Below are 72,089 nucleotides of genomic sequence, written 5' to 3' on the forward strand. Positions count from 1 at the left end.
ATGCTATAAGAATATTTACAGAAATAGCTTTTGGTGACTTTTTTATTATACCAAAATAGGCTCATTTGTTCATGTTCCTTTCCTGTGAAACATAGAGTTACAACTATAAAGACTATGGCGGGGAAATGGAATTAGGTTAGGTGAAAAAAGCCTCTAGGAAAATTGGCATAAGGACATTTTGAAAACCAGGGTTGTGGTTCTGTTTATTAGTCAATCTAGAAGAAAAAAGAAATAAAGATTTCAGACAAGAATTGAGCTATTTGGAATTAAAAAAGAAATGTCACTGAAGGCAAAAATCACTTCTTTTATTATGTCCTTATATATTTATGTCTCTATGTCTTACTAATCAGATTTATTATTATTTGTTATTTCCCATGATAAAATTTGGCTTTATTTAAGATATAACATAGTAATTATATACCTTGTTTCTGAGAAAGCCTGAACACATAGGCAACTAAAAATAAATTACAAACACACCTCATTTTATTGTGTCTCCCATTATTGTGCTTTGCAGATGCTGCATTATTTTTATAAATTGAAGGTTTGTGTCAACCCTGTGTCAAGTGAGACCCATAGGTGCCATTTTTTTCAAAAGCATGTGCTCACTTCTATCTCTGTGTCACATTTTGGTAATTCTTGCAATATTTTAAGTATTTTATTATTGTTATTATTTCATGGTGATCTGCGATCAGTGATCTTTTATGTTTCTATCTTAATTGTTTTGGGGTGCCATGAGTCATGGATGGGTTAGATGGTGAACTTAATCAATACATATTGTATGTGTTCTGACTGCTCCACTGACAGGCCATTCCCCATCTCTCTCCCTCTCCTTGGACTCTGAGAGCTTGAATGCAGTAATATTGGCATTATGTTAATTAATAACCTTACAATGGCCTCTAGGTGTTCAAGTGAAAGTCAGAGTCATACATCTTTCACTTTAAATCAGGAGCTAGAAATGATGAAGCTTAGTGAGGAAGGCACGTTGAAAGCTGAGCTAGGCCAGAAGCGAGGCCTCTGGTACCAAACAGCCAAGCTGTGAATGCAAGGAAAAGTCTTGAAGGAAATTAAAAGTACTATGCCAGTAAACACAGGAGTGATAAGAAAGTGAAACAATCTTACTGCTGATATGGAGAAAGTTTTAATGGTCTGGATAGAAGATCAAACCTGTCATGACATCCCCTTAAGCCAAAGCATAATCCAGAGCAAGGCTCTAACCCTCTTCAGTTCTGTGAAGGCCAAGAGAATTGAAGGAGGTGAAGAAGAAAAGTTGGAAGCTAACAGAGGTTGATTCAAGTTAAAGTCGCAAGTATTGTCGCGGAAGCTGCAGAAAGCTATCCGGAAGATCTAGTTAAAATAATTGATGAAGGTGGCTATACTAACCAATAATTGATGAAGGTGGATGCACTAAAAAACAAATCTCCAATGTAGAAGAAACAAGCCCTCTATTAGAAGAGCTACACAGGAGAAGTCAATGCTTGGCTTCAACGCTTCTAAGGCAGCTTGACTCTCTTGTTAGGGGCTAACGTAGCTGATGGCTTTACACTGAAGCCAATGCTCATTTGCCATTCTGAAAAATCACTGGGCCCTTATGAATTATACCACATCTACTTTGCCTATGCAGTATAAGTGGAACAACAAAGCCTGGATGACAGCACATATATATAGTTACTGCATATTTCAAGTCCATTGTTGAGATCTCCTGCTCAGAAAAAAAATATTTTCTTCATTGTCAATGCATACATCAACCAGAGCTCAGAAGGAGATGTACAATGAGATTGATGTTATTTTCACCCCTGCTAGCACAACATTCATTCTTCATCCCACAGATCAAGGCATAATTCTGATAGTCAATTCTCATTAAGAAAAACATTTCATAAGGCTATAGCTGCCATTGATAGTGACTCCTCTGATGGATCTGGGCAAAGCAAATCGAAAACTTTCTGGAGAGGAATTACCATTCCATATGCCATTAAGATATCCGTGGTTCATGGGAGGATGCCAAAATATCAACATGAATAGGAGTTTGAAAGAAATCAATTCAAGCCCTCATGGATGACTTTGAAGGGTTCAAGACTTCAGTGGAGAAAGTAACTGCAGAGATGGTGGAAATAGCAAGATAATAGAGTTAGAAGTAGAGCCTGAAGATGCAATTGAATTGTTGCAACTCAAGATAACACTTGAAAAGATGAGAAGTTGCTTCTTATGCATGAGTAAAGAAAGTGGTTTCTTCAGATGGAATCTACACATGTTGAAGAAGCTTCCTTTTACAAAGAAGTGTTTAGAATATCACATAAGCTTAGTTAATATAGCAGTGACAGGTTTGTGTAGGACTGACTCCAATTTTGAAAGTACTTCTACTGTGGGTAAAATACCATGGAACAGTATCACATGTTATAGAGAAATCTTTCATGAAATGAAGAGTCAATTGATAAGGCAAAATTCACCGTTGTCTTATTTTATGGAATTGCTGCAGCCATCCCAACCTTCAGAACCACCACCCTCATCAGTCAGAGGCTATGAACATCAAGGGAGGACTTTCCACCAGCAAAAAACAAATTATGACTCAATTAAGGCTGTCATTTTTTAGCAAAATATTAGCTAATTAAAGTATACATTTGGTTTTTTAGACATATTGCTATTGCACACTTAATAGACTACAGTAGAGTGTAAACATAACTTTTATATGCACTAGGAAACAAAAAATCGAGTAACTCACTTTATTGTGATATTTGCTTTATTATAGTGGTCTGAAACTGAATCAGCAATATCTCTGAGGTATGCCTATAAAAAGTAGATTTTTTTAAAAAGTAAAAATAAGGATACAGAGTGCATACTAAGAAAAAGCCCCTTCTAAAATCCAGACTTCATTTAAAAATAAAATAAAAAATCACACTGAACTTTATTAAGTGTGCATCTAATATCTAGAGAAGGTTGTCAGACTCATAAAACATCCACTAAAAATTAGGGTTAGTACCAGGAAATTACAGAAAGAGATTGAAGCAAAATGTGAGTGCTGGGTTCTTGAAAGCAGAGAATTTTTTTTCCATTCACTTTTCAAGTGTCTAGAACAATGCCTGACACATAATAACACTCAAAAAGTAATTGTTGATTGTAGGTTCCACAGAAAGTCAGAACTTAAAGGGTGTTTCCAGTTATTCACAAATGTTTTTGTTAAATAAAAGTCTTTAATTCCTGGAAAAGCCAAGATAATTACAATAGATTCTATACAATGATGTTTTTCATCTCCTTTTATTACTTTAGTACTTTACATTGGCTATAGGAATAGCCTATAAACATGAAAGTTCTCAAGAGATATTAATGAGTAGTCTCCAGAATAATACCACCCAATAGCAACTTCTGTGATGATGAAAATGCTCTCTAAACTGTTTTGAACAATGCTGCAGATATTAGCCACATGTGGTATTGAAAACTTGGAATGTGGCTAATAGCTGAAAAATTATATTTTTAATGTATTTTATTGAAGTTAATTTAAATTCAAACTAACTAGTCACATATGTTGGTGCCTATCGCATTGGATAACACAGCTCTAGAAAAATAGTGTAAAACAAACTATTTCACTTTACTGCTTGCATTTCCTGAGTCTAGTCAGTGTACTGCTTTCTATTTTCTTTTTATTCTACTTAAATATAAAGAAGATTATTTGTACAAAATATTTATATATAGTCTGACTGCCATTTTTCAGGAAGGTAAGGTTTTCTTCATAACTGCTACACTAATTCTATTTATGTTCTAAAAACACACATTGTTTTAAAAAGGCAGGCAGAAGTAGTAAGTCTAAAGAGAATTAGAATAGCTGTGTCTTCCATTAAGTACATTATTCTTTTTCAAATAAATTTTGATGATTTATAACATTGAGATTTGGTATTTCTTTTAATATCTAAAATTCCTCACTTCTTAAAAAACAGGTATACTAAGTACTTTTTTATGTGACTGTGTTCTCATTTAATGGAAAATTTTGTTCTAGAAAGAAGCATCACAAAAAGTTAAAAAAAAAAAGAGGAAAGAAAGGCATGCTTTTATTTCTAATGGTCTACCAGTTCGATGCCGTACTTATTGCTCTGTTCTTTGAGAACTTTTGTGATGGTCACTATTATAGAAAAGGTATTGCATTTTTAGAGCAAAAGTAACTGCAATAAGGAAATAGGACTTGTTTTAAACAAAATGCCATTTTGCATTGGACGGGTTTAATTATTATTAGCCATAATAAATTGAATGCATTATTGAACACTATTGGCCAGCTTCTCCTAGAATTTCATTCACTGGACAGCAAGATATCATCTTGGACAGAGTAGCTTAAACACTCTTACATCCACAGACACAATTCTATGCCAAGAACATTAGGGTATCTTTCTGTTTTTACTAGCCTGGCTTCACTAGCAGGACTCCATAAATTCTGTGCCTTCCAGGGCCACAGAAAACTGGGAAACAGATTACTTTCAGAATTCGTGTATCTTTCTACAGGCTTTCATGGAGCAGCTGGGCAGGGATTCCTGACCGGGCCCATGGTCTAACACTAACAGAGATGATATTATAAAGATCCAATATACTATTCATGTTTATAGCTGTCATAAAATTGGAATTATTTTCTGGTAATAAAATTGATTAGCTTAAAAGCCAAATAAGGACATTTTTCTCTGGTGTGTGGGTATATGTGGGATTTCTTTGTATTTTGAAGAGATTTGAGGTTGCTTCTATTGTGGGTGATATTAGTTACATATACATTCGAGCTGTTTGTCTCTGTGTTTTGAACATGGTGTACTGGCTATGGAGAGGTGAAGGACAATGGTTCTGGACAGCTTCTCACCCACTGTTTTGATTAAGCTAATGACAGCTGTATATAATTCAAATATATATGACTAGATTTAATGAAAATCCTGATCAATTTTCTTACTGTGGAGCTTTTGAAAGTGCCCCCAAATTACATTGTTAGGGATTTTCAGATTTTCTGTTAAATGGAAGTCAGATGATTTTTTTGATCCTTACACTGTTTCTCTGCTATTCCTTCTGGATCCAAATAGATTCTGTATTATAGATATCAAAGTCCTTTGGAGGTAGAGGATAGAACAAGAGGGAAATGAAGAAAAGAGGAAGGGAAACTCTCAGGTTGGTGCAATGTGTGCATTTCCTAACCCATGGCCTATTTTGGTGTGTATGCCCTAGTGTTATTAAAGTGTAAGTATTATCAATAAACTGAAAATATAATAAATGGAAATTCCTCAAACCTTCTTATAACCTTATATCATAAGTCTCCTCGTAAGAAGGTCCTACATATTCAACTTTTCATTCTTCCAATTCCTTGAGAGACTCATCAGAAGCATCACCCATGGCTCTCCGCTGCCTCCAGCCTGTGGCATCCTCTTGTCAAGTTTGCAGTAAACGAATAAAGAGGGCCCTTGTAGCAAATCTGTTCTTAAACATAATCTTTGCCTGGATTTTATACATAGAAAAATGTTCTTACATTATCTTGGATTCCTGATTTGATTTTCTACTTTGGGAAATGTGGGTTCTGTTGTGACCATAATGAAAGATCTTTATGAAAATTTTATACTTACTATAAGAAATAGAAAAATTAATTAATCATATAAATGGAAAAATTAATTTTATATTTATATATCTTCTGAGCTCGCTGCCTTTTTCACACTCTATGAAAAGCAGTGCAAAAAGAGCAGTGATAAATCAAGGTAGAAGATAACCAACATTTTAGATTTGGTGACAACTTTATAGTCAGAGACATATTAAGGGAAAAAATATATATTTTCTTAGGAAATCTAAATAAACAGAAAGACATGTAAAAGGAATGCAAAGCCTTTATATATAGCTTTATTTGAAAGAGAAAATATTCATTCTGATAGAATCAAGATTGGGAGGATTTTTTTTGGCAGGTAAGTTGTCAGTATTCAATGATCTAAATCTAATTAATGAAGTGAACAGACAAAAGAAAAAGCAGGTGATGGAATTCCAATGTGATTACAGAAATCACACATGATGATCAGTGTTAAATATCAACAACCCGTCTCTGATTTTGTCTTCAATATCTTAGACAATTCTTTGCTCTGTTAGTGGGCATTAAGTTTCTTGTATCTCCTTCCTCCTTTCCTTTTCCTCTAGTGCTGCAAGTATTTCCTAGTCTACCTAGGAAACCAGTAAGAAAACCTGTAAACCAGTCCACGCAGAAGCACCTGGGTCCCAGTGATTTCTCCAGAAGACGAGGGAAACCCTAATGCACTTGGCTCGGTGATCGTCTCCTCGTTACTAAAGTCCACCTCTTCTTCAACGTCCTCTTTTTCTTAGCACTTCAGACCCCCCAAATAGCAACCAATTGATTACTCCCAAATGGCAAAGTTTAGTTCCATTATTCTCGCTTCCTAATCTTGGTTTTCTGCTTCTAGCGTGAACGTTTGTGAATGAGTCATGTAATAAAATCTTCTTTTAGTAAACTTTAGGAGCCCTTCTTCCTATAGGGTAGGAGGCCAGGACGAAACACGTTTGGCTTATGATTTACAGTGGGCAATTGGTAAAATTGATATTAGCACTTTCATGTTATTACCTTCGTAGGATATTTTGTAAAGTTTTTGGAGCTATATATGCATGGTACCTGGGATCAAACTATTGTTTTCTGTTGTGTGTGTTTCTAGTGTTGAAACTGTAGAAACAGTTTTATAGTTTTACTAACTGTAGAAACAGTTTTACAGTTTACAGTTCACTGTAGAAACAATCATTTTACTGTATTGTTTTTTACTGTAATTAGTTCTGCATCTGGTATTTTGTTTGTAATTGTGGCTTAAAACAGTTCTTCATAATATATTTTATAGTGTTTTTCAATCAGTCATATATTATAATAATTTTTCACCTCATTAACCATTCTTTCGTAACATGGATTTTAATGATTGCATAATGATCAATTGTAATCAATTGTAAATGATTTACAATTTAAATTTATTTATTTGACTGATTTCCAACAGCTGAGCCAAGTTGTTTTAAGATTCTCTGAAGACATAACAATGAACATTATTTAATTTATTTTATATACACATTTTAGTTTATTTTTAGGTATTTCCAAAAATTTTAGGAAAAAAAATCACTGTACCAAGAGTACACATATATCCTCTAATACAAATATTGCAAAATGACATCTAGGAAGACTCTGTAAAGCATATTCACACAAGTACATATAGGACCTGCTTATCTTCAGCTTCAAGGACATCAAGAATTTAATTTTTATTAAATTTTTTGGCATCCTGATAAATGATATTTGTACTTAATTCTATTTCTAATGTGCTTATTGCTTATTTGTGTGTTTTTTCTTTTCTGATTTTACTACAAATACTCATTTATATTCAATAAAGATGTTTATTTACTTTTATTAATTTTTAAGAGCTTTTCATATACTATGACTATTATTCTCTCTACAACTTTTTCCTGAATAGTTTTCCAATTCATTTGACATTATATTTTATTTTCATGTTTTCTGAAATAGAGGAAATTTACAATTTTAAGTGTCAAATTTATCAGTCTTTATACGTTATGTCTTCATATTTTCAGGAAGACAGTCCTTACTCTGATATTAGACATCGCTCTCTACTTTCTCTGAAGCATTTTATACATATATATATATACATATAAATATATGTATAAAATGCTTGATATAGATAGACGTAATTAATTTTGGTGTATAGTATAAAATTTGGATCTTTATACATTAATTTTACATAATTAACCAAACACTAAAACATGTTTTAATTATATTCTCCTGGCTCAAATATATTCCACATTTAAAATACAAAAATCTTACAAATTTAAGAGAAAGAAACAATTGTTTTAAATGATTTAGCATGATATTGTAATACCTGTTATATATAAGGACATATTTATCTATGGGCGTTAATATCTAAGGACATTATTTATCTATGATTTCTTGACTATGCTTCCATGGTTATTCTTGTAAGTGAATTACTCAATGATTATCTTCAAATTGACTGAAATACATTATAAGTTATTATTTATAAATTATTTTAAAAAAACTAATACCTTTTAACATTCAGTCTTCCTACCCAGCAATAAGGTGTATTCTCTCCTTTTCTTCACATTTACTGCTTTTCAAGAAAGTTTTGATTATCATCATTTAGGTAATAAAAGTTTCTGGTTGAAATAACTCCTATGAGTAATACAATTTATACATCTATTATGGGTGAAAACTTTTTTCTATATCAATTTTGAGATTGCATATGAAAATGTTATTAAATTTAATAGTAATTATAACTAGCCAACTAGCAATATCCTCTCAGTAAGTGTAATAAATTTGATGATTGATTCTTAGGTTTTCCAAGGTAGGAGTCAAATCATCTGAATATAATGATGATTTTATCTCGCTTTAATTTATAAAATATTGTTAAATAATAGCAGTAATAGGAACAGAATTATGTTACTCATGACTTTAATGCCACTTTTCTAAAGTTTCGCTGGTGAATATGATGTTGACTGCTTGTTGCAATAAATGTTTTTGCAATGTGGTTGCATTCTATACTTGTTTTACCATATTCTATGTTTATTGAATATTTGCAAATGCCTTTGAGAATGATATTTCATAGAGTAGAATATTGAGTCAAGTATTTTATATAATAGAATATTGGGTCATTTGATGTTGCTATTGAAAATCAACAAACACAATCACATTTCAAAACATGCTAAGTAGTACCAAAGAAATATGCTAAATGATCCCGAGGAAATGAGAAGTTGCTCATTCAGAAATAAGGTTCTGCAATTTGAAATATTTTTCTTGGTGAATCTTGGTCAAATTTCCATATCTCAAATCACCATTCATACTGTCCATGAAATCTTAATATTAGGACCTCCATTTGTACATTAGTTTTAGCTGCTCTGGAAGATAGCAGCCTTGGTATTTAAGATTCTTTTAGGCCTCCTAATTGATTTGGGGTATTTAATATAGCTTATATTTTAATTTAAGCTTTCTCAAACATGTCCTGCCAAATTAGTGAGTATTTGTATGTAGAGTTTTGGCTTAGATGATAAGAGAAAAAGAAAACAATTTAATTAAAATATATTTAAATATTAAAATAGCCTTGCAATCTTTTAATAAATTCTACTTGGCTATGGCATATTATTCTTTTGTTATACTGCTGCTAAAACTTTCTAGAGTTTATTTAGGAGTTTTGCATTTATATTCATCAGTAATATGGGCCTGTGTCAGCCACATGGGTTTATATGGAAGATCTATCAAGAGAGAATTAACTTTGAAGAGGTACAATCAGTTGCCAGCTCTCAGATGTGGTGGTTTTGTTTTCCATAGCATTCAAGCTGAAGATTTATTCTTCCTGGACTGTTCCAGCCAATGATTAAGTACAGCAGGGTTGTTCAGGTCTGGCCATTCTACCCAATTTCAGACTTTTGTGCAGGCATTCTTTGTGTAGACACTTCTCTTTGAGCTGGGCAAGACTTTCTTAAACTTACAATGTTCTCAGAATCTCTGTACCCCATTATTTCCCTTCCTTCACTCCTTTCACAGGTATAGAGCTGACATTCTAGAATGAAGAGTTTCCCTGCTTATTCCTCTTCCCTCTTCTCTTTATCTTTCACAGGTTTTCCTCCCATAAATATCTTGCATTTACTGGTATCTGCCTCACAGAGAACCCAAACAGAGCCTGTGATTTTATTTTCTTGTCTCTTTGCCAAATACAGTTCCTAAGGCTATGTTAGTTCCACTAAATAAATTAAGTAATTTTCCATCTTTCTATGTGTCCGGGCAATTTCTAAAACATGAACTTGATGTATTACTTTAAATTTTGAAAGAACAAACTACTTAAAATCTTTGGGCTTAATGAATTATGTTGACCATTTTTGGATAATTTATTTTATTCTTCAGGCATTATATGGTTCTGAAGGTTTCATTTTTGGGGGGCAATTATGAAAGTTTATATTTAGCTGGAAAGACATTAATTTTGTCAGGATTGTCCACATGTTATTTTTATTTCATATCTTACGATTTTCTGAGAATGTACTACTGCACTATTCTTCTTATTCCTAATATTTTATTAGGAATAAGATATGTAGGGTTTTTTTATGATTAAGGTTGTGATATACTTGATTTCTAATGTCCAAATTCTCACTTCTAAATTGACCTTTCCCTTCTCTACAGACAAATTCTAAATTGATCTTTCCCTTCTCTATAGCTTTATAGCTTTCCTTACGTCTTTTGTTTTGTTTTGTTTTTGCTATCATACATGAAATGATTTAATGCATGAGTGTGTGTGTGGTAGGGGTATGTATTTTGGTACTGGTATGTATAAAGGTAAAGTTGTGGCATTGTTTGGGTTACACATTAGGCTCAGAGCACACCAGGGAAAACAGTTCCTATCCCAAATCAATGGGAAAGGCCGGAACCACATGGCCTGAGTCAGCCTAGGGTGATCTCTGTCCAGCTGCTAGTAGAAACACCCAAGATGGGGAAGAAGGCTCAAGAGATAAAACCAGAATTCAGAAAGTTGAAGCAAGCTGGGTGCATTGGCTTCAGGGAACTTATATCTAACAATAGCTACCATTTCACAAGTTTTATGTAACAATAAAAATAGCAAAAGTATAAAATTTAGATTCTTGTTAGCTCATTTAATAACCACTAACATAATTTAACATGTTTTCAATTCATTATCATGATTTCAAATGTATTCAGTTCATATTCCCGTATTCATGATTTCAAATATATTCAGTAAATTTCCAGTCCTGAAAAATAACATTCTCCAACTGATTCAGAGGACCTAATGGTGACCGTGTTATTTTATTTATCATGTGCTTTCTTAGGAAAAATCTATATGACTTGTGTGAGAAGATTAAAGAAAAGTAAATGCTATGAACTGGAAAATTTATTGTGTTGATCCACAAGTATTTTGTAATCAAATATAATGCACGTTTAATGCTACAATTATTTTATTATACAGGAATTTACTTTTTTTGTGTTCTGTTCCTCAAACAGGCTTACTTTTAAAACACAGTTTCTGTGAAAGTGTAAGGAGACTAACAAATACTGAAATTTTATCTAATAAAGAAAGAGGCAGCTTTAACTACTTTGGTATATGTATAAAAGCAGAAGTGGAAATAATTATTCCAGAGCAACAGCTCACCTTTACTGGCCTGTGCATTCAAACTGACTGAAACTTTTGAAGCTATTTCAGACTGAGTCACACTGGGAGATCCTTTGAGTTTCCTTGTCCTCCTGGATGTCACTTTCCTTTTATTATCCTTTTGGTTCTTTATCCATGCATTTTAATCCATTTGTGAATATTTCCACATTCTCTTTATGCTAGCTGCTCTTTTTAAAGCAAAAGAAGAAGGAAGTTTGCTCTTAATTTTCAGTCTTGGTTAGCAGATATTTTGCCAGTGACAAAGCACAAGTGAAGTATATGTTCAGAAATATTTATATTTTGAAACATTATTTAATCATTTCACAGTTTACAATATTTTTATTGATTAACAATTATGTGCTAGGCATATTGCTAGGTATTTTCATAGCCTTACAATGTTGTGAAGTGGGAAACTTTTGAGTAAATAGATAGTGGCTGGCATTTCAGTTCCACTAATCCCTACCCGTGTGATCTATGGTAGAGTCTTATAAAATAGATAAACCTCACTTTCTAAGTATGGAAAAGAAATATTATAATGGCATATTTCTTACAGATCTGTTTTGACAATTAAAAGACAGAATGTAAGTAATGCACATAGCCAGCAATGTAAAAAGGTTTAAGATAAAGGGTTTGTCTTAACTCCGTAATCTTTCACCACTTGTGCTATTACAAAGCCTATATTTTACTCCTACTGAAAGCAAGATAGCTAAAATGAGGATGCAAAAGGATCTGAGGTATTTGGGAAGAATATGTTATTAAAAGTAAGAAAAAGAGGAATCTTGAATGGACAATTTACAACAGAAGCTATCTGTATTAATCCACATATTTGCTTGAAAAGTGTGTCTTGGGGAGGGATGGTGTTTACATTCACTGTGCTTTTAGTGAATACTATATTGGATTAAGTCCCAAATAATTAGCAGCAAGTTTCTAAGTGGGAAAAATGTTCATGTAGTATGCTTTTTTTAAAAAAACTTACCAATTATCCAAAAATATTAAAATTTTGCTTAAATAAATAGATTTAATTGAATAAAGGTCCCATGTGTCCTCTACAAGATTACATATTTTACACTATAACTACAAGTTAAAAAAATACAAATTTCTAAAATGTTCTATATATCTGGTCAATTTTTATTCAGGGTCTTATTCCCCTGTGCATGAGAAAATATTCCAATTATTAATGAAAATGGTCTCTCGTTGAACTTGGAGAACTCAAGCGTTCTCCCCTTTAGCTTCTCCCTATCAAGATGGTGTCTGCCTAAAGGAAAAAGCATTCACATCCTCCCGGTGTAAGTGAACTGTTGTGGTATTTGTGCCTTACCTTAGGACCTTACCTGGGCTGTCAGTGAAGTCCATGTTTGTTGTAGTAGTTAGGTTCAGGTGTCAACTTGGTCACATGATGGTGCCCTGTTGTTCTATGGCTGTGGACTTAAATCATCCGCATTGTGATCACCTATGGCTCATTACATCTGCTGTTGGCTAAGAGGAGTGCCTTCTGGCAACAAGTAACATTTAATTTAATTATCTGGAGGCTGAAAAGAGGGATGTCAGAAGAGAGCTCAGCAGCTCAGACCCTGAGCTGATTGCAGATTGCAACCATTGCAGATTGGTAGGAGGTTGGCACTTGTTTGGAAGTGGCAAACAGCTTGGCAAAATTGATTCCTGGTACTGGATGGAAGGGAGAATTTTTTTTTTAATTATTTTATTTATTATAATACCAACATCTAAACACAAACATTCTTACCATATGATCATTCCATTCTACATATATAATCAGTAATTTACAATATCATCATGTAGTTGTATATTTATCATCATGATCATTTCTTAGAACATTTGCTTCAATTCAGAAAAAGAAATAAAAAGACAACGGGAAAAAATTCATACATACCATACCACTTACCCCTCCTTTCATTGATCACTAGCATTTCAATCTACTAAATTTATTTTAACATTTGTTCCCCCTATTATTTGTTTATTTTTAATCCATATGTTTTACTCATCTGTTGATAAGGTAGATAAAAGGAGTATCAGATACAAGTTTTCACAATCACACAGTCACATTGCAAAAGCTATGTCACTACACAATCATCTTCAAGAAACATGGCAACTGGACACAGCTCTACATTTTCAGGCAGTTCCCTCCAGCTTCTCCATTATACCTTAACTAAAAAGGTGATATCTATTTAATGTATAAGAATAACCTCCAAGATAACCTCTCGACTCTGTTTGGAATCTCTCAGCCATTGACACTTTATTTTGTCTCATTTTACTCTTCTCCTTTTTGGTAGAGAAGGTTTCCTCAATCCCTTGATCTGAGTCCCAGCTCATTCTAGGATTTCTGTCTCATGTTGCCAGGAAGGTCCACACCTGGGAGTTATGTCCCATGTAGAGAGGGGGAGGGCAGTAAGCTTGCTTATCATGTTGTCTGAGAGAGAGAGAGCGCGCACATCTGAGCAACAAAAGAGGTCCTCTGGGGGTGATTCTTAGGCCTAATTTTAAGTAGGCTTAGCCTATCCTTTGCAGGGTTGTTTCATATGAACAACCCCCAAAACTGGGGACTCAACCTAGTGCTTTGGTTGTCCCAAAGCTTGTGAGAATATCAAGAATTCTCCACAAGGGGAAGTTGAATTTTCCCTCTTTCTCACCATTCCCCCAAGGGGACTTTGTGAATACTTTTTTTATTCACTGTGGAAGGCAACATTTGAATGTGATGATCTGGGATATGTTGGCTGGGGATATTTACAGACTGAAGGTGGAGGATGCAGCCTGGTTTCTCCTTGCAGCTTACAATAAAATGCAACAAGAAAGGGATAGGCTGAAGACTGAACTTTTATTGCAAAGAAACCAGAAATTGATGGTCTGAAAAATTCTGAGCTTCTAGAAAGTAAGACTCCAGAGACTAGTGCCCCACATCAGGATCTAATCAAACATGCAAACAGTCAACCACAAGCCAGGAGTGGTGATGGAGTATTCCAGAAAGGATTTATAGAAGATCTTATTATCTGATGGCTTTGATCTTTGTATGCTGCATGTCAAGTAAATAAAATTTTTGTGAGACCTATATAGACGAAACACTGCCAGTCTGGACTAAAAGGGACAGAAAAGGGACAGATTGAAGGAAGAATGGCTTTAGAGGAAGAACCATGGAAGCTAAGGTTTGAAACCTAGTAACCTTGAGCCCTGAGCCCAGATCCATTTAGGCATATGGAGAATATAAGTTTGCCTCAATGGCAGAGGGTGCACCTTCCACCCTAATGCTCAGGAAAGCGTCTGTGGCACCAGACCAGGTCTCAGAGAAGGTGAAGTACATTTCCTGGGGATTGGAAGAGGGTGAGTCTGGCTGCCACTCCATTGTTCTGAAGGAGCTGAGCATGTGCCTCAGAGATGGCAGAAATCTGGAGTCACCCAAATGTTTGAGTAGGGTGGGCCCAAGAAAAAAGGTGGTCTTTACAACGTTCCCCAATGTTGCAACCCTCAGCCCAGTGTTTGGAGAAAGCAGGCCCACTGCTAGGCCCGTGGAAAGGGTTGTACTAATGTTTTCTAAAGCCCCAAGGTAGAATGGCTTTAGATTTTGAAACCTAACAGAGTTTGCTCTGCAGGTTTTCAGAATTATTTAGGTCCAGAGATTCCTGTTTTCCTTTCAATTTCTCCCTAAGGCAATGAGATCATTTATCTTATGACTATTCCTTCTTTGAATATTGAAAGCAGATAACCTGCTTTAAGTTCACAGGTCCACAGTTAGAGGAGAAATTTGCTTTGGGACAGCCCATGCCTGTGATAGACTTTGATGAGATTTCATACTATTTTTTAGTTCATATTGTATTTTTATTGTTACTGAAATAATTGAAGCTTTCTGTGATTTTGTGATGAAATGAATATTTTGTATGTGGAAAGATTTAGTGCCCTATATTCAGGACAGATGATCAATGTTAGGCAAAAAAAAATTTTCTGTTATTGTTTTCTATTTAGAGATTAAGCATAGTTTAAAGTGATGTATAGTTGCCAAGATGACATGATGTGGACTCTGTAGTAGATTCTGCTGTCAACTGGCCAGATGACGGTGCCCTGTTGTTTTGTTGTTGTGGACTTAAATCATCAGCATGTGAAAGTCACCTACGGCTGATTACATCTGTGGTCGGCTAAGGGGAGTTCCTTTCACAATGAGTGATATTTAATTTAATTAGCTGGAGGCTGAAAAGAGGGATGTCAGAAGAGAGCTCAGCAGCTCAGACCCTGACATTTGGAGATGCAGAAAAGAACCACCCTGGGGAAAACCATTTAAACCCAGAAGCCAGGAGGGAAAACCAGCAGATGTCACTGTGTAACTTCCTATGTGACAGAGGAAGTCAGAAGAAAGACCTGCCTTTCCTGTGAAGAGCTGTAAATTTATAACTGAGTAAATCCCCTTTATAAAAACCAGTCCATTTCTGGTGTATTGCACCCCAGCAGCGCTAGTGAAGTAAACCACTTGCCCTGGTCAAGTGGATCCTCATTGCCTACTCAGCCCTTAGTTTGTCTCTCCCTAGCATTGCCAGTGCTCTGAGGTTGGATGCAACACGCATCCCTTATTTTTTTCTTCTTTTCTGTGGTCCTCTCCATGAGGGGCACAATCAGCTTTTCAAAATATTTGCTATTTCAGAATTCAGCACTGTGGATTTCCTTAAAAGAAGGCATCCAAAACACGACACACTGACTCAGGTCATCCACCCAGCCTCTCAGTAATTTCTGCTCCTCAGCTAAATTTTCATGCTGGACGGAGGAATTTCTCTTGGTGTACATCTAGCAAAGAAAAAAATAGCAGTGGTATTTCTAAGTATTGTCTCAGTATGTATTTTTCTATTATATTTGTCATGTCTTGAGCAATCTATCCAGGTTTCCTCACGCTGTTACTTATGCTTAACAATATAATGGTTTTGACTAAGGCAAACACTTTGCTTCAAAATATATATAAATAGAATCACATGCAGAAAACTCATTTAGTATTTTCTCTGCTATAGACAGTAATCTAAAACCTGGATTTATTAGTAAGTTATACATGCATGTGTGTGGGAGAAAGATGAAATGTCTTTGGATAATATTAACTCTACTTACATATAAAACTATAGACTTCATTCAAAACCTAAATCTATCTAAGGAAGTGAACACATTTTTTTCATGCTAAGTTTTGGTCAAATTGCAGCACAAGCATTCTTTCAAAACACTGATTTGGGACAATTGCAGGGATCTCTGCCCAAAGAACATGGATGGACAATCTATGGGGTTTCAAACAAAGAAAGAGTTTGCTGTGCAGGAAGCAGCAGATCAGATGGCCCAAACAGCTAACTCCTACACTCTGACTAGTTCAGGGTCCTTTGGATTTAAACAAGGATTGGGATGGAGTTGTTACCCTTACAACAGTAAATATGCACAGGGCCGAGACCAGGTTATAATAACCATTGCAGTAGTAACTATAAACAATGTTGAAACTTGTTGAATTTCAGTAATTTCAGGTATTATCTTCTGCCTATTCTAAAATATAGAAAGAAAAATATCTATATATTTATAGATATTTTAGTAATCATAATAGATATAGATTTAGTAATCATAATAATTTGTAAATTCTTAACTTCTTGGTTACAATATAACTTTTATTATAGTATGGTAACAATTTGAAGCAATGTTGATTTAAGATCCCAAACTTAGTGATGCTACATGACAGTAAGTAGATTTTTTTCTCAAAGCAATGTAAATAATTTCACTTTGGTAGATAAGAAAACTCTGAATATTATGGTTTATTGCCTTGTAGAAAATTAATCAGTGTTTTTCTTTTTGTTTTTTTTGTTTTTTTTTGCATCGGCAGGCTTTGGGAATTGAACCCGAATCTCCAGCACCGCAGGCGAGAATTCTGCCTGCTGAGCCACCATTGCACCACCCACCAGTTTTTTATTTGTTAGTAAATTCTTTTCAGATGTTAAGCCAAGTTTAACATTTCCCTTAATTCTTCATACATTCATTAGAATAAAATCTTTGACATAGGTTAAATTTTTATTTGTATGAGAATGTTTTTGACTTTGAAATCAAACCTAAAAATACATATTCATACACACATATATAAATTAATAAATATTACATGTATCACTTTTAAAAAGAAACATCACCAGGTGGGCCATGGTGGTTCAGTGGCAGAGTTCTCGCCTGCCATGCTGGAGACCCAGGTTCGATTCCCAGTGCCTGTCCATTCAAAAAAAAAAAAATCACCCTTATTCTGAAAATCAAAATAAAATAATCTAAAAACAATTCTAAAGGGCATATACCTAATACATCTTCCTAACCAAAAAAGTAGTAACATTAAAATGAATTGTGTCAGGATAAAGCTTTAATTTTTCCTCTGATTTGTAATGATCAACCTATAAAAGGCAAAATGCAAATATTTTATTCTTCTCTTTACTTAAGTAAAAAACAACTGCCTATGAAATAATGAGGTGCTCTGAGTCCTTTTTTTCAACATGATTTTCAGTTTAATAAACTTAGTTGTATTAGTGTATAACATATAGAAATGTGACTTTTAAATACCTCGTGAGTTTGAAATATGTTTCTAACAGGTGGGAGAGTTGTTCTGATTTCACAACTGAAGAAAATACCTTTTTAAAAGTGAATATATTTCAAAAAAAAAAAAGTGAGTGTATTTCATAACTTCTATTTCTGTTGCCTGAATTCGGCTTCCAGGTCCTTGGCCACTCCATGAGAAAGAATTCAAGGGCACATCACAGCAGAGTAAGCAGATAGAAAATGCACTGAATATATATGCAGAGATGAGCATGTGGCCACTCCCTCAGGAGGATGGAGGCAAGAAACAATAGACAATGTGGGGCTGTTGGCTTTTGTAGATTAGATTTACTTAATCCCACTGTCCCTTCTTTGCTCAGGGCTTTTTCTACCATTTCTTCTCTCCAGGATGGTTCTGGGTAGTAGATAGTACATTTGAACGTGTTGGTTGGCGCCACCCTTCTCCATGGATGACTCACTCAGCTGGGGGTCCTTTGGCTTCAGATGGATCTGCTGCTGCAGGAGTTCCTCATAAGTGGGTAGCTCCCCCAGACAGGCTGTCTGTGCCAGACACAGGCCCTCCTGACTTTAATTAATCGTCTTTCTTTAAGGACTCATTTACGATTTTTTCCCTCTCCTCTCTCTCCCTGTTCTAGTCTGCCTCACTTCTACTCAGATTCGTTTAAAAAATCAGTTTTGCAGCTATCAACTCATAAATTATCCGTATTAGCATAATAATTTTTTGAGAGCTTTGTTATTTTCATGTTCAGCTGAAAAATTTACTTGAGAGCTTACAATGTCTTTAATACTGAAGATCACTTTAAATAAAATAATTTCACTCGTTTTCTGTGACATTGGGCTGCCTCTCTCTCCCTCCCCACCCCCCTCTCTCTCTTCTCCTCTTTTAATGTATTCTTCCTTATATTTCTTGCAAGAGATCATTGATCAATATCAAGTTTCCAGATATGAAATACAGTTTCAGTCAAAAGGTGGTCAAATCATTTAGAAAATCCTTCATAAAATGCCTTCCTTATTGCAAAAATATTCTTCTGATCTGACCACATCACTAGCCTCCTTTATTGTTTCCTCTTAGTTTCTTGAACTTTCTAACTTTGGAGAGCACCAGGGCTTCATCTTTGGACAGATAATCTCCCCTGTCCATGCTCCTTCTCTTGTGACCTCATCCTAGCAGGGCTTAACCACCATCTATGCTGTCGGTCTCTTTCCTAAATTCCTGACTTTTGACTATTTAATGTTTCCAATTATTGAATAATAATAATCTCAGACTGTGTCCAAAATTGATTCCCAATTTCTCCCTCCTCCTAAAGTGCTTTGCATTCCTGTCGATGGCTACTCCATTCTTCCGGTTGCTTTGGCAAAAAAACCTTGAGGCCATCCATGATCCTGCGCCTTCCCTCACATCCCATAAACAATCAGCAAATCCTGGGACATCTAACTTCAAAATATATCTAAAATCTATCCTCTCTTTATTGCCTGCTTTGTAATGCCCAAGGCCATTTCCTCATGACTTCTTGTATGGAATGTTTTAGTAGCCTCCTAAGTGTTCTTTTTACTTTTATTTCTGTCTCCCAATTATCTCTTCTTCTCAATGAAACCAAAAAGATCTTATTAAATAATCATGGCACTTCTTTATTTGAAAATCTCCAGTCCATTGCAATGGCCTAAAAGAATATAGCACTTACTTTCCTTACTTCTCCAACCTTTTGCTAGTTTTATCTCTCTTTCACTCTACTCCAGCAATACTGTTATTATTTTATGTGCCTGCCACAAGCCATACACCCAGCTTATGGGCTAAACCCTGTATCCCTACAAATCTTTAATTCAATGTGATCTTCTGTGTAGGAAATTACAGGACCATCCTGTTTAAACTTGGAAATCAATCCCACAACCTGTCCTCTTTCTCTGCTTTTATTTTTTGTTCTTGGAACTAGTCATTGTATAACTAGATAGTCAGATGCATAAATAGATAGATTAGAAAGATAGATATAAACAGGAATATTTATCTTACTGTCTTTCCCTTTCAGAATATCAAGTCCTTGAGGCCAGAAATTTTTACTTATTTTTTCCTCTACCATATCCCAATTTCCACTGTAATATCTTGTCTAAAGTACACATTCAATAAATATTTGTTTAATGAAGGAATGAATGAATAGATTTTTTGCAAAGGTCAGGAAAATTTACAGCTTCACCTGCATTTCTTTTTCAATGTTCTTATCGGAGGGAATTTCCTTTTGTTTTTTACTGCTTGTGTTATTTCCTTGAACAGTTTGCAGAAATTTCACATGTAAGTCTATTTTTTATGTGTTTTTCACTTGGGCAATTTAATATCTTTTTTCTTTGTTTTTTTTTTTTCTTTTTACTTTGTATGGAATATTTTAGTAGCCTCCTAAGTGTTCTTTTTACTTTTATTGTGTGCAGTATGGTGGAGGTCACATTTCATCTTTATTATTGCAGCACCATTTGCTGAATTTTGTTGTTGTTGTTTGCATGGTTTTTTGTTGTTTTGTTTGATTTTTGGGGGAAGTACATGGGTTGGGAATTGAACACAGGTCTTCCTCATAGCAGGCAAGAATTCTGCTAATGAACTACCTTTGCACCCAATTTAGATATTTTAAGGGATCAAAAATTTTTTGATCATTATGCCATTAAATTTAATGTTTGATCATACTTTTTAAAATTACTTCAACTAATGCTGTACAATGTTAAATGGATCAAATCAAAACCAACAGAAAACATAGTAAATATAAGTTGTGTTTACAGTTTGCAGACCATTCATTGAAAACTTACATTTATACAGGGACAGCTTAAAAGAGACAGGATGAACTGACTGACCTAAGTAGAAACTTTTCATTTGTTTTCTCCCTGTGTAGACACAAACAGAGAATTTTCACTTCCATATATTTATTTTTACCATCATCATAGTATATTCCATTAAAGACAGGTAAATAAAAAGTCTCTGCAACAAAATTCAGATTTCCCCCACAATCTCCTTACCATTGGATTGAATTCAGCATTTAGAAACTTTCTCCACAGAAGAGGATAATCATGGTATTTGGTGATTTTGTTAAATGTTTGTTATCAACCTATAGGTTTGATAACACTATTATCCAGTAATTCTTGTTTGATAGTTAGCACTAACAAATGGAAGGGAGACAGCTAGGATGGAAATCTGCTTGCTTGGTTGACACCTTAAGCTTTGTTTTTTTAATCTTTATTTGGTGACAAAAAAGTGCTTTAAAACTGGGAAGTTCATATTGAAGGGTAAATTTCTTTGAACAAATGATGGTAATTGATTTGAATGAGGTTTCTTTTGTTTGTTTTGCTATTTACTGCATCATTTTGAAATTGTTCTTCTCTGGTTTGCTCACCAATTCTTGGGTATTTAGAGACACTTTGTAAAATCTTCTGCTCAGGGGTCATAAAACACTTATCACTGAATGTCTTATCTTTAAACTGGCATTAGTAGTGAGGATCAAGAAATCAAAATAAAACAATGAAGGCAGTGCAAGTGTGGCTCAGTGGCAGAATTCTCGCCTGCCATGCTGGAGACCTGGGCTCGTTTACTGGAGCCGGCCCATGTTAAAACAAACAAACAAACACATAAATAAATAAATAAATAAATAAATAAATAAATAAATAAAATAAAACCACGAATGCCCTGTAATCTGCAAAGTAGTTGATGAATATGACTGTTTGCTCCAAAAATTTGTGCATGTGAAACTGCAAAAATCATTTAACATCTTATATAACATGGCATCAGTAACAATAAAGCTGCTTTTCTGATATCTTGTCTAATTAAAACTATTCAACATAAATATTTTTATCATACTATTCATTAACACTGTTTTTTCCTGAAATATTGAGAGTTGCAATATTTCAAAGACCTGAAGTGATGAAGTGTTTCTCTCTGTGGAAACAGAGGCAAGGAACATTCTACAATGAGGAAGAGTTTAAAGGGTCATCCCAAATTGGAATGAAATACAATCAATGCATCAGGGAAGCATGCATACCATTCCTCAAAAAAAAAATGTGATTAATGTAAAAATATTTCAATTAAGCCTACATATCAATTGGAATGCTAGCGTATCATTTATTTATAAAATTTACATTGATTTGTGAAGTATTTCTGAACTAGTAATACTAACATGGATTTGATACAGGTGTTTTTAATATAAGTCATTTAGAAAGAAATTTTCCCAAACCACAATATTCTTGACCACCCAAGATGACTATATAACTGGTTAGTTATACCTGACCCCTCACCATACTACATAGCAAGTTTCCCATGTTGCTATGTTTTAAATGGGCAACCAGAGAATAAAATGGAAACTAAGTACATGAAAAGAAGACAAGCAACAATTAGTCTAGCAGGGCGGAAATGTATTTTTCCTTTGCTCATTGTTGGGTCATACTCTGAAAGTGTGTTAAGCCTGGTGAAATTGAAATATGCCCTAAGAGACCATAGACTTATGATGAGAGGCAGCGGAGTACCCACGTGTGAAGTTTTGAGGAATGTTTCAGATTTTATAGTTTCCCATAGAAAACAATAAAGTTCTTATTAAAGCCCAAATATTTAGAGGAAAGGCAAGTAAGTGCTGTCTCTTGTGTTCCCAAGATATCTATCCTGAGTACAATTTTATTAAAGAAGGTCTGTAGGTCTGTGGTAATCCCTTTGGGATAAAGACTCCTGTACTGGTTCCTCTCAAAAATTAGCTTATCTTTCCAAACACAGTGCAGAATGGCAGAGTATGCAACATGCATACTGGCATTTCATATTTTCTTGAGCCCTTTATTCTAGAGTTGGTGTGACAGTTAGGAAGGGAATATTCAGAAATAAACTCTTTTAATACCTTGGCACTTAGCTCTTCCATTTTCTTACACGAAGTTTAACTATAACAAAACAAGCAACAATGCATAGGGCCATAAGTAAAACAAAGTTTAAGTTTTTGTAAATTGATATCACTATTTTAAAGATGGAACATTGTATTTCTAGATTTCTAATTTTGTGCCACTAATGTGATATACATTGTTACTTGGGAGTTTATAGTGTGATTTGTATACATCTGTGTATTTGCGTATTTGTATATCTGTTTGTTGTCTCCCCTTTCAAGTTTACAATCTGGATGGACCAGGAGGACAAAGAGGGAGTTTCTATGCATGTGTGAATAAAGTATGCGTATGTATGTGTGATATACATGCGTATATTGCTCACTAAATTTAAATTTTAGCTCCTGTGATGGTTAAGTTCAGGTGTCAACTTGGCCAGGTGATGGTTGCCTGGTTGTCTGGTCAGGAAAGCACTGGCCTAACTGTTGCTGCAAAGATATTTCATGGCTGATTGATAAACCTGATGGCTGGCCTCTGAAATCATCTGGTTTATTAAATCATGATGCCATCTGTAGCTGATTACATATACAATCAACTAAGGGAATGTTTCCTGCAAGCAAGATAATCCAATCATTTGAAGACCTTTTTAGGGAGAATTTTCACTGTTTCTTCAGCCAGCGAGCCTCTCCTGCGGAGTGCATCGAGGCCTTTGAACAGAGTTGACAGCTTCGCAGCTTGTCCTTCACATTTTGGTCTATTGGGTCCCACAGTTGTGTGAAACAGTTTTATCAATCTCATCTTTACAGATTCCTCCTGCTGGTTCTGTTTCTCTAGAGAATCCTGACTAATACAACCTCCAAAAACTTTAGTCATTTTTTTGCATTGCATATATATTCTTGTTTCAGGTCTTTATATATAATTCTCTATTAAAATTTATAAAATACCATTTCATAAACATTCTACCATTTATTCCTTAAATATGGGTACTTTTCTTTTCCCATTGTTATATGAGGAAACTGAGATTGAGAGTAAGACTAGTTAGCAAATCATCTCTAAATTGCAGTCTGAGTTTTCCATGGTGTACTTTCTTGACATCTACCTGACTGATGATCCAATACAAATGGACAAAACAGTTTTGGGGCATTATATATTTTTATATATTAGCCTCATAAATAATTCCTGTGTTGAGCATAAAGAGGTACTCAAGAATAATTATCAGATTTCTTTGAGATTAAATCAGTTTCTATATTACATATTAAATTGAAAAGAAATAACATCTGAATAATTGTCATATATTTTGGAGGTGACTATTGGAGATTCATAGTAAATCAAATTACCTTGAATATTTTTCTCTTTGAAGATACAAGCAAAATTCATTTCATTTTATTTTCTTTTTCTAGTCTTTACATAAGCTCTGTTTGTAGATTTATAGAATTATGATGTTTGAAATGGTAAAATATAAGGGACCAAGTTCTGGGGATCAGGTTTTTTTCAGATATGGGAACTGAAACAGTTTAAGGCTTACACTCTTTAGGACAGAATCTATAGATTAATAAGGCTACATTTCTCATAATAGATTCTCTTGAAAAATAAAACTTTTTTTTTTAATGTTAGGAATTAAAAAAATGGCAAAAATGTTGTAAACATGTATAAGCACTCATCCTTCATTCATTTTGCTTTAACATACGTATGTAATACAAAAAAAAGGTCATAACTTTGCTTTACCAGACATTAGCCTGAGAGAAACTAAGCCACAAAGCTGATAGCAAAGGGAAATTTACCCATCATTTTAAAAACCTATAAAAATATCAATTTTAGGAGGAAGAAAATAAATACATAGTTTCTTTAACATATAAGAAAAAATTTAATGTTAGCAACTATATCTGAGTTTTAAAAGTATGTTTGTAATTCTAAAGAGAAATTAAGATGTTAATACAATGTTCTGTCCCCTAGAAATGTCTTGAGGAAGAATCAAATGATTTAACAACAAATTTATAACTTAAGTAACAAAATGTTCACTTTCTATTGGTATTGCTATGAATTTCAAGATTCATATAGTGAGTGGCATCAAGATGCTATCATTTTTCCTATTGGTTACTTTTAAACACTGTATTCCTAAGGGGCGGGATCAAAAGAACATCTATTAGAATATTAACATATTCTAATCTTAATATTTTATATAAAAGAAACCACTTTATATATCTAAATTGCAGTCTGAGTTTTCCATGGTGTACTTTCTTGACATCTACCTGAGTGATGATCCAATACAAATGGATAAAACAGTTTTGGGGAATTATATATGCACTTAGCAGAATAAAAAAGAGTATCCTATATCGACTTTTACTATTGCACTTATATGCCATTTATTTATGTACAGACGTGTGGGACAAACTTTTTGGAAAATATTTGAGGAAATAAGCCAGGATTCTAAAATATCTAGACAAAACACAATTTTTATTGTATAAAGCCACAATATTTCTTTGTCTAAATATAGATTATAGGAGCAAACCCTGATCGTGACTGATTATGAAAAGAAACACCAAAAGCCTAGAGACACTATGTATAAAAAGGTTGAGGGGAAGTCATTGTGTTGTGGAGGGAATGAGAAATTTGATTCAGAGAGATGTGAAATGTCTCATTTCAGGTCATCTCAGTAATTATCTGACATCTACAGATCCAGCCACTTCTTTAGCAAAGGAATGAATCATTACTGATACTGATTCCAACTAAGGTGTTGGAAATAAGAGTCCAGTAACTGAAACATAAATTTAGAAGCAATCATAACAACTTCTTTGCTAAAGTTTTAAATCAGAAAACAAACATGTTTTTTTCTAATATATTTTTAATGTAACGTTTACATTAAAAATTAACCATAAATGAGAACATTGTGTAGAATAGAATTGCTATTGTGTAATCTGACTATTGAGACCTAAAATTATTGAGGTCAATGATGTTTAGGATTCCATTTATATTGCTGAACTATTATCAGTAGGACATAGAAGTACTTTTGTCTACAATAATTTAGAAACAACATAGAATGTACAATTTCATTGGGGAACAGAATGACTAAATGATATTTAATGTGTATAATCCATAAACAATGCACTTTTTGTCAAAACAAGACAAGGAAGAACAGCTATAGATGCAATACGTGATTGGGGGATAAATTACCAGGCATTAAAAAGGAAAAAGAAAGTTGTAGTCAGCAGAGCTACTCCAGAGCATGGCTCCAGTTAAGGCAAGTGGTTTCCTGTCTATGAAGTCATTGGGCTCCTCTATCATAGAGGTATAACAAAAGAGGCAGGAACTTCTAGAACCCCAAGTCAATTTGTCCCAATTTCTTGGGATTATATTGTAAATTTAATCAAAGTGACTTCAGTGCTGAATAGTATATGTTGCTAAAGGAAGAAATGAGGGAGGAGGAGAAGAGGTAGAGGAGGAGGAGGAGAAGGGAGGAGAAGGATGAGGAGGGAGAAGGAAGAACCGGAGGGAGGAAGGAAGGAAAAGAAAGGGTGTGACACTGCTGAATAAGGGAAACTGAAATTCCAATTATGCTTATAGGGTTCAAATGCAATGAAAGACTATTGGTTTCATTCTCATTAAGGAGAAATTTGTCACATCTTTCATTTTCTTTCCATTTTTAGTGTAGTAAAAGTTTGGATTCTCGAAGTCCAAATATTGGTGTTAGACTCCTGCCGCTACCATTTAACAGTTGTGTGATTGTTTGAATTGCTTTATCTGTGCTTTGATTTCCTTCCTGGTAAAATAGCAGAAAGAATTTTATCTATTGCTTAGTCTCTTTCAGATATGGAATGAATTAACTGCTTCGAAATATGAATCATCATCTCAAGATATTATTTGTCACTTGTTGATCTGAAAAGCACCTGATACACTATATCATATGAACTTCCTCAAGTTATATCTTCACAGATTAAATCCCATTTGAATTTTGAATACTGCTTATAGGGAGATAGTACTGAATTAAATATAAAAACACACTTAATTTGTTATATAAAACAGAGAAAAAGGCTTTCATGTTTGCTTGCCTAATGTATGACATCCTATATAATGTACAATTGCTAAATGACCTTGAGAGTTTTCAGCAAGACCCTGTACCTAATATAGTATAAAATCAGACTACAGGGGACAAAGAGGCCAGAAACACTTTTTGAAGAAAGTAGGATTTGGTTTATGTTTTCCACAAACTGATGCCAATAGAGTACTCAAAAGGGCTTTTAACAAATTTTTTGTGACAATGTTTTTAATAAGGCTTGCATTAGACACAAATTTTCCAAAGAAAGCTGTTATGGCCTATCAAGTAAACATATAATTAGTGCTGAAATGTTCTGAATCATTCCATTTCGTGAAGGCTCTTATTTATTATACTGTAAAACATATTGCATTACTTGTCTTTATGTCTTCTTTCTTATCGCATTTTCCATTTTAGGATTTTTGTGAGAATCTGGATTGTTGCAAATCAACATCAAACATCAAATTAAAATTTGAAAGCCAAACTTAATTAGCTCAAAAGCGATAATTAACTGAATATTTCCACAAATTCAGATGTCCGTTGGCTTTTAGGAAACGCTCTGCAAATATACAGTTTGTTATTTTTATAAAGATATATTGCACTGGTAGAAACAGGTTGTGAATTTAAAAAATTAAGGAAATTAAAAGTCTTTTAAAAAGGTTAGTAAAAATAATTTGTAGAGCAGGGCTGGTATTCTTCTGAATTTATGGGGAAAATGGTAATAATAAAAAGACGAAAAAGTAAAATCTTTTAGCTAGTTCTAAAATTGCATATTTCATAGGAGGAATAAGAATTTAAGAGTAGAATAGACAGTCTAGCTATCAAATTGCACTTCTAGAGCTCTAGGCAAAAAAGGAGACGATTTTAGACTGTGATGATATGAGTTTTTTCTGTTGTTCTCTTAACTAAGTATGTTAGTTACAAACGTATATTGATTTTTATTATAAATCTCTTGTAAGATCACACTTTTGTTTCTAAGCTTACATTTGCTTGTACTAGATGCTGTTAGATAACTACAATGAATCCTTTACACAGACACTGGCTTGTTAAACAATATATTATCTTGACTATGCTGCCATCCTGAAGCTTTTTATTTTCATTTAAAACATGTGGAACTGTATTTTGTAAGCTTCTTAATCTTAACAAGGATAATTGTAATGTGCAGTTATTGAAGAACAGTCTTTGCAGTCAGAAGATCTGGTTCTAATCCCAATGCTGCCATCTTCATGCTGTGGAAACTGAATTATACAGTAAATTTATGCTCCAGCTTCATGTCTAAAATGAGAATATTAATTTGTAATTTAAAGGGTTATTAGAAGTTTCAAATGTGCAACATCTATGCGTACAAAGTGGGTACCAAATGCCAGGCATAACTCCGAGTTAGTGTTCAATCAATGGTAACTATTAATAATAATTAGGAAAAATGATATAATCATATTTGAGCAATCATGTGCCAAGTACAGGGTTATGTAGGACTAAGGTAAATCAGAACACAGGGTAAATGATCATATGGTCTATATTTTAAAACTTCAACTTCTGTTTGAAATCAAAGGAAGAAGTGTTTATTTTGTGCAAAATTTATATTTTGGGTAGCACATTACCTAATTTAATTTGTATGGTCAGTTTAGTTGAACACCATAAGTACATGGAATTTTGAATAGGGCATGAGATCTTGTTGGTTTGTACAGATTAGCGTGATGCCTCGGTATATCCCAGTGTCATTTGGGCAGTAAATAAAGAAGTATTTGCAGAGTCTTCTTGGGGGACTGGGGAGAATGGTGGAAATATTCAACGTCCCCATTTGGGGAATTCTTCATATTTTGCAAACAGTGGGGACAACCAATTCAATACAACAAGCCACCTCTTTTGTTGCTCAAATGTGTCCCCTCTCTCTAAGCCAACTTGGCAGGTGAACTCACAGCCCTCCCCCTATGTGGGACATGACTCCCAGGGATGTAAACATGCCTGGCAATGTGGGACAGAACTCCCAGGCTGAGCCAGGATTCAGAATTATGGGATTGAAAAAGCCTTCTTGAATAAAAGGGAGAGAAGAGAAATGAGACAAAATAAAGTTTCAATGGCTGAGAGATTTCAGAATCAAGAGGCTATCCTGGAGGTTATTTTAATGCATTATATAGAATTGCCTTTGTAGTTTATGGTGTATTGTAGTGGCTGGTGAGAAATACCTGAAACTGTTGAGCTATGTTCCAGTAGCCTTGAGTCTTGAAAATGATTGTGTAACTACAGCTTTCACAATGTGACTGTTTTGACTGTGAAAATCAAATCTTGTGTCTGATACTTCTTTTATCCAGGGTATGGAAAGATGAATTTAAAATTAAGTATAAAAATAAATAAATAATGTGGGGGATAAAGGGTAAAAAATTGGATAGATTGAAATACTGGTTGTCAATGAAAGAGAGGGTTTAAGGGATATGGGATATATGGGTTTTTCCTTTTTGTCTTTTTCTGGCATGATGCAAATGTTCTAAAAGTGATCATGGTGATGAATATGCAACTATGTGATGATATTGTAAGCCAATGTTTTTAAACCATGTATGGATGATTTCCTCAATAAAAATGTTTTAATGAAATGTACTTTGAAAGTTTATTGCCTTTTATGCATATATTTCACAGTAAAAACCATTCAAAAATAGGCAAATGATCAACCAGATGATGAATCTGGGAACCTGATTCCATAGATGTCTGTGAGGGTAAGATCTGAATTGTGAAGAGGGCAATAGATAAAATAACTTAATTTAAAGTTCTATCTAGAATTGGAGGCAAACATAGCAATGCCTTAGTGATGCTGTCATTGCTGCCTATGAACTGAAAGGGACTCCATATTTTATTTTCCAGGAAACTGACAAAAATGAGGAATATGTCCATATTTTTGCAGGAAATTCTACTTTAACTGGCAAAGTATATTAGATCTACTCATTTGCTTAATACCTATTTTAAGAGGCCTGCTATAGAAAGAGCCATGATTCTATAAGTAACACATGATTTTGTGAGACAAAATATGAGAGAAGAGAGGGGGTGAAACAGTGGCTCAGTAGCAGAATTCTCGCCGATTCCTGGAGCCTACCCATGCCAAAAACATACAAATATAAAAGACAGACATGAATGGAGTGATATTGTCAATTTCCTGGGACAGTCAAGAGAGGCATTTCCAGGGCAGTAGTTGAGTTTGGAGATCTCAGGACTTCATATGAGATAGGAGGTCACCTTTCTTATCCAAATGGAAAAGACAAGCTAGCTCACTGAAAGCCAGTGATTTCTCACCAGAAAAAGCAACCACATACTCCTTTGTCCACCTATTTCAAGGTTTCATGGACTTATTGAAGACCATCCATGACCTTCCCGTAAAGAATTCCTGCTAGTTTAGTTGCAGATATAAGTTAAACAGAATGTCTAATTTATTTATTAATTATGACTATTCTTTTAATTGTTTGACATTTTTGCTCACATTTACTCATTATTAGCATGAACATTTAAGAACACAATCATCTAGATAACTTCCATTAATTCAAATTTATCTTAAGTGCTTATTTTACATGATATCTTCTAATGAACTTACAAATAAGCAATGATATCTGTACTTCATATTTCTTCTTATCACAAGATTTTTTAAAATTCTATGCATTTTGTACAAAGATTATAAGGAACTAAAATTCATTTATCTGCCTGAGAAAAATACTTAACTGCAGAAAAAAATTAGATTGGTTACCTAGTTCTATGGAGTTTATAACAATACATTTATTTATTTGAGGTTTTGTGTGTACATTTTTCATCGTAATTACTCAAAATCACTAAATGTATATAAATAACCTCTACTCATCTTTTTTATGCAGTTCAAATTTTTTGTGAATTGCCTTACTTTTTTTTTTCTTACTCCTTGTTGAAAGTTTTTCTGGATGAGCTAAGTAGGGGAGTTAAGTATCAAATATCTTTTGAACAATACTTCCTATAGTTTCTAGCATTGGTTATGCAATTTCCAGAAACTGCCTGAAAAATGTTATTTTGTATGGATTATTTTAGTGAATCACAGGACTGTGTTTTAGCATTTGAAGGACTATCTCAAATAAATATTTCAGAAATTTTTTAAAAGGTAATATTCAACAATATAGACAAGACACTAAGTCAGTTTATTTTCTTCCAATTCTTGCTATTTTAATAATAAAATAGATCGGGACTTGCAGATTGGCTAAATGTATAGTATGTAAAATGCCCCTCCACAAAAGCCACAAAAACTGGGGAAATACTGTTAAAATCCATGCAGGAGAGAAACAAAATGCTTGTAAGAATCTAAGGGGCATTTATTCAAGAAAACTATTGAACCTACACATGAACAACAGGGATTTGATCTGCTGTCATCCCACTTTCCCCAACTCTGCAGTAGCTTTTAAAAGCAGCAGACTGACAATAACAATAGATGTGAGAAACAGAAGTTTTGCAGCCAGCTGAGAGGGAAGACCAGATTAGTCCAGGGAAGTCAAGAAGAAAATCAATCAATCAAACAAACAAACAAAAAGCTACCAATAGTAAAGCATGAGAAGGGAAAGAATCTGATTTCCAGAGTTATCTCATAATATTTTTTAAAATGTCCAATTTTCCACTAAAATATGAGACAGATAAATAAATAGGAAAGGATAAACACACACCATAAAAGAGCAGTCATTAGAAATTGTTCCTGAAACAGACCAAATGTCATACTGGGAAAATAATTTGAATGAGCCATTATACGGATATTCAAAGAACTAAAAGAAATACGTCTAAGAAATTAAAAGAAAGTATTGCAACATCTTGACTGGGACTACTTCACCTGAAGAATTTTTTAAAAAGGAAGAAGAAAAATGGACAGAACTTCAGAGAACTGTAGATACCATCAAGCATGCCAACATCTGCATATTGGGAGTCTCTGAAGGACAGAAGAAATAAAAGAGGCAAAAAGATTATTTGAGGAACTAATAGCCAAAACCTTTCAAATTTGAAGAAAAGCCTTCATGCACACATCCAAGAAACTCCACAAATGCATAGTATGATAAACTGCTGAAAAGCTCTGCCATGAATATATAGATATATCCAAGTTGCTCAGTGAAATCCAATCAGGATTAACTCATATAGAAACCACACTGGAATATATTATAATCAAACTGTAGAGTGTCAAAGATAAAAAACTACGAAAAAAGGAATTCTGAAAACTGCAAGAGAGAAGCAATGCATCACATACAATGAAACCTGAATACAATTAAGTACCAGTTTCTCATCGGAATCCATGGAAGCACAAAGCAGTGGGATGACATATTTAAAGTGCTGAAAGGAAAAACTTGTCAATCAAGAAATCTATACCTAGCCAAACTATCTTACAAAATTGAAGGAGAGATTAAAACATTACCAGATTTCAAAAAGCTGAGAGAGTTGTCATTACCTAATTGACCCTATAAGAAATGCTAAATGAAGTTCTTCAGGTTGAAAGGAAAGGACACTAGAAGATAATTTGAAGCCACGTGAAGAAATAAAGCTCTCCAGTAAAGGTAATAACATGGCTAAGTACAGATGCCAGTTCTATGGTATTTTGGGTTTGTAATCCTGAGTTTTACTCATAAATTTAAAAAGGCTATGAGTAAAACGTAATGAAAAATCAGTAGCTTTGGATGTATAATGCATAAATGCAAGAACTATGTAAGGTGAGTGAAGAGTTAAAAGAGCATAGTTTTTATATACTATTGCAGTTAAGTTGGTAACAAGCAAAATGAGATTCTTACAGATTTAAATTACTAAACTTTAAGCCCTGTGGTAACAACAAGGAAAATATTGAAAAGTAATAGAAACAGAAATTAGAGTACATTTTACCAGAGGTGGAGGCAGGGAAGAAAGGAGTTTTATGCATAAAGAATGTGTGTAGAGTTTCTGTTTGGGATTATGAGACATTACCAGCAACAGATGGTGTTGAGAGTACTGATATGATTAATGTCTCTAAATTTTATGTTTGGGAATGATTAAGATGGGAAATTTTATGTTGTATGTATGTTACCACAATTAAAAAAAAAAAGGAAGGGCAACTAAAGAGACAATGGCAACTAAATGCAATACGTTATTCTGAACAGAATCTAATAATAGAACAGAAAGGCTCAAAAGGACATTTATGGGAGATTAAAAAATGGAATATAGACTATAAGCTTGTATCAGTGTTAAATTTCTTGAATTTAAGATGTTTAGTTAAATCAGTTACATAAGTTAGTGTCCTGGTTCTTAATAAATGTATATGGAATTATTATGTGTTTGAGGAGCATGATGTATACAACCAACTCTTAAGTGTTCAGAAGATTCATAGATAATAGATAGAAATATTGATAGATGGGTTGATAGGTTGATTGATAAATGGGTACACTAGAATATTACAGCAAATGTGGCAAAATGCTAACATTTTTGGGTCTGGGTATCTGAGGGTGAGAATATGTGATAGTTCTCTTGTATTATTTTTGCAACTTTCTTCTAAATCTGAAAGTATTCCAAAACAAAAAGTTTAGAGAAGAAAAAAATGAAGGGGAATTTAAGATGTTCCCTGATAAACGAAAACTGAGAGATTGTCTAGCAGAAATTCTCTATAAGCACTGCTTTAGGGAGTCTTTCATGATGAAAGAAAAAGGCACTGGAGGTAACGAAGAAAGAAATAAAGAGCGCCGGGAAAGATAACAATAGATACATAAAAGGGAGAGTATAAATATTTGATTTTTTATAATTTTCACCTTCTCCTACCTGAGTTTGAAAAAAAGCAATTGCATAAAGCAATAATGATAAAACTGTGTCAATGGGTTTATATATAAGTATGTCATTTGTATGGAAATATTAAATGCAATCTGTACGTATACATGTTTCATCCGATTTGCTAATTTCATCAAAGCTTTACTTGGTAGGAAAAATTGATGTTTGAGGAACATGGGAAAATTTTTCTGGAGGTTTCTTTTTTCCTTGGCTACAGGAAGCTACATATTTTTCCATAAAGAAAGCAGATCTGAACTAAGTAAAAACTCAGACACTACAGTGCTTGAGTAGGTTTTATTTGGAAAAGCACGTTTTCCAATTACACTTCCTTAATGGCTTCCCTAAAATAAAGACTTCAAGATATGTCCTATCTTAACCTCCCATCTACATCCCAGTGTGTCATTCTATTAAACAAAATAATTATTTTTATGTTCACTGAGGGGAATTTTAAAGAATGCACTTATTACTCACAATGTTTATTCTAACATCTATGCTAAGGTTTATCAACCAGAAATCTTCTTCAACAGAAAGCTCATAGAAGAGTATTTCTTCTGAGTTCACTGTTTTCCTCCGATCTTTTCAATTCATTTGATAAACATTTACTGAGTATCTTGTACATGTACTGCTATATAATGAGCTTGGAATCTGGACCTATATAAGGCAAACTTGCATACAGAAACTATTTATTTGTATGTGTGTTTTATACATAGTAAAATTAGAATCCATAAAATTTTCCCAATTCTGCCTGGGGGATGAGAGAAGTCCTTAAAAATATAGTAAATTTCAAATAGAAAGTAAGATTTTTTTTATTTTTAGAGAACTATGCTGAGCCAAGGAATGCATAAGTAATAGAAGCAATACTTTGCATACAATTGGGGGAGAATAAATGGATCCATGATTTCAGAAACGGTATAAATACACCACAGCTTTAGTAACTTTCATGCTTTATAATTCAAGTTCCAATTACAAAAAAAGATTACAAAATAAAATTTATTGAGCACCTACTATAAGCAAGTCTTATATATACACTTCTAAATAATGAAATTAAGAATTGAAAAATAGCATCATTTCACTAAACTGATGAAGTAAATATTACTGACTTCAAATCCAATTATCTTTACACTAAGTCAGGTTGATTTAAATTGGTATCAGAAAGGCATGTTCACTAAGAACAAAACTAAATTTATGTTCCTATATGGAAACAGTGTCCACATTGCTTGGTTTAACAGGGTGAAGGTATAGAGGCAATATAGTCAGACTTCTTGCAGGTAAATTCTCTAAACTTTGTATTACTTTTCTGTATCTGTGTAACAAATTGCCACAAGGAGTGACTTACAACAACTTCCAGTCATTAGCTCATAATTCTGTAGGTCAAAATTCCAGGCATAGCATATCTGCATTCTCTGCTCAGTTTCTTTGAAGCCTGAAATCAAGGGATCAGTGGGACTTCATGCCTCTAGGTTCTTGGGAAGAATCCATGTCCAAACCAGTATAGGTTATTGGCGGAATCTAGTTCCTTGTGGTTGTGGAACTGAGATCCCCATTTTCTTGCTTGACTGTATATTGTGGGTTGTACACACTTCATAGATACCACACTTAGATCCTTGCCACACATGGTTTGCTCCACCCTCAAAGCCAAATAAGGAGAATCTTCTCTTGTGTTAAATCCCCTTCATTCTTTTAATCTCTCTGACTTTGAATCTCTGGCTTCAGGAAGGCTGCTGTTACTTTTAAAGGTTCAACTCATTAGGTTAGTCCCACCAAGGATAATATGTCTGTCTTAATAGCAACTGCACCATACATACAACATAACATAATCACAGGAATGAAATCTATCATATTTACAGATCCAGGAATTATACAAGGAGTTATCTAAGGGATGAGGATGGAGGCCAGTTTAAAACTCTACCTATCACACTCTATCTTTGTGTAAGTCGTTTAGCCTCTCTAAACTAATTTCCCTGTACATACAAGGGAAATAACGTCAGTGCCTAAATCATAGAGTGCTTGTGAGAGTTCCCAAGAGGTAATATATAAAAGCATTTAGCACAATATCTGGAAAATAATAAGCATCTAATAAATGTTAGCAATTGTTTTATAGGTTTGAGTGGTTTTTTAATTAGCTGATTAAACAGTGTAATGTTTTAACTGAGGACCAATCTAAATATTTTAGACATTATTTTGTGATTCAAAAAGAAGAGAATCAATGCATCTAGTAACTTCAATTAAAGCAATCTGTACCTTTTAATCTTTCTAAACTTTTTCTTAGAATGGAGATTCTTGATTAGGACTGGTAATAAATAAAAGTATAAAGATTTTCCACACCCACTTTAATCCCTCTGTTAATGCTCACGGGATTCTAGCTTAAATCTAATTCCATCCATTTTAATTCCTCATTAAACCAAATGGAGTTCTATCTGTAGCATAATTGAACATATTCTTAATGAGAAAGTAGTAATCATAGAATACACCATTTACACACTGGGAATGGACTGGATATTATTTTTCATCCTGCCAGCTAATCCAAGCTACTATAGCTGGGTTGGCTACTATTAAAAATTGTGTGGTTGATTTCAAATAAGTCAGTGAAATAATATGATCTATTAAAGCATCCATATATTTGTTAAAAGTGGGAATAAAACCACATTGCAGAAAACTTACTCATTAAGAAAAGATAATTACTTTTACTTATATATGATGTGTGAGTCCAGCTTTAAAAGACTAGGACAAAATAAAGATGCTTCAACATTAAAGCGTGTTCCTAGTGCTAAAACATTTGCAATTTAATTATAGAAAAAATGGACTATATAAAGTGCAGTTTAAAAAGGAAGAATAATCGCTTTTCGACAGCATTTATATTAATAATTAAAAAAATTAAGTGATCTGAAAGGAGTCTTCTAAAGAACTGTAGGCAAATTGCAAAGTAATTTGGGATTCTACAACAGCTTTTTGTCGTTTTAGGCAAATGATTTGTCACCTAAGAAATGAGGATAATATCTGTAATTCTCTGCTTTATTCTTTATTTTATTTTATTGCTATAGATGCTACCTTGACAAGGGGTATCAAGGGGGCCTAAGTTTTCAGACTTATCAAGGTAACATCTATAACAACAAAATAAAATGAAGAATAAAAAATTCTAAAGGTGCTTTATCTACTTAGAATGAAATTCCATGTAAAGGAAATTTTATAGTATATACATTTCTATAAATAAAGAAGTCTATTCGAGACCTATTTGCCACGCTTTAATTTGGGTTTCAAATGTAGAGTGAAGTGCAGCATCTAAGCATAAGAGATCTTTTCCTTTATCACAGGCTTTGCCAGATTTTAACTGTGGCATTTTGAGCTTATAATTTCATGGAGTTTCATTTAATACATTTGCAAAATAGTAACTCTTGTATTTCTTTCAACAGATAGAGGAGTATCAAAATGAAGTAACAATTATAAAAAGGTTGTAAGGACTGTAATATACTTAAAAATGAAGCTATTAGTGTGAAAATATTATGAGTGCAAAACTAAAGATTTCTTATAGAGAAACTAGATCTAAACCACATGCCACAGATAATGCAAAGAAGTAAGTAGGCAACATTTCATTCGCAAAGAGATTTCATATCATATATCTATAATGTAAATATTGACTTTACATCTTTCTCCATGCTTACTTTCTATCTCCTTCTAGGGTGAAATTACAATAGATATACATTGTTTTATTTATTCTCAAACGTTTTCCAAAACTACATTTAGAGGAAATAACCAGAAATAATTACATAAAATGGGAACTTTCATTGCTTTAGAGAGCATGGATCAAGTATTTCTCAGAGAGTCAGAGAGAGAGAGAGAGAGAGAGAGAGCTCTTTGCATTTAGTCCTTATAGGAAATTCAGAATATAGAACTGTCTAACTTTTTACTACAACAAAATGGCAGAATTGTAAATGCAAACAGGTCACTAGATGTTAATCATAATAGCATTTCGTTGCATATTGTAAAGAATAGTTTTTCATAGGTAGAGATAAGTCTATTTAAATGAATCCAAATGTCCCAGTGTTTAAGATTAAAGTAAGACACTCATATAAACTCAGAAGGAGAAATTAAGAATACCTTAATCATATCCCAATCCCAGAAAAGCTAAATATTATTTTCAAGTATGGCGAGAGATATCCTTGACCTCAAAGAGCCTCCTATTCAAACATCTTGATTTAAACAAGAGGCATTTTTATTTTGTGACCAAAAAAAAAAAAAAAAAAGGTTTCAATAATGCAAGTCCTTAATTAAATGGCCTGCGGGACAGATATGTACTGTCACCAGGTTGTCAGACTTTGGGTTAAAAAGGGAAATGGTATTTCATTAAATACTCAAGATTAATCTCGCCATCATGTTGCATCTAATGTTGAAGCTCTTACACTAATTATTCCATTTAACTTGACATGCTTATAAGACTACAGTGAAAGTAAGTATAAGGAAAAAGTGATTAGTTTTCCTGATAGGATTTTCCACAGATTGCCTCTGTTCTTCCTTCCCAGCAGGCTATATTACTTGAAGCGTTGCTCTATGATATCCTTGCACAAAACAATCCAGAAAACAAGGTTTGCCTTTCGTCTTTTCTTCCTCTGTGGTAGGTTCTGCAACTCCTTGGAAGACCTGGAGCCACAAAATAGCTACTGAAGGCATAAAAAGCTTGTGCTCTGCAGTCAGATGGCCCTGGTTCCAGGATCTGCTTCAGCTTTGTGACTTTAATTTTGGCAAGTTACTCAAATCCTCAGAGTCTCAGTTTCCTCTGAGTCTCAGTCTCATCTGTTACACTTCGTCACTTATAAAGTTACTGTGGGGATCAACTAGACACAATATAAAAGTAGGACATAAAAAGGCAGTTACTGCAAGAAATCATCTTAGTTAGGCCTGCTCTTGTTTCTTTGAGCCCTCGTGTGGTACCCTGCCACTCAGAGATGGGTGTGGCCATGAGATTTTGCTAGTCTTCATAATTTTCATGAATATATCATATACCAAAAAATACCTGCTTTTTCTGCTTCAAACTAATCAAGTATCGGGAAAGAGTGAGAGAATCCAAATAAAATATAACAGCTGCCTTTTGAAAATAATTAGATAATCTTCCCATTTTGTTACAAATATAATACTAACATCTGTGATTTATATTTTGCTTAGTGTGTGCCAAGGATAATCCTGACTCTGTGAATTAGCTATGATTTTCCTTTTTGCAGAGGAGAAACTGAGATACAGAGATGTTAAGCAAACTGTTCTAAGTTACCCAGCTGCTGAGCAGTGTATGCAATATTAAAACTTAAGTTCTTAACTCTCAGTACCCATGAATAAAAGATTAATATTGTAGAAATGATAGTGTCTATAGGACTGTTGCACGTATATATTTGGGGACAATTCGAGCCTTTATAGACTTATAGGTCATACTCACTGTGATATGAGTTCCAAGTTGTCCAAGATTATATATAGCTGGATTGTCAATAACATATATATTTGCATCACAGCATTTATCATGTCTGATTTCACAGTTAGTGTGGCTTTAGGATAGGCTAAGTAAATCAGAAAAGGAAAAAATACTTCAAACAGTAAATAAAATACAGTACAGATTATCAAAAATATTAAAGTTGTGTTTGAAGGCAGTATGGATGTTTCTGAAATTTAAAAAACACTTCCCAAGTCCACTTTACTGCTCAGTATTGAGGTACATTTAAGAAGAAATGTTCGGTAGCATATTTGGTTTTAAATTATGGCCCCTCTTTTCAAATTGCATAATAAACCAACATAATTCAAGGTAACGGTAGTAACAGAATTTCTCCTTTTCTTTTTTCCCCACAGAATCTTGGTTTCCTGATTTTATTTATCCCTTATGATGATTCTTTTCCTTTCTTTGAGATACCTCAATCTGACCTTAAAGTCTCAGCCATGGGATCCCTTACATATCCTTCAAAGATCAGCTCAAAGTTCATCTCATTTATCCAGTTTTTCATCTATATAAGCAAAATTAATTTCTTATTATTTCTTTTCTCATTAGTCTCAGGAGACAACACTTTTATTCACTTGTGCAATACAATAGTATTATATATTCTCAGGTCTCTCCTGCAAAGTGCATACCATTGAAAGTGGGAATTATCTTTCTAATATTTTAATTTTTACACCTAATATAATGCCTGACACATAGCAAATTCCTTATCACAAGAAAGGGAGGATAGAGTGGGGGATTCCAGCTTGGTTTTAGTGTCTCCCAATACTCAAGTTTTTCTCTTGGGTAGGGTGGAAGTGGTCTTAACATGTAATTTATGAATCTGAGGAGAAAGTTAAAAAAGACAAAATCCAAGATGGTTCAACATCAAGACCAAGCGGATTCATCTGACTGGAGAGTTTAGCAGATGGGAAGGTAAAAGGCAATGGGAAGAAAAATGGGAAAAGTAGATTTAGAAAAGGAGCTCCACAGTGGGAGGAAGCAGAAGAGAACTGAGCTGGGATTATTGTCACAACTGTCTCCTGTTGGGAATTTATCTCGTCACATTGCATTAAGGGGGTTGCTAAGTGTTCCAACAATCTTATATCTTAAATGTTTGCTGAAATGAATTTGCCTAGCACACTCAATTTCTCTAATGTGTACACCATAGAGGAACCAATCTTGCTTAATATTTTATGGACTCAACAGGGAAGATGGGAAGACCAGGTTACATTTTGATTCAATGCTAAAGACGATAGCATTTGCCCCATTAAGATGTGAGAAAGATGCAACCAAAAATGGATATTCTAATCATTCTCCAACAGACTTCTAGGTTGGGTCTATTTCCTGATTGGAGAGAATGAATAAGGAATTAGTCAAGTGGAATTGCAAAGCAGGAATTAGGAACTACAGTCCTGGTGCTTAATGCAATTCAGTTGATCTCTGATTTGGCCTCTGCATCATATGAATAGAAGGAGCATGGGATTTCCCCAAATTAGAAAGCTTCTGTGATACTCTTCTCTGATTTTCATAGCCCTTTGTAGCCAAGATTTCTCTGCAATGGTAGTAATAAAGTAAGGTGGCACTCAAAAAAGTCCCTGAGTTTGTTTTGTAGTGCCAGTAAGAAAAATGATGTTCTTGTAGTGATATGCAAGCATATGGGCTATTGTAGACAAATCTTTGCTGCACAGAGCTAACTCTATGACCTGAACTCAAAAGCAGTTTTTTTTCTTTCTTACTAGGCTCTGAATGTTAGTAAGAGGATTATTGTCTTTTGTTGAGTGTAATTTAAAGGAAATGCCATTGAAACTACCTAGGAACTAGCAGAGAAATCTGCTGACCTAGACTCAAAATTAAAGATTGGGCTCAATCTGAGCATGAACCTTTAAACATAGTCTGAATCTTGATAATAGTTGAACTTAGTCCTTGCCTTATAAAGAACACATTTGGTTTCATTATTCATTTTTCTAATTTTAATTCCATCATTTAGAATCATGTAACTTGGGTAGAAGAACATGATGAAAATTCTCTGCTCTCCTGAGAAAAAATCTGGCCATGTTTAGGATTTTTCTACTTAGATCTGAATCTGTTTGGCTCTAGTAATCTTTAAATATTGACTATACAGGCTTATTCTGGACTAATGATGGACATTTTTCAAAGCCTCTTAATCCCTTACATTGGTCTGTATAGTATCTTCCAGTTTTCAACATGCTTTCAAATTCATCATTTCATGTTGTCTTCACAATAATATGTGTTGTAAGCAGAGGATTTATGGTAATCTCTATTTTATTGGTGAGGAAATTGAGGTTCCATAGGGTCAATGAGCTGGTAATTGTCAGAACTAAGTTAAGAACTCAAATAATTTGGCTTCTTCAAACCAGTATTTGTACCTTTGTCTTCTATGTGAAATTCGATACAAGAAGCTAACCATGAAATATGCAAAATTGAACTGAAGTGACCTAGATTTTCACAAGCTTTAGTGATCATCAATAGAAAAAATTCAAATAATTTGGGAATCGTCCATGGTCCATGTGTGGCAGAAAGCTCCCTTGCATCTGACAAGATGCTAGAGATTTCCTTGAGAATCTAGTCCCTCTCAAAACTCTAGGGTTGAGGTTCTCCTGCATTCTTGGCACCTGCCCATCTTGTTTCTTTAATTTGAGACCAGAAACAGATTTATATTTTTATTTGTCATATTTTATCCAGGATTTATAGTGTTGTCATGCTTAGCTGTGAGTTATAGGGAAACCTTCTGAGCCACACCTTCCCTTCGATTTTGTTTTCCACCAATTATGTATCTCGGAAGGACAGCTCTAAGGTCAAAATCAAAACAATAATCCTATCTAGTGAGAGGGTTAAACCTAGTACAATTGTATGAATGTTGCTTAATCTTTTCTCACGTGGGAATAGCAGGATAATTTCTTGGCAGATTTTTTCTTTTTTTTTTTTTAATTTCAGGGGAAACCTGGAATGTTTCCCCCTGCAATTAAATTTCTTAATTTTCACAATGTTTTAAATCAAACCTGAAGCATATTTGTTCAAAGACATAACTTACAGTCTCTATAAAATGCCTGTATCATTCAGTTAGGGAAGCCACAAAGAGATATAGCATGTGTTTGGAGAGTACTGACAGGCTCTCATGGGGCCAAGAATAGTCTCCCCTTGTTTCTGACATGAAGAAAAGACTCATCATTGTGAAATATACCCAGAGCATTTTCCATAGCAAATGTCTATGGCCAGGGAAAAACTTTTTACCAGAATCTTATCCCAGCTCATGGAATGACATTGTTCCTACTTCAGCCTCCTCTGGCTTACCTGTCTCACCAAAGTAGGTGTGAGAGGAACTATATTACTTGAGAAAAACTTGTGAAGATCAAAGACCCACAAAAAGACTGAGATTTAAGCTTGAGACTATAGATGCTTCCCTCCATCACACCTTATGACCACCCAGTAGGCTCTAGTGTAATAACTGTGGATTATACCTGAAAAAGCAGCAAAAGCCAGATGCTGTCTGAAGAAGAATACTTAAGGAATCCAGAGGGCAGATTCAAACAATGGCACAAAGAAGTAAAACCTCTGATACATACAGATGGAATAAACATTAAACAGAGCACCGAACCATCCATGTTAATGTAAATTTTCATACTAAAGGCTGATTTACCTCAGTTAATATTACTCCAAATAATATGTTTTGTTTTCAAAAAGAAAATTAAAATATGTGTCAAAAGGCGAGAAAAACAAAGTCTGAAGAAATAAATCAAGTACTCATTCTGAACTGAGACCCAGATATGACACAGATGTTAGAATTATCAGAGAGGAAATTTAAAATAATAATGACTAATGCATTGGGAACTGTAGTGGAAAAGGTAGACAACATGAATGAACAAATGATTACTCCAAGATGGAAATTCTAAGAAAGAATATGTCAGATATCAAAAATGTTGTAATCAATATGAAGATTATTTTCAAGGGTTCATAAGTAGACTGAGCACAATAAAAGAAAGAGTCAATGTGATTGAAGATAGATCAATAGAAATTTCCCAACCTGAAATTCAAAGGGAAAAAAATGGGGAGAAAACACAATATAGGACATCCAACAATGATGGGATCATTTCAAAAGTTATAACATATGTAAAGTTGGAATAACAAAAGAGAAGAAAGAAGAACTAAAGGAGAAGACATGTATATATAAAGATACATGACTGAAAATTTTCCAAATGACAGACAGTAAAGAGAAGTTCCAGGAAAACTAGGAGAACACTAAACAGGATAATACCCACCCCCCAAAAAACATACAGTTAAGCATATGATATTCAGACTGCAGAAAAACAGAGATAAAAAGAAAATCTTGAAAGAGGCAGAGATTAAAAAAAAATCTTACCATTAGAGGGAGGAACAAGGTTAAGAATTACACTGAACTTTCACATTAGTAATTTTGCAAGAAAGAATAAAGTGGAATGAAGTATTAATAAACTGAGAGAAGAATTCTACAGGCAACAAGATTGTGTGGGAAATTATATATGGGAATTATATAAAATACATATAAAGAAGAAGAAAGCATTCTCTAAGACCAACAGAAGTTAACAGAATTCATTTCCAGCACACCTTTTGAAAAAAAAGTTCTTTAGATAAGGAGAAAATGAAATAGGTCAAAAACTCAGATCTACATAAAGAAAGGAAGAGCACTGGAAAAGGAATGAATGAAGCTAAAATAAATTTTTAAGACTATTTCTTTACCTTAATCGATGTAAAAGTTGTTTAAAGAAATAGTAATAACACTTTATTGGGGGGTTTAGCAAGTGGAAAAGTGAAATGAATAAATTCATTGTCATAGGTGATGGAAGGGAGGAATTGGGAATGTTTTGATATTTTACCAGGACTAAATGTGAAGAGGCATGATATTATTTGAAGATGGACTTCATTAGTTATATTGTGTACTGAAACATTATGATGAATGTTGAATTAATTTAAAAAGCCAAATAATTTATATGATAAGAGAAAAAAGAAAAGGGACTCATATGAAATGTTCTATTAAATTCAGAGAAAAAAGAAAAAGAGTAGAAAAAGAAAATAAAGAACCACAAAGAAAAAACAGTTACAAACATGGTAGGTATTAATCCAACTATATTAAAAATGACTTTAAATGCTGATAGTCTAAATACACCAATTGAAGGATAGAGATTACGAAGTTAAAAAGAAATAAAAGATTAAAAATACAACAATATGTCTTACATTTTCTCTCAAGAAATTCACTTTAATAAAGACACGCTGTTAGATTAGAAGTAAAGGGATGGAGAAAGATAAATCATGATAACATTAATCAAAATAAATCTAAAGCCACTAAACTAACTTCAGGCAAGGCAGACTTCAGAACAAGGACATTTTCCAGGGATTAAGAAAGCCTTTACATAATAGAAAGGGGTTAATTCCCCAAGAAGACGACACAATTCTTAATGTGCATGCACCTAGCCACAGAGCAACAAAGTACATGAGGCAAAAACTGGTAGAACTGAAAGGAGAAAGAGAAAAATCCACTAAAATACTTGGAGACTTCAGTATACTCTTTCAGTAATTCATTGGTCAAGCAGAATTTCAGTAAGGATATAGATGACTGTTTTAGCTTGCTAAAGCAGCTGGAATGCAATATACCAGTAACGGGTTGGTTTTATATAGGGGATTTAATAAGTTACAAGTTTACAATTCTAATGCTATAAAAATGTCCAAACTTAAGCATTCAGAGAAAGAAACCTTGATTCCAAAGTAAAGGCTGATGGTGTTCAGGGTTTCTCTGTCACATAGCAAGGCACTTGGCGATGTCTGCTGGCTTTCTCTCCCAGCTTCTGGTTTCAAATGGCTTCCCTAGGGGCATTTTCTGTCTGCATCTCTGTTTTGGCTCTGAGCTTTTTTCAAAATGATTCTCTCTTAAACGACTCTAGTCAGTGGATTAAGGCCCACCTTGAATGGACAGAGACACATCTCAGTGGAAACCACTTAATCAAAAGGGCCATCCCTAATTGGGTGGGTCACAGTCTCATGAAAAAAAGTTAATCAAAAAGATCCCACCCAGTAATAAGTCTGCCCCCATAAATTTGGATTAGGATAAAGAGCACTCCTTTTCTGGACTAGCCAAAAGTTTCACACCAGCACAATGACATAAATATTGCTATCAGTCAGCTTGTGCTAACTGACATTTATAGAACACTCCGTCCAATAAAAGTAGAATACACATTGCTTTCAAGCTCACATGCAACATTCACGAAGGCAAATAACTCACACTTTATCACATAAAACATACATTTAAAATAATAGAAATCATGCAAAGTAGGTTCTCAGGCAACAATCACATGAAAGTAGAGCCATTGGCCACTTTAGGCCTATCCAAAAGGGGAAAAAAAATTGCAAATGAAGAGAGAGAAGTTACAGGATATCTTGAAAATTCTGAGTCCTTTGAGCTTTATAATATCTTTAGGCAGCTAGAATAACTGGTGGTAAAGCATCAAGAGAAAATCAAAGTTAAATATCATCGTAGCCATACTGTAAGAGGTAAGATATCTTTTTTTATATTAAACAAGTTTATTTTGTAAATATTTTGCATAAAATATTATGCTAGAGAGAACACAAGCTAGAAGTAGAAGAATCTAAGTCAATTCTTCTTTGGACTTAGGTTGTGTAACATCTGAATCTCACTTTCCTTCATTTCTTCAGAATGGTTGTTTTGAGTATGGAGAGAGAGCTTTGTGGATAATTCCTACTCCCATTTCTAAAATGTTTTAAATGATAATCAAGTAGAAGGTAAATGTATAGCTTGAGCAAAGAGCGTATCTAGGACATTCCATATAGAATGTATGGAATGGATTGGAAAGTCTAAAAAGAAATGGTCTGTTTTTAAATCAGACCATTGCATTGCATTTCAGTTTACAGCACCTATCTTTGATTCTGTACAAACTAGGGAACTAATGAACATATGAGCACTTAATTTGTTCATATCTGTCCATTCAGAAAGTATGTCAGATCATTGGAAGAAAGAAAAGTCTTGTGAGAGAGGCATTATTAAGGTTTGTTTTCCTGGATGCTCAGTCTAATATCATGCTATGGGTTGGCTTAAAGATGGGGAATTTATTGGCTCATAACTTTGAGGCTAGGAGAAGTGCAAAATCAAGGTGTCAGCAAGGCGATGCTTTCTCCCAGAATTCTATGATATTCTGGTACTGTCGCTAGTGCTCCGTAATCCTTGCCTTTTCTGTCACGGGGTGATGCACATGGACGCCTCTCCTGGCTTCTCGGTTCCCTTGATGTCCAGCTTCTGGCTACTCCCCTGTAGCTTTCTTTCTCTCTGTGACCTTCCTTAGAAGGCCTTCAGTGAAGAATTAAGACTCATCCTGAGTCAGACGGGCCACACCTTAACTGAAGTAAATTCATTAAAACCTCCTATGTACAAGGTTCATATCCACAGGCATGGATTCATTTAAAGAACATGCTCCTCACATTCAAAAGCAAGGGCCAAGGCATTATCTCCAGAGGCCACTGAGAAAAGGCACAGAGCATATCAGAAAGTAAAAAATGCACAGGAAGAGAAAGGAAATAAAGGAAATAGTAACTCATTTCTGCTATATAGGTGTTTAAGTGGATTAATGCATCATTTCAGCTGAAATAACTAATTTTTACCTCCTAGTCTACTCTCAAAACACTGAAACTACTCTTGTTATTGTTGCCAACAACTTCTGCTTCACCAAATCAACATTTTAGCCCCAGATTTCATTTTATTCCACTCTATAGAGGCAGTGGATAAAGTTTATCATGACTTCTTTCTCAATATCCTCTTTCTTTGCTTTCCAGACACTATATTTGCTAGGTTTTCTCTTAGTTCAGCTATGCCTTCTTCATTTTCATTTAGAGCCTCTCATAGGATATTTTCCCTCCAGTTCCTGAGATTCAGCCTCATACATCCAACCAGACATTCAATATTTCCACCTAGGTCTTAATTAAGAGTCTCAAACTTAACATGTCCTAAGCATGATTTTTCTCCCATCCCTTCTTTTCTTCATTTCAGAAAATGATATCATTATTGGCTCAGTCACTAAGGCCACACACCTATGATCCTCACTTATTCTTTTGTCCCTCATGGTTCATAAATCCTACAATATATCTTCAAAATGGGTCTCAAATCCAACCGAATCATATCTCGCCACCAGTTCCATTCTTGTCCCCACCACACTATCTGTCGTGTGGTGAAGAGGTTGCCTCCTTACTGAGCTCCCTGTCCTCTTTCTTGATTCCAAAGTGTCAATTCTCTATAAAGCAGTCAGATGACCTTTTGGAATACAAAACCAGAGCATGACCCTTCTCTTTTCAAAATCCTCCCGTTGGGTGCACAGGTGGTTCAGTGGTAGAATGCTCATCTTCCAGGAGGGAGACCTGGGCTTGATTCACAGACTATGTACCCCCCCCCCCCAAAAAAAAAACAACGACAACAGCAACAAATTGTTTCTCATTATACACAAAATAACATCTAAGCTCCTGGTCTTTGTTTGTAAGACCCTCTAAGATCAGTTCCTTGCCAATCTGGTCATTCTTGGCTCTTACACTCTCCTCCTCACTTACTCTGTTCTCCTTATACTAGGCATCTTGCTATTTCTCAAACTTAACAAGCATTGTTATATCTTAGATCCTTTCCATTATCACCCTTAGAGCTGGGCCAGCTGGGCACCTACTACAGCTTCTGTGCTTGAGAGAACCTCTGCTCTGACCGTTGTTCTACACCTGTAGGAAATATGTTCCCCATGCACTCCTTATGCATTAAACCATATATATCACAGCCTTTAAACTGAGAAATCCACAAAATTTAAATGCATTGCCTTATGCCATTTAAAAGTGAACACGAGAAATTACGTGTGTACCAATGGTCACATTTCAGTGCATTCAAGTGAGTAAAATTATTAGCTATGAGCTTTTAAGATATCTCCAAAAATATAATCTTGAATTTTTTTTCTTAAGAAAAATTACCTCTATTTAATAATTGAGAAAATACTTACCCCTGATATGTACTTAATATATCCAGAACCTGTTAAGTTGTTTTTTCTTTATGGCTACTTAGATTTGCATACACAAAGCCAATGTTTTACTAACAGCACTAAGAGTTTCATATGAAAGACATTATTCACAGTATGTTTCCTGTTATTTTGCATAGCATTATTCTTTGTGAAAATAATGTTTTGGCCTCAGGAGGAATATTGCAATTGAATGCAGAGCACAATATATTTTTGGTATGGAGCCACGTTTAATTTTTTAAAAATTACCTTGGCAATCATGTTAACAGAAGTAAGGTGAGGCAGAGGTGGGGATGGAGTGGGGATGATTATGAAGAACACTTCAATTTTATTTTTAAAATCTGAGAATCAGCTTGTTAATAGATATGCAAACAATAGTTGGTTTATTATTATTTTTTAATTATTGGCCCTTATAAGTGTATTTGACATGGTTTTTATATAAAAAGGACCTGTAGCCCATATAGATTAAAATGGTAGGGTAAGCTATAAAATAGATTGTGAGAATACAATGATTGTTGCTTTGGGAGATAATACCACTAATGTGTTATATATTGCAATGAGTCTAATGATAAGAAGCATAGAATTCCTATTCGTAGCAAAAATTTGTCATCCTCAGTAAAGTGATTATAAACTACTTTATAATTACTTTATTTCTTCATAATCCCCAAACTTGCATGTATATTTTTTGGCATATATAAATATTCACATTATTGTGTCAGTAAATGTTTCATTCAGCACATTTCTCCTCTATCCATAATTCCCTTTCTGCCCACCTGGATGTCATGTTTATCTGAGAGTTACCATAGTCTCTGGTAAATTGCCTTCTGTTCAGTAATAATTGAATATATGTTTGTTGAATTGAATGCTTACCAAGCCAAATGTTGACATTCTTTTAAATAACTAAATGGGCTTAAATTTCAAAATATTTTAATATGCCTAATTGTGTATAAACACAGGATATAGCAAAATGATTTAAAATTTTAAAAAGTGTTTCAAAATCATGATGCATTCCTACTAGTAAGTAATTAGTGAATGTGAATCTGGTTTTGCTTTAAATTCAAATGATACAGGTGCACTGTCTTCTTATAAAGGTAAATGGTGCATAAATGCATTTTTTAAAAATGTGCCATAGCAATTCAATTCAACTTGCTTTTGAAATGAGACATTTTCAGAATGGGATTTCCATGCATTTGCAAATATCCATTGGGTATATGGTCCACTATCTCTCCCAATTGCACTATCTGTGTTTTATTTGGGTCCAGCTTTTAACCTAGTCCTATTCAGTCCACTTGAAATGTTTTCTTTGAAGTCAATAGAAGCTCTGCATGTGGGACAGATTCATGGTGTGTTGAGAGAGATGAGAATTGCAAATGTGGTTTTGAAACTTCATAAAAAACATACTTATTCAAAAATTTAAACAACTAAGCTCAGAGTAGATATATAATGTCAATGCATTTCTATTCCAAAACCTCAAACATGACTTGATCCTTTGTTTTGCTTGAGGTTTATTATTTCTAATATCTTTAAAATATGAAATTGTAAATTCCAGCAACAATTCCAGTGAGATCCCATGTCTTGCTTATTTATGAGACTGCACAAGCAGCAACATTTTCACTTCATTACAAATACCTCAAAACCTTTCTACTCCCAAATATCTTACATGGACAATCTCAGAGTTAAAGGTTATGTTAACCATTTCTTCTCATATCCATCCATTTTTCTTTTGGGGCTATTATTACTTCTATCTTGAGCATTTCTCTCTTGCTTTTCTTAGAAGTTATCACTTATCTTCTTGTTTTTACAGAAAAACTCCTTGAAGGAGTTATCAGTAATCCCTATCTATGAAAGCTCTGGTCCCGTTTTCTTCATTCACTCCAACAAAACTTTCATCTCCTTAGCAGGTGACCTCCACATTGCTCTGTCCAGTACTAGAGTCTTGGTCTTCATGCAATTGAACTTCTAGTAGCATTTAACCTATTTTGTCACTCACTCTCTCTTGAAACACTTTCTTACTTGGTTTTTCTTCTTTTAATTTTTTCTTGACTTTTGGCCAATTTTAGATACTCTTTCTCAGCCCCCTTTCCTGTTTCTTCTCTATCTCCCTGACCTCTACACCTTGCTGTACTACAAGGATCAGACCTAAGAATTCTTCTTTACTCTATCTACATTGATTCTTTTGGTGATCTCACATGTTCTTATGTCTTTAAACACTGGCTTAGGCAGATGATTCTTAAATTTTATGTCCAGTCCTAAACTCTCCCCACCACTCAAAATTTGTATATACAACTGCCTAGTAGGAATCTCAAACTGAACAGGTCCCAAACTTTTAGTCTTTCCCTTAATCACCCGGAAAAACTTTGTTTTTCTCACTCTCTCTCTTTTATCAGTAAATGACAATGCAAACCTTCAAAATGTTCAGACCCTAAATCTTAAGCATCATCATGAACTCTTTATTTTCTCATACTACATATTCTACCTATGAATATAATTTTCTTCACAATATACCCATAATTTAACTAATTCCCACCACTTCCATGGCTACCACTCTGCTCCAAACAACCATCATTGCTTGCCACAATTATTAAAATATTTCCTAATTGTTATTCTTGATTCTTATGATTTCTATGACTGCCTCTCAGTTTATTCTTCACACAGTAATCAGATTGATCCTATTAGAAGTAACAAAGCATATCACTCCTCCCATCAGAAACTTCTAATATTTGATGTCTGTTTTGGTTTGCTAAGGCTGCTGGAATGCAATATACTAGAAATTGAACAGCTTTTAAAAGGGAATTTAGTAAGTTGCAAGTTTACAGTTCTAAGGCCACAAAAACAACCATATTAGGGCACCAACAAGAGGTTACCTTCACTCAAGAAAGGTTGATGCCATTCAGAACACCTATGTGATTTGGAAAGGCCCATAGCTGGCATCTGCTGGGATATTTGCCTCTGGACATCTCCCTCACCTGGGAAAGCACAGCGGGACATCTGCCACCTTTCTCTCCTGGCTTCTTGTTTCATGAAGCTCCCCTGGGGGCATTTTCCTTCATCTCCAAAGGTATCTGGCTGTGTGGGCTCTAACGCTTTTTCCAAAATAGTTCCCTCTTAAAGAACTCCAATAAGCAAACCCACCTTGAATGGGTGGAGACACAGGTCCATGGAAACCACCTAATCAAAAGGTACCACCCACAATTGGGTGGTTCACATCTCTATGGAAACAATAAAAAAGATCCCACCCAATAATATTGAGTTAGTGTTAAAGAACATGACTTTTCCAGGGTATATAACAATTTCAAACTAGCAAAACACCCTTACAAACGCTTACACGGCTGTACATTACCTATGAGATCTGATATTTCACGACTTTCACCTTTGTTCACTCTTATCCAGTAATCCTGGCTTCTTAGTTGTCCACTGAACATGATTTTTAAGGACCTGTCTCAGAACTTGTGGGCTTGCTATGCACTCTACCTGGAATGGTTTTTCTCCAGATATGTACATACTGTGTCTCCTCATTACTTTTTGTTATTTTCTTATTTATTACTTCCTCAGTGAGGCCTTTTGGTACACTTGGGGATTGAATCAAATCTCCTCAAAAGACATGTCTAGGTCCCAACCCCTGGTCCTATAGGTGTGAGGCCACTTTAAATAAGCTTTTGAAGATGATATTAGTTAAAGCTTGCTCAAACTGATTGAGGGTGAGCTTTAGTCTGATATGGCTGCAGTCCTTAAAATAAAAGAAAATTGGACACAGAGAGAAACTACAGGTAGCATCCTGAAGCTAAAAGTCAAAGGAACCTGGAAGAAAGGGAAGTTACTTCCATATGCATTACCATGTGATGGAAAAACCAATGTAACCAAAGGATTACCGTGAGCCAGAAGATAATGACTTTGGGAGAGAGCAAGCCTTCTAGCCTCTGAAACCATGAGCCAATAAATACCTGCTATGAAGCTAACTCCTTGTATGGTGCAGTTTTTTAACAGAAGATATGCCCATTTTAAATTCACCTCCTTTCTCTCCTAGTATAATTCAACATTGCCCTTTCCTGATTTGTTTTTCCTTAACATGTTTCATCATTTACATATATATATATACATATATGCATAAATATAGCTATAAATGTGATCTAATGCTATACAAAATTAATGTATAATGTAACATATCAATATATGCTGCATATAATTTGCTTGTATTTTTGATTCAGAGTCTCCCCATGTCAGATCTAAGTCATATAACAACAAAATATTTTGTCAGTTTATCCACAATTCTATCTTTATGATATAGAACAATGCCTGATGCATGATTTATCTCCAATAAATATTTGTTGAATGAATGAAGGGACTCCCTATTAGATCAAATTTCCTAGTAGATAACTTTATTTGTGATTGTGTACTTGACTGAAAACTACTAATAACTAAAAATGTTTTGAAAAATTTCTTCTCCCAATCTATGAATTTAGCTATTTTACCCTTTTTGTTTCTTTTTAAAAGCATTTTCCTTATATTGGAAATAATCTTTTGATTAGCCCTTTTATATCTGTGAGAGTGATTCTAATGAGAGAGAGAGAGAGAGAGAGAGAGAGAGAAGGAGAATGTATAGATACATATTCAAATATTTACCTCAATCATAATATCTAATTTTTGCATTTCACCTATGGACTTTGTACTTTGTCCTAAGCATAGCTAAGAATGTAGCACAGTGAATTACATTATCCAAACTGCTTCTTTTGGATAAAAAGAATTTTCATAATAAAAATTCCACATCATGCCACAGATTCTTGTAAGACCTAAAAGGAATCATTGATAATTTAAATGAAAACACAAGTTTTCTTAGGTTTCTAAACTAATTTTTTTAAATAAATATTAAGTTTAAATTTAGTAAAATTATTGCAATTAAGACTGTATAAAGGAATATTTTTTCCAAGAACATTATTTTAAAACAATAGTTGGCTTTAGAGTCAAACTTTCTTTATGAAAACCCTGTGTTAACCTCTTAATAGCTCTGTATTTTAGTTATTGAAATTTTCTCAGGTAGTCTTAACTATTATGTGCTTAATTTACATATATAGAAAAGAGCATATTTGTACATTCACAGTTCAAGATTTATGACATTATTATTACCCTAGAAGACACCCTTTTCCCCTTACCGATACCTACCTCATCAATTTCCCTAATAGTATCAAAAATCTTAAAATCTTACACCATAGATTCATAGTGTCTGTTTTTTAATTTTATAGAAATTGAATTACATGGAAAATACTGTAATTATTCTCTTGATTCGGATACTTTCACTCAGCTTATACATGCAAAAGTTATGCATGTAGTTCTGTTTGATTGCAGTTTGTTTATTTAACTAGTATATATAGTTTTCAAATGTAAGATTATGCCATAATTTATGTTTGCATGTTATTATTAACGGTCATTTGGACTATTTTCATTTGGGTCTATTGTAACAATTGATATCAGAATGTTTTTTTTCCACTGAGCTTAAAGCACATTATAAAGACTTTCTGAGAGCCAACTTTTCCATAAATCAGTTGTCCATATATGTGGGAGTCTGCTTTGTGCTCTCTGCGGCTCTGTTGGCCTATCCATCTATATTTTAATCAAGAGCTATAATACTAAAATGCCTCTTGGTATCAGTTAGTCTGTCTTCTTAACTTTTCCTTCTTCTTCAAGAATTTCATGACTATTCTTGGCCATATTCCTTGTCGTATGTCTATGTTTTTGTCTCTTGAGTTTCAGGGGCCTGCAGGATATCAAAGTACCATGTGAAGTCAGCAGAATGATGGTCAAGACAATAGTTTAGGATGTAAATCTGGCTTGTGCTCAGAATATGAGACATTGGCATAGAGATATCAATTGGAACCATGAGACTAGAAGAATGAAATATGTGGCTGAGAAGAGGAAGCAGGAGGTGTTATGGTAAGAATCACTTAATTACTGACAGCTAAGGGGCAGAAAGAAAACCTTAAGGTGCATCCAGAGAATTAGGAGGAAAAGCAGGAGCTAGAATTGTCACTGAAAACAAGGGAAAGGCGTATTTGAAAGAGAAAATGTCCACAGAGTCACGTGATAGTTGTCATGTTAGATAAGTAATGGAATGTGTAACTGGTATCCTTAAAATGAGCCATGCCCATGGATGCTGGATTGCAGCAGGATGGAGAGTTAATGGGAAAGGATGATTTGAGATCAGCAAATGTGGACAACTCTCTCGAAAACAACTATGAAGGGAAGCGGAAAGATAGGAGAGTAGCCAGAACAGCCTCTGCTTCCTCTGACCTGAGTTCCTATTAGATGACCTGGTACTTCATGTTTTTATTAAAAAAGAAATTACTCATCAAAGAATAGTACAATTATGTACTTATTTCTTCCTTACAAACTTAAGGTACAATATAAAATCATATTAAAGAAATAAAAATAACTAGATTTTCATCTTTAGAGGTACATAAATAATCTAAAAACAATTATTCCCAAGCAACATTTATATCTTGGATTTGTTTTTTGCAGGTGCTCAGTAGAAGTCTAGGTAATTGCTTTTTCCCTTTAAATACCATCTACTGTCAAATATTTCTATTTGTTCTTAATAGTCTTTCCTGTTTCTGAATAAAACTCAGTCTGTTTCCCTATTTAGGGGAGAAAATATTTCATAGAATGTTTATTTGGGGATTTTTTTCATGTCAAAGTGTTTTTAAATAGTGTTGTGATTAAGATTGAAATGAAATACTTTTGTGCAACTCCACTTGATCCCAGGAAGCTTTAGAATCGCTACCTGTGAGGGATTGAATCATGTTCCTCACAAAGAGATGTTCAAATCCTAGCTCCTGATTCTGTGGGCATGAACCCATTTACAAAAAAGAATCTTTGAAGATGGCAATATTAGCTAAGGTATGGACTCAGTTGTGAATAGGGTCTTCAAAGAGCCTATTTAGACGAGGGAAAACAAAATCAGAGTGGGTCTGAATCCTCATAAGCAGCGCAAATTCATATGTGCTGAGTCAGTACAAGCTGAAAGTCAGAAGAAGGCTGAAACTAGACGTCATAAGACAGCAGGAATCAGAGGAACAGGTAGGAGAGAGATGGCCATGATGAAGACCTCTGGACTGCTACAGAATCCTGGAAAAAGCAAACCCAACCAATAGCTTGATGTCAGACTTTTGGCCTCTAAAATCATGAGATAGTAAAACTGAATTTTGAAGGAATATATTGAGAGATTTTAAATATATATGATAATGTCTAGAAAATTGAAATGATTTTAACAAATGAAATAACAGAGCTATGCAGTAAACTATACTATTGCAGAGAACATATCAAAGATAAGAAAACATAAAAGCTGACAGTTCAAAATCTTTCTATTTCCATCTTAGTTATTGATTTATAAAATTTTTCTAACTTTAATTTGAAAGGAATACCAACATTTAGAGGACGAAGTGAAGAAATAAAGAAAAAATTGTCATGAAAATGGAAGTGAAACCTCACATTGGGATATGAGGATTTATGGAGAAGAGATTTCAAAGTTATGGGAATGAACTAAAAGTAGTAAAGGAAAAGAATGTATCAGTAATATGTGAGAGTTAATTTATATACACATGAGGTTTCACATGAAAAATATCATAAAAGATATATATTCATGAGAAGTATGGGGAATTTTTTTACTTTACTTTGTTTTAGTTTCTAACTATGCCATCCAGTACTAAATTCTTAAATTATTGCCTTGAACTCTTTCAGTACTAAAGAATAAAAACATACCTTAGAGATTTTTACGTCTTTATATCAAACTCCCAAAGTATTTGTTCAAGAAATATTTTTTAAAAGCATTGGAGTGACGAAAATGAATTCCATATGGTATGCTTAAATATGCTAAAAGCAAACTATTTTTCTAATCTAAGAGAACATCTGTACTTTATAACACATTTTTGGGTGTATGTGATAGTCTGTTTTTCATACAAAATGACTAGGCCATCATTATGTTCCTTTTTCTTCAATAGCGTGAGTGAATTCTCCACTATTTTGTTTTAATTAACCTAAAATTGATAGTTTTGTTTTTTGCTCTTTTCATGTTTATGCTTAATATTTTTCTCAATAATATGTGAAGATCAGCATGCATTAATAGCTGCAGGGCAAAAGAAGACTAGAGGAAATTAGCTGTCACCCATTGCCAAGAAATCTATGTTCTCATAAGCAAAAGGGCTAAGTATTCTTTTATGCTGACCATGCGTGCAGATTATGTTATTTCTATTAAGCATCAGACATCATACATATTAAATTTTCCAAGGTAATAAAGAAGCTCAAATTAACATGCTTTTTAATATTACATAAAACTTCCATTCTGTGATATTCAAATAAAAGAATTATTATGAAATACGAGGGAATCAAAGCACTGTCTTAAATTAAGCCTCTATAGCTAATCTCATTTAAGATAATTAGAAATATTATATATTTTGTTGTGCTAATAAAAGGATATGTGTTTTAAAGAAAATTTTCATTAATTGTTGTTCATGGTAATGATACAATGGCTTTTAGGGGAAGATTATATTATGATAGTATTACTGAGAAAATATTTGCACTTTTTATTCATTTTAATATCAATAATGTCTTTAAAATTTCAGTAAGCACAGAGCACAGAGAGGTTTACAAATTTAGCACAGAGCACAGAGAGGTTTACAAATTTAGCACAGCATCTTACAAATGTATTTATTTGTTTCCACCAAACAAAATAGAATAGACTGAATTGATAATGTCACTTTGCTTTTGGTCATCTTTTCCCTACTGTCTCTGGAACGCAGCTGATTACTTTGTCAGCTGTTCCTTCTTAGAAACTATATCGTCCACATGTAAATTTGTCTTTTTATGTATCTGCTTCCAAAACAATATGATTATGCTTCTAGGATCCATTGATCCAAATTCTGAAGCACAGAAAATAGAACCAAACAAGGAGTTTGAAGATTGTATGTGTGCATGGATAAGTGTGTATGTGTGCATATATATGTGTGATGCAAAGTTCATTGTCTCTCCTTCTTGTCTCTCTCACATGCACACACTGAAATCTCATAGATTATGCTACAGAATGGGATCCAATATGATCAGGTATCATAAGTGATTAAATCTTTCCATTTTCTAAAGCAAGCTACAATCAAGTTATTACATTCTATCTTGAGGTTACTGTACTTACTTTAGGTGTAATGAAAATACGCATTTATATTTAGCTAATTTTTGTAAGAGAAGAGAATGGCAACATTAAGGTAACAAAAAGGGGCTATTTCCATGATCCATTCATTTCTATGCTATGAGTCATGGCATGATTTGTTTTATTGACTTGACTATAGAACACTGAAACATTTTCTTTTCTTTTTATCACTTTAGCAGATTGCTAGATTACTTTCCACTGATTAAAAATGGCTATTTCTTTCAAAACTTCTTCTTATAGTGTGAGATAGTATTTAAAAGCAATAGGTAATCCATCTCCCTTATATGTTAATATAAATGTTTGAAAATGTTGCATGTTTTTCTAGGCAAATATTGTTTCTTTATCATAGCCTCTTGTTTTGAGGCTTCAGAAGTAAAACTTCATTAGTTTTACCATTGTTTTTAACTAGCCAATGGAAAAAAAACCTACTCTCCTGTATCTACACTTGTTCTCTTGACTTTTCCTTGTTAACTTTTAAGGTGGACTTAATTGGATGCAAAGGAAATGACCAAAAAAGAGCTAGGATATTATCCAGGACTTCCGGAAATTTTAAAAGTAAATACATTAAACATCAAAATTCCCTATACTTGTGATAAGAAACTATATCTTTCATTAAGGTCCTGAAGTTAATAGGGTAATTTGATTCATAAAATAGCAATTGAACAATTATGAATTTCACATCATTTGAATGACAAACCAGGGAAAGCTTCAAATGTAGTTATTTTTCATGAAGAGAATATACATATATTTTTGATCAACTGTCCTTACTTTACACCAAGAGGAATATGTTCCTCAAATTATTATTAAATATGGTGGTTACTTTTTCATATAAAAATGCAATTTGAGGATTCTGATGGAAATAATCACATACAGGTTTATGCAGTTAACATTAGACCCAAGCAACAAATTGAAGCCTCTAAGGCAGTGCAGGTTCAGAGAATAGCCTATGTAAGTATCAGAGAATCATAATTTTAAATGAATTAAAGCTATAATTCCTTATAAAACCACTATAGTGAAAAATAACTTTTCGAGAGAAATTGTAGTTCAGAAAAGTATGAAAACACCCACTATATATATGTGTCTGTGTGCAAATACAGTATAACATGGGAGAAAGAAAAAAAAAACATTGTACATAGAAGAAAAACAAGATGGTATTTTGTTCTGATAATGAGTACATGTAATACTCTATTAATCTATGTAAAACAAGGGTTCACAGAGGAAATTTTAGAAGCAAAATTTTAAAAAATTAATCTAGAACACATATGATTAGAGCACCCCTTGAGAGTAGAAAAAAATAGCCTAGGAATATATTGAAACTGATTTAGGCTTTTCCACAGAGCCATGTTAATTTGGAGACTTGGAAAATGGCATAAATGAGTTTCCATCAGATCTTGCAGGATAGTTTCAAGGATGAGTGATTGAAGTGGTCATTTATATCATCTTGAAAGATTAGACCCGAACAGAGCTGTGTTAACAATTCCCAGATCTAGACAAAAGCATCCCCTAATGGTTCTCTTGAAGAAATTAAATGGTTCAGGGAAAGCTAGGTGATCTAAGGAGATTTTCTTAGACAGGAGAAAAATCTACCAACACTAAAACTTTATAGAATGGCTTATTTCCTTTTGATGAAAGCAATGATTGCTTTGATGTACTTAAGATAACCATAACAAAATTTAATGACCATTGCTATTCCAATTAATTGGGATAATGAATTGGTATTCATAAAAAATGGTGAAGGAAGGGTCAATGAAACGTTCTGAGCAGAGAAAAATAGAGTTCTAAGGCATTGAATAAGTAACAGCCTGGTATATTCAAAAGATTCTGAGAAGCTTAGAATTACTGGGTCATAAAATAACAGTAGATTGAGTGGATGAGGGATGTGTGTGACAGGAGCAAAGGGCAAAGATTTTATTCAAGGGTTAAACCAGGAAGGGCATTTAGACCATGCTATGCAAGCTAATCCCTACCCTGTATTTAAAATGAATCTGCTGAATAATACTAAGCAAAACTGAGGCAAGGACATATTTACATTTTACAACATTACCTTTAATAGTGTGTGGGGATAAATGGAACAATGGGAATAGAAGTAGAGATAACAATTAAAATATTATCATGGTTAGTCTTGTTGCCCAGATTCTGAATTAAGCTAGAATTGATGGAAACAGATGGAAAAGAGAAGACCTTTTTAAAAGTGGAACTCACAGGATTTGACACATAATAAAATGTGATAGAAGAGAAAAAGGATGAGCTCTATAATGGCTTCTAGAGGTGAAGTCATTTGTGAAGAACAAAACCTGGTCAACATTACTTAAACTAACTCTGAAACTTTCGAGAGACTTCTGAATTTCATGTCGCTTTATCTCGTATAGGAAGAGAAAGGCCTGCTTTTTCTCAGTTTGATATATAGCAGATGCAGATCAAATGCTAGACAATCCTGAAACTCAGGGGTTTTGCTCAGACCCCGGGAGTATTTACTTCTATCTTGTGTCCTGTTTCTACTCTAGCGAGAATAGCAGACCTTAGCACAAATAGGCTAAAGAACACCATTTGTAAATTATGCCATAGTTCAGAAACAAGGAAAAGATTAGATCTCAGAAGGTAATGAACATTGCAGCTTCAACCACAACAGCCATTTTGTTCCCACAGGACAAAACTTTCATCTAGTGATTCCCCATTGGAGATGGAGAGTCGGAGAAGGAGCTTAAAAGACCCTTACCTTGGACTAGAAATCTGCTTTCAGAAGCAGGTAGAATTACAGAATTGTGCCATTTCTTTGGGGCTAGCATCCCCTAAGAATCTTCTGTCTCTTCCAAGGATAATAGAATGCTCATTACTGGAGAACTCACTTGTATACTAGATAATGCCTTTTCCATGAATGGTTATAGAATTGTATGTGTGTGTGTGTGTGCATGCACGTGTGTTTGGACTGTGTTGTGTGTGGGTAGACAGGTAGGAGGCTAGGATGGCTATCGTAACAACCTATAACCGGATCTCTATGATATCAGGAGTATGTTGTAATCCAAGATATCTTAAATGTCATTACTACCCTGGAACACACCCTTTTCAGTTTAAGAATAAGCCAGATTGTTCAATATTTGAATTAACTGTGTCATGTAGAATACCAGTCAAAATTTTCAAAACAATTTGATGTCTTCCCTTGAAACCGAGTCAACAAAACAATGGCATCTTAAGTTAAAATGACTCAATTTGGAAAAATATTCCAAATAAATTAGATATTTTGTTGGGGTAACACATAATCAAACAAATCTAAATATTTTGAGAGACTTGAATTATCTATCTACTACCCCTTAAATGCTTATGTGTTCAGATATTTTTTTTCTCAAATACAGGTCTGAATTGTATTAGAATAACTTTTTAAATATGAATATGAGTGATAGTACTATTTTTTAATGGGATACTGGAAGACTTCAATAAATCCAGATATCAATATGCTTCCTCCAGGAGTTTACACTTGAAATTTTTGTGGACTGAGAGACACGATTTTTAAGGACAGGACTTGTGTTTTATTCATATTAAATTTTAAAACCTAAACAAACAGCCTAGTGTATCAAAAACAAAATAAAACAAGAAACAACTGAATAAATAATTAATGAAGAACAACCAGGTTGTGGAAGGCGAATACTCACTTTTTGTACTCCTACTGTGTTCTATGAATTAACTGGACTTTTTCTATAAAAATGTATAAAGTATCATATATATTATGCATTTTGTCACTGTGTTAGGTGTTATGGGGTATTGGATGACTTTATAAGAGAAAAATAAAGATATGATTCTTGATTTCTTGTAGTTTATAAATATATTGAAGTAAGCATATGCACAAAAATAGAAAAGTTAGAGGGCAAATAATCTGTTGAAAAATTTTGACAGAGGATAAATAAATTATATGTGAAAGAAAGCAAACTGTCCACCACAATTGCTGCTTCCTTCGCCAGTGAATAAAACTCTCATTGGTGAACAACTGCACAAAGGGGTATTACATTTAATATTAACTATGTTTTTAATTCATTGTGAACAGAGGTGAATGAGTGTCCATTCTGGACCAAAAAGTATAATGTGAAATGTCCTATCAATGGTCTTTTCTCCCACTGATCTGGTTGGACTGTTGATGCACCAGTGAAACATTACAAATCACAAGCTGAAGACAGAACATTCATCCATGTGAGTTGTTAATCATCTATTCAGATTTTGTTGCTGATCAGATTTTGTGGATGAGAGCTGCTCTGTAAAACTGTGAACAGTCGCATGAGCAAGATATAAACTTCTACTGAGTTGGATCCATTCTACCAGGGGGCTATTTGTCAATGTAGTTAGACTGCCCTAACTAACATTTGACATTTATATAATAAATCAATTGAAGTCAGTGGTTAATGGACAGACAGGTGGACTCATAAAGGAAGCCTTCCTAAATAGAGTGAGGTTTGAATCATGCATAAACAGGAGGAAAAAATTCCATTAGAAAAACTAAATGTGGTATTGAAATGGGAATAAGATTGATGTGCGTGTGTGTGTATGTGCATGAGTGAGTATATCTTTGATTGAGGAAGGAATTGTGCAGATCCTTTTCATCTTACATTAGGAAAGGATTATGGAAGAATTTGAACTCAAATATCAGTCAGAACGTTATGTATGCTTTAAAATACATATAATATGAAGCCATCATAGGCACTGAAAAAAATAATTAAATGAGGAAAGCAATATTCCAGGAGGTTTAATTTTACAATATCGTGAAAGAAGACTTAAATGGGGTAAGGATAATAAATATGAGAACAATAAACTTCCAGTCATAAAGTAGATACTGATGAGCACCTTTAAATTGAAGGGTGATGATTGCAAATGTCTTTAGTGCTCAGGATGTAATGCAATTGTATAGAGTAGGACAATAGAAATTAAGTAGGGAATAATGGGGGTCATTATCAGCTGATAGAATATTTGTCCTGCCTAAAGATAATCTAATTAAATTTAAAAAAATCTGTCTGCAAGACTCACAACCAATCAGTTCTGCAACCTGCTTTATTATAATATAATACTTATATTTATACATATTTATGAAATAGAGAGAGGAGAATTTACTTGTGCTAAGATATATGGAGTATGAAGTGCATGTAAAGGTATATTCATATATGTGTAAAATATTTTCTCCTTCTTGAAGTCCACTACCTTTTACATGGTATAACAATGATGTAATTCATGCCACACACACACACACACACACACACACACACACACCATGTGTCAAAGTAAGTTACATTATCCAACCCAATGTCAAATGGGAAAATATACTCCACTTATGAAGAAAGAGTTCATTGCAGGGAAAGGTGGAGTACTGAGGACAATTGCACACCATTTTTTCAAAATTATTATTTAGACTGTCAATGCTATTTTATATAAAATAACACAGTAAGGTGATGCAATGGGGTTCAGCGGCAGAATTCTTGCCTGCCATGCCAGAGACTGGGGTTCAATTCCCGGAGCCTGCTCATGCGGGAAAAAAAAACCTCATCTTTTGTGGGCTTAGTTATAATACATCCATCTTTAAACATTTTTGAGATAAATTCTCTTAATTCCTTTAAATTCATGAAAATTCTCAACATCAAATAGAGGAATTTCTCACTCCACCCTATTATCCTTCCTTCATTTCTTTCAGACTTTCTCTATTCATCTTTATATTTCTCTCTCCTGTTCCAGAAAATTATTTGAACACTTATTTCATGGTTAGTGTGGTTAAGAATGTCGGCTATGTAGTCGAAGTCCCCATGCAGACATTTTGCTTCTGCTGAATAGTAATTGTTTGACTTGGGACCATAATTTATTTTCCTTAAGCCATATTTCCCTCAACTATATAAAAGGGCTTAGTACCATCTCACAATGTCGTTACTCAAATAAAGCTGGTAAATCACTTAGCAAAGTCCCTGGCACACAGTAAGAGCTCAATAAATATTAGTGATTATTGGTTGTAGAAAGAATTTTCAAAATCCTCTGAAAATAGATGTAGAAAGAATAGACCTATATTAGTTTTCCAGGCAAATTTTTTTTTGGGTAAAAAATCAAATAATTGTCTATTTCTTATGAGGGTTTTGGCCAGTCATAAGCATTTAATTGAATATGATTTTTTTTCTCTTTGTGATATGAAAATATACTTAAGTAAAAAAAAATTATATTCTCTGCAGAGCCAACTAAAATAATTTTCTATTTGTCATGAAAGCTAATGCTGCTGGAAAAATTTACATATCAAGGATTATTGCCCATAACATGCTTCTCCATTTGAAGATCAATGCTGCTGATGCTTGAAATGATTCTCAGTTTAAATAAAATTGAGCCTGTGATAACATGTGTTTGGAATAGTATGAGTCTTTGACTATTTACAGTATACTCACACATAATTGTGGTTAAAAATAAAACAGTGTTTTTTAATCAAACCAAAGCAACTAAAAGATTATGTTCTACATCCAATTGTTTAAAGTCTATGAAAAGCCATAGATTCCATTGTCTATATATAGTATTTTATAAGTTGATAGATACATTGACACATAGGAAATATTTGCTAGAAAGCTAAGTTCACAAATATCTTATTTTGTATTAAAAAGGCCATCTGTAACTAACTTAAATTTTCATATTCATACTAGGGAAAGACGAAAAGCAATACTAGGTACATTAGTGCAAGGAAAAATCTAGTAATGCCGTAGGAGAGAACCCCAGAGAGAAAACAGGAGGGCTTATTCTGCTAACCTATTTGATGATTTCCTCTAATATTTGACAGAATACTAAAAAGTGGTTCAACATATTGAATTGATAAATCACATAATTAAAAGTGAAAGGTAGCTTACCTCAAACCAAAGGAGATGCTATGTAATAAGCAGCTAAGTAAAGGCTAAAATACTTTATAGAAAGAAATCATATTTTACTCTGTGACCTTAACTTACAGGATGTTTGTTTTCACCAAAAGGAGAACAAATAATAAAAAAAAGAATTTATTATATAAAAAGGTGTACACAAATGTATAAGAAACAAGACTTTATATATTACCTATCTCAGAATTACTCTCAAAAAATGTATTACAAAGAGATGATGATGGTGTGGTACTACATTCAGTCTCAAGTCAAATAGAGTGGGCAAGGTGAGCGGTTATAGGCTAGGAATAGCCTGGCACCATTCTCCATCAACCTTCCCAATCTGTCCCAGCTATGAATACCTTTTCTGCTATTCTTCCTCCACCTTTTCCTCCTCCTTCTGTACCCCAAGGCAAAAATATATAGCCATGGACCGACAGCTGGAGAAATAAATTACTGAGATGTTTTCAAAATCCTACTCTATTGACCCCTTCACTAAGTGGTAGCAATTCAGAGACAACCAAATTCAGTTTTCTTTCTGTCAAACACACTTCAAGGGCAAGGAGATAATGCCAAATCAGAGCAGAGAGGAGGAATCTTGGGGGTGAGGGAGGGAAGACAGTAGAAAAAGCCAAAATGGACTATCATTTGGCCCTTGAAGAATGACTAAGTGGTTGCCAATGGAGAAAGTGTCAGAAAGGCATCCCAGGTAGAAAGGAGATCGTATGTAAGCACACACTGGCTTTGAAAAGTATGAAACCTCTGAGGTAGAAAATACTCAAGTACAGCCTGCAGAAGGAGACCGGTGCGGACTAGGAACCCCCCCATCAGATCTGGGTCTGCTTGCAACTTGGATGTATCCTTGTAATTTTCAGACTTACCTAGCATCACAGGTTGCTAGGTTTTCATTAGGTTTGACTTTTGTGATGATGATACCTTGTTCTGTTCCCCTCTTGCATCATATTCAAGTTTACTGTCAATACTCAAAGACTCATACTATTCCAAACACATGTTATGGAAATTGCATAAAATTTGAGACACTCTTAGTCTAGAGGCCTGAGCCAAATGATCACACTAAAAATTCCAGTCCCCACTTCATTCCTACAGGTCCCAGCTTTAGTAGAGGGAAAAACATTGACTATTTGCCTGAAATGAAGGTTTCTGCCTGTGTGTAGGGTGAGGTTAAGGGGCCATGAAGACGTAAATATTTGCCACTTACACCTATTACAGAGGATGTGGTAGTTAGATTCAGTTGTCAACTTGACCAGGTGAAGGCATCTAGTTCTGTTGCTGTGGACATGAGCCAATGGTACGTGAACTTCATCTGTTGCTGAGTACACCTGCAGTCGGCTAGGAGGTGTATCTGCTGCAATGAATGATGTTTGACTTAATTGGCTGGTGCTTAAATGAGAGAAAGCAACGTAGCACAGCCCAAGCAGCTCAGCATCCCTTATCTCAGATCTCAGGTCTTTGGGGATGCAAAAAAAAATCACCCGGGGGAAAGCTGGTGGAATTCAGGGGCCTGGAGAGAAGGCCAGCAGAGATCACCCTGTGCCTTCCGACAACGTAAGAAAGAACCTCGGTTGAAAGTTAGCTGCCTTTCCTCTGAAGAACTAATGAAATAAATCCCCTTTTATTAAAAGCCAATCCATCTCTGCTGTGTTACATTCTGGCAGCTAGCAAACTAGGACAGAGGACAAGAAGGAGCAAAAGTAAAAGTCTAATATCTTGACAAATACCTACCTCACATTCAGACAAAAGAATAAATCTTCCATCTTTTAACTCTGGTTCTCCTATTTATCTTAATCTTTTTTTCTCAAAATCCATTTGCTTTAAATATATCCCAGGTACTTGTCTAAGTGTATTGACCCCATTCAACCTTGGTTTACTACCTTGGTGAAACTCAGTAGTCTATAAAACATTTCAAATAAATTATTATTCAATAATTAGTAATCTCTATTTTCAGTTTTCCTGTTTGTCAAATTAATTTGGCATTTATAACCTTGGCAATGCATATTTTTACTTCAGAACAGGAGCACTGACTAAGGAAATGCTATTCTCTATCCTTAGAATTATTCACAGATGAAAAAAACAAACCTTGTAGGTAAAAAGGAAATCTACTGCAAAGGTTAGATATGGGTTTTAGGGAACCCATAGTTCTCAGTGTTTCTAGGTTTTTCAGCTCTGTATCCGTGAGTGTACCAAGTGAGCTACAGGGGCTGAGACAGGAGTGACAAAGTGAGCTCACCGGGGAAAAAGGTGAGTAGATGCTGAGAAGAAAACAGAGGCTTAGGTGGGGTAAAGGAAGGAAAGAACACATACATCTTTGGGGGTCTATGTAAGGAGCTGGAACAATGGACCTACTGACAAGTGCTGAGGGTTAAGGAAGGAACTCTAGAAATCAGGAGCAGCAAGAGCAAAGGTCCAAGCAGGCCTGCAGATTCACAGGTATATAGAGAGGTGTAAGTTCTGACTCCCAACGTTTGCAAATACGTGCACTAAAATGCTGGGTTGAAAGAAATATGTCCTTGTGGAATCTTCTCTCCTCACTTCCTTTACTTCCCAGACTCACTTTCCTATCTCTGATCATGGTACATTGATGGCCTTTAATTTCTTCTTTTTTTCTATTAGTAAACCCTTGAGGGACATATGCTTAAGAAAGCTCTGTTTCTTTTTCTTTTTTTTTTTTACATGGGCAGGCACCGGGAATCGAACCCGGGTCCTGTGGCATGGGAGGCAAGCATTCTTGCCTGCTGAGCCACCGTGGCCCACCCCTCTGTTTCTTTTTAAAAGAACTTAGACTCCTCTAAGAATAAAAATGACTGGCATAGCTATAATAAGTGCTATTCATGTCTAGGAAATGGTGTGAAATAAACAAGTCAATTTCCTTATTTTACTGAGTTGTAGCCAAATGATAATGATTTCCTCATTTTACCAACCAGCATTATATTTTAACACATTAACCTGCATATTCCAGGAAGAATTTCTTGAGCCCTTTTTTTTCTAGCCAATCTGCTGACCAATATATTAAATAAAAAATATTCTTGACATATATTACTTTCAACACTTTATCTCAAAGATATTTCAATATAACAAAAATAACTGGTGTTGGGATGTGACAAAGCAAGAACAGAACAAAGAAACTTTTAAGACCAGGTTTCATGTATAATCAAAAAACAGGCTTTCACTCTAAAGTTGTTCCAAAGTGATGGTGGAGGTGGTAAGTAACATCTACGTCACTTGATAATTTTATACTTCAGCCACACTTTGTATTTTATTTTAGGGTACTGAAACATCATTGGTACCAAAACAATCCATTTTATCCAAATTTGCTGAATTGGATAAAAATATGATTGGGTAACTGAGCTATCTGCCTCTTTGAAGTTATGAATTATCGGTTATTAAATATGGAAATTTTATTCTAGAAACTAGAAAAAAATTTTTCTGGCACTGCAGTGTAATTTTTCCCTCCACACCATTCATTACCAAGGAGAGAATGGCTTGTTTTGTGCAGCACATTGGATTGCACAGCACAGGGCACTAGTATGCACTACACCCTCTCAGCTTTTGTGGAGCTATACTTTTCAATTTATAACAGGAAATCCAATTCTATAAAAATCTAATTATTTCATATGGTGGACTCAGCATGACTCTCCCTCAACTCGTTCCCCCCTTTATTTGGCTGGGTGATGAGTGTGTGTCCTCTCGAGGTTTATATTTCTTCAACCCAGCTCCGTTTTGAGAACACACACACAAAAAGGGATTTGGCACACATCTTTTCCCATCTCCTTTCAGTAATTATAGTTAATGAAACTACATGTGTTTTTTCACTTGTGTGGTCTTCTGGAAAAAAGGAGTTTGTTTTATTCCAAAAAATGTCATTTCAGTATTTTAGTTGGTTCAGTATTATTATCTTTTTCAAGGGTAACAAGCAAATTCATTCCAAAAATATGTTAATAATTACGGTATTAACCAAGAAGGAAACTGCTATACTTCAAAATTAAAATTCGTCTTCTTCTGCTCTGTTCTGTAATAACTAGGTCATCAGTTTGGGTGCTGCTGCTTAACATGCATTCAGTATCCATATCTATTCCCTCACCTAGAGGCCTGATATTTTTAATGAGATTATATCAAAGGATGTGAAAGCTGGAGAGAAGTAACATCATTTTATGAGAGAATTCCCAGAACTCTGATCCATTTCAGTGAGGCAATTAAGACTGCTGACTACAATAAATGATACTAAGAGATTATAGAGGTTTTTCTGCATGAGTGCATAGTTTAAAAAATAATTCAGGTTTATTTAACATAAAAAACATTTCCAGAGGGAGAAAATAGTGGGCTTTTTTTCCTCCCGTTTTCACTTTTTCAATTTAGCTGAATGCATAGAAGTGTTTTTTTCTCACTGTGTCTGTGTGGCACTTGCGTGCGCCCTGGTGATAAACGGTTCCTTTGAGGAGTGCTGCTAAAAGAAGTAGGTTTTAATTGTATGTTTTCCTATATGTCACTAATCTCTATAATGCTCATTCCTATTATATGCCTTCTGTCGGTTAGCCAGGGACTACGAAGAAGTCTAAATACCATTTTCATCAACAGCTGTGTGCATTCGTTCCCCTTTCCCTTACCCCTTTCAGCTTATTACTGCCGTTCCCTGCCAAGACAATAGGAGGGTTCCTAAAACCAAACAGAGGAAAACCAAAGTTTGTTGTCTCGAAGAGTTAATTCTGACAGAGAGGTGACCTTTATCCCTACATACTCACTCTTTTTTAATTTAATTTTATGTTTTTATCAAGGCTCTCCAAAGGGATGCATCATATGCGGGGCTCTACGAGGAGAAGGAGAGTATTGTCCTTATCACCTCCTTCCAGAAAGTGGCAGAGTAATAGGGCTTTGTAAGGCGAAATGAAGCCCAGTCTGATGGCTGCTGATTAAAAATTGACTCTGCCACATCAAAGAGGAGTTGAAGGTGAAAATGATGATCACTTCCCTCTCCCAGGGACCCTGCACCATTTCTTTTATTCAACCTTGAAAGGTTCTTTCTGAATAAGATAATATCCCTCGAGTCCATTCTGCCTTGGCAGCATGGAAAAATGTAGATCAGGATGCCGATTCTTTATGAAAAAAATGGGATTTTGTTAATGACATAGCACTTTAAAGTGATGGCTTGTATGTGGTAAATGCTGAGAAATTAATTATAAAATGCTTCTCAGACTGCAAATCAAATTAATTGCTGGTATGCAGCTACTAAGAAAGACCACTGTAAACCTTAGCTGCCTTTACGGCTTTTTCCTGATTATTTTCACCCTTGGATATAATGTAGCCACCTAGCCCCTTCTTTATTTTCCCCACATTTTAGGAACACTGAATTCTCAGAAAGGTTGTCATCAGTAGTATAATATCCTTATACATAAAAGGAAATGCATCATTTTTTATGTCAACATGTATCACAGGTCTGTGTTTCCTGAATATCTTATGCTACCCATTTGGAGAGAAAGTCCCCAGAGGATGTAAATATATAAATATATGTGTATATATAAATATAGATACACACAGATACAGTCTAGCTAGAGAAACACATGTATATAGACCTAGCTAAAATACCTGCGAAGTGGATTTTGCAAAGCATTTATGTTATTTAGAAATAAATATAGAATGAATCTACACAAATGCATCAAAGGCTGAGATGAAGAAAGGAACATTTTATCCTGTTTGGAAAAAATAAACAGTGTATATACAAAATTCACAAAGGTGACACTTAAGAAATGTTCCCATATATTCATTTTATATTTTCCGGTTAACTTCCACTTATTATTCGGGCAGACACATTCACAAGCAGGCCATTCCCAGTTTTAACAACCTTGTCTATAATGGTATAATTATGAAAAAAATCTCATGGACTATTTTATAATCTAAAACCCACTGTAAAAATTGAAAAGTAATTAAAGTTTTTCAGACTATTTGAAACTTTTAATATATAAATTTAAAATGAATTAAATGGAAGTCACACATTTAGATAGAATAAATAATTTGAAATACTATGCCAAGTATTTTCTTTGTGAGGAAATGGGAAGTTACTTAGCTAATAGACTATGCAACTTATAGGCCCCATACTTCTATATCTATCATTATATGATATTTATATAAGGAGCTATTTTTGAATCCCAGAATGAATTATGATAGGTAAGATGGTGCTGTTTAAATTCAACATATTTACTCAAAGGCCACTGTAGTGTTTCTGACATTTTTTCTTGCAAAATTTAAACAAAATTTTTTAGTTTTGCTAATGGCAGATGGAAAATCTTATTTTTGATCTGGAAGAACTTGTCATGTATAATTATATCAAAAAACAGCAGATAAGCTATGCATGGTATTAAAGAATTAAGAACAGCAGTGCTATTTTCATTGCTTCAGTGACAAATTTAATGTGCTTATAATTGGCAATAAATTATTTTGAGTTAATTTTGACCTTGAATATCTGTTTATTTGTTTGCTCTTTAATACCAAATATCCAAAACTGTACAGGTTTCCTTTTAATGTAGATCTCTGAAGACAATCCTTAACAATTACAGAGAACATTATAAGAAAATGGCCTTCAGAGAAAAAGAAATTTTAACTAACATTTTATTACTGGTTTTCATTATAGAGTAATATGTTTCATTTTAAAATGTGACAAATGTACTCAAGATTAAATTTAAAGTTTATTCCATTCTTAGTTCTAAACTTTATTATATTAATTGTGTTATATTCCATTGAAGGTATGGAATTCTAAATGGAAATATATAGTCTTTTAAAAGTAATTCTGCCTCCCTATAAAACTGTTCAATATTCCTTCTCAAATTATAATATATTCTTTAGGATTTGTAGATAAGTCTGGTTTCACTTATGATATTTATTATTTTTCAACAAAAGAAGAAATTAAAGATAAAAAGAAAATTAGTCTTTCTTTGCTATTCCTTATTTTCTACTGGATTCTAAGCTTCACGAAAGCATGAGCCATTTTTTAAAATTTGGTTTAGTTCTCCTGTCTTTCAGAATACTTATTTCACAGAAGCTTTTTAAACATATTTTTGGATAAATATTTCTAATAAGTTCAAATTCTAAAAAATATTAGGTTCACGAAGAATTAAGTGAAGATGTCAAAACGGTCAGACTAATTTGTGCATGTCAGTAGAGGTTCTCTAGTGCTATCATAAACCTAGATGAATTAAATTAATTTATCAAGGAAGGATCTTTGTCAGCTTCTTCAGGAAAGATATATAATGATTTATGTTAGTGATTAAAGCTCATGATACAGCATATAAACTCCTTTCTTCTAATTAGAACTATTTTGAGATGGCAACCGAATCATCCCCCTGGCACACCTAACTCACCTTGCTCCTTTGATTTGATGTTGCTGGTTCATCATTCATATGGATATGGGCAAAAGTTATTAACTTGTTGCTTTAATCCAAGGTTGCTCTATGTTGGCACTACTCATCTCAGTCAGATAATTCTTCGTTACGGGAACTGTCCTGTGTGCTGTGGGATAGTAAGATATTCAGCAGGATCCCGGGTTTCTGCTATTAGATGTCTTAGTCCTCACTTCACCTCCACAGCTGAATGTTCCAGATATTACCAAATATCCTCCAGAAAAAAAAAAATCACCCTGCTCCCATGCCCACTCCTCACTGAGAACCATTGCTCTGATCCTACAGAGCAGATCAAGGACCTGTACTTGTTGCAAAAAGCCAAAAGGAGTAGCTAAGATCTTTCTGTGGTTTGAATTAGATAGATCTCTAGAATTCTTAAATAGCCTTTGCATATTACAACAGATAGAAAATATTGCAATTTGTTCTAGTTATGTTCCTTGTTATTCTACCTGCCACTTTGCAGTATGTCTTCTAAGTTATGTATAATTGTTTTCTGTAATGACTGTCTTTCCAACTAAATTGCAAGCTTTATGACATGGTAGGATTCCTTTTCTTCATCTCTTTGTTCCAATCTCTATGTTCAACTCTTCTGGATCCCACTTTTCCTCTGGTTCTGGGTGTGTTTGCATAAGTTTTCCCAAATGTTGAGTTATTGAATACAGTATTTTCCCATTAACTGAAATTAAATTCGACTTTATTTTAAAATTTCAGCCACAAACTCAGTCCAAAGTTGCTCTTTACACAAATGTTGTTTGCATTAGAGGAGAGGGCATTGTGTTCTGACTCTGAAACACCTCTGTCCCTTATTGTTCCAGGTATATTCTCTTCAGG

The sequence above is a fragment of the Tamandua tetradactyla genome, chromosome 6 (assembly GCF_023851605.1).
Source record: "Tamandua tetradactyla isolate mTamTet1 chromosome 6, mTamTet1.pri, whole genome shotgun sequence".
Classification (NCBI taxonomy): Eukaryota; Metazoa; Chordata; class Mammalia; order Pilosa; family Myrmecophagidae; genus Tamandua; species Tamandua tetradactyla.